The sequence below is a fragment of the Mustela nigripes genome, chromosome 4, assembly GCF_022355385.1.
Source record: "Mustela nigripes isolate SB6536 chromosome 4, MUSNIG.SB6536, whole genome shotgun sequence".
In the NCBI taxonomy this organism is placed as follows: Eukaryota; Metazoa; Chordata; class Mammalia; order Carnivora; family Mustelidae; genus Mustela; species Mustela nigripes.
Genome location: NC_081560.1, coordinates 49,100,513 through 49,172,601, shown reverse-complemented (window position 1 = coordinate 49,172,601; position 72,089 = coordinate 49,100,513). Strand labels below are relative to the sequence as shown.

The 72,089-nt window shown below is 43.5% G+C and overlaps 2 long non-coding RNA genes across 2 annotated transcripts in view; both read left to right on the top strand.

Annotated features, from left to right (window-relative positions):
- The first annotated feature begins 20,985 nt into the window (after positions 1–20,985).
- On the top strand, positions 20,986–52,498 carry LOC132015867 (uncharacterized). Its single transcript, XR_009403803.1, has 5 exons — positions 20,986–21,581; positions 40,122–40,419; positions 46,261–46,359; positions 47,681–47,795; positions 51,459–52,498. It is a non-coding gene; the product is annotated as an uncharacterized LOC132015867 (long non-coding RNA).
- Positions 52,499–63,263: 10,765 nt separating this feature from the next.
- The window catches only part of LOC132015005 (uncharacterized), a 9,740-nt gene continuing 914 nt past the window's right edge, over positions 63,264–72,089 (top strand). The window contains exons 1-2 of the long non-coding RNA XR_009403520.1: positions 63,264–63,356; positions 65,412–65,555. This is a non-coding gene — a long non-coding RNA (uncharacterized LOC132015005). The remainder of the gene's footprint in view (positions 63,357–65,411; positions 65,556–72,089) is intronic.

Below are 72,089 nucleotides of genomic sequence, written 5' to 3'. Positions count from 1 at the left end.
CCCCGACCCGCCATTGCATAGTGTGCAAAATTGTTTAAGGGTTTTCAGCCTCTAGCACTTTTGCACTGTCTATGAAATTTTATTACTTATCATGCCCGTGGTATTACTGCTCATTAATTACATACCCAACATGTATCAGGTATCAGTAAAGCTCATTAATTAAACGTAAAAGCTAGAGGATTTAAAGAGAATTTGGAAAAAAAAAAAAAAAAAAGAATTCCCCAGTCTGGAAGACTTCCAGACTAAATATAGAAACTTGAAACAACTGGTGGTTTTCAAACTTTTGCAGCCACAGAACATTCTGTTCGAATAAACCTTCCCAGAAGCCCAGAGTAACAAACAGAAAACTACGCATAACTGCTTGGTGGGTGGGGGCATTGGGGCCATAAGAGTCCTTCTGAGTAGCTCAGGCAAACTGTCCCCTCCCCTGTCGGCTGGGTGCTGAGGTTCACAGGGTGGGGTGCTCTGAGGCTCACAGGGTGGGGTGCTCTGTTTGAAAACCTCTGACCTGGAGCAGTTCTCTTTCTCATTTTGTCTGTATCTGTCATTCTGTGTCCCCAGCACGGTCAATGGGATTTATTTTACCGTATGATGCAGCGACCCCATATTCTCTCCGAGAGTACAACAGGCTTGTCTTGTCCAAGAAAGGAAATACATACATAAATAAAAAAACCATGTGGATGGACAGGAGAAACAAGCAACCGCCTGTACTGTAGCCCTACGCAGGGCTGAGTGCTGCTGGCCCGTGGCTGTGGCGTAACCCCCAGCATCTGGCAGGACTCCTGAGGCCCCTGAGCGGCACAGATGCAAGAACCCCAAAGAGAGAAAAGTTAGGCAATGATACATTCTGAAGAACGGAGTTAATGGGTCAAAGGCGGGCACATTTTTAGGACTTATAGCAAAGGAGCTATCATACCGGGGCCCGGGCTGTGCTAATCCAGATGTAGGGAGCTGGGAGAGCAGGGGTGTCCAAAGGCCGTGATGCTCGGGGGAAGGGAGTTGTGATGAAATAGGAAAGAAAGTGTGAGTCCACGACACTCAGGAAAGAAACAGTAGTGGTGATGGGTGGGGTTCAGGTACCTGAAAGGCTTGGGCTAAAAATGATTTCTGTCTTCATTGCAAGGGTTCTGTGCAAAGGACTGGAAAGGTCATAATAATTTTTCAAGAAGCTGGTCAGAAGTTGAGCTCACGGTATAAGGGGAGAGCTGCGTTGGGAGACATAACTCAGCAGCCTCCAGCCGTGTGGGGCGCAAGCGCCACCATCGAGAGGGAAACGGGGCACTGCGGTGACGGGCTGCTGCCCCGCGGAGCTCCCCAGGCAGAGCCTGCAAGCATCTCAGGCACGTGGGTTGGACAGGACAGATAAATGAGCGTCCTCATGTCAAGTGTGCACAAACTCCTCACTCCACCCTGCCACTCCTCCCTTCAGCCCTCTGAGCCATCCCGCGAGGCCCCAGGTGGCCGCCACCTCTTCCCCAGCTTCCACAGACAACCCAGCCCTTAGAAAGCTCATCCAGCCCTGAACACTTCTGAGAGACTTATGGACACCAGTCCCTGCCTGTGTGCCTGCTGGGTGTGTACAAGGGCGGTCTCCCTGCCTGGATGAAAAAGGCCAGCAGGGGAGGATCTTCTCTTTCTTTATACTTTCCACGTGACTTTCTGCCAGACCCCTCATGGGGCAGGCATCAAGGCCGTGCTGGTTGAATGACACTGGTAACTAGCACAGCTTCTGGAATGCTCCATGTCCAGGCCACGTCTGTCTGTACTGTTTTTTGGATTATCCAGCCCACAAAGGCCCACAGACCAGGTCTTGGGACCTTTGGGTGGCCTTATAATTCCTGCAGACAACAGTAGGAACATCACTTCCTGACACAGGAGAGCTGGGGTTAGCAGAGTTCTGGGAGAAAGGCGCGTTTGGGGCTCTCCATGACTCCTGGTTCTGGGGTTTGGTTTTGAAGTTTCCCTCCATCTAGCCTCCTACAGGTCTCATAGCAACAGAGATTTATGCAGTTCTCTCCCAGAATAACAATGGCTGGGCCCGCAGGAGCCTGGGGTCTCTTACTGGTAGGAAGAGAATTTGCCTCTTGACCCACCAAACACACGAAGGGCCGAGGTCCCAAGACAAGGTGATTTCCTGAAGCGCAGCCCAGCGTGAGGGGTTGCTCCAGGACATGGTGAGACCCCTGAACCCAAGGCCATGACATCAGGGAGAAAATTTTCTGCTCCAGGGTTACCCCAATTCACTACTAACGGGCCTTTGAGATTTCTTCAGGAGAAATGGTGTCTTCGGGGTCCTGAAAGTTCTTCCTAAAGCTGCCTGCAACAAATGTGTGGAGGGCACAGATCTCATGCCACTGTGTTTTTTTCTTCTGTACCTCCGCCCAAGCTGTTTGCCGCGTACACAGTTCCTTCTTGCGTCTGTCCACCAAAGCAGAGGGGGCTGCACTCAGAAGACCTTCACTTTCACCGAGCAAGCTACCCATGGGGCTCAAATGAATGGTCCACAAGGAATGAGAGAGCAGAAAGCTTTATGTCTTGGAGCAAAAAGCACAAACTTAGGAACAAGAAAGCTGGGGCTGGAATACCCTTGAGACTTAATGACCAGAACTAAGATCCGGAGAGTCTGCCGAGGGTTTTCATCACCTTGCCTGACAGTCAGATGCCTCTCAGTTCAAGGAGGCCACTGAAGTGGAACTGAAGGCTGTTTTTCACTCATGTCTCAGTGGAAGCTGGCAGTCCGCTCACCTGCCCCACTTGGCTGCGTCTTGCCTGCCTCTCTGCTCCAACAACGTCTTGACTTGGCAGCACTACAAGACAGAATAAAAACATACACTTCTACCCAAATTCCTGTCTCCTCTCATTTATGCGGAAGATTAAATGATTTCTTGCTTTGTCTTCTTCTACAAGGATTCTTACCGCCTTGTTCCTGTTCCGTCTACATCAGCTGGGAGAAAAAACAGTTATCAGGTGTCACAATGGTTCTCACAACGAAGTAGTAGTACCATTTCTCAGATAAGGAGAGTTACCAATATAACCCCCAGCCACCCACCTCCACCCAAAACCTGGTCCCTGGGTATCTGCTTTGAGCCAAGCAAAGTGCTACTTGCTTTGGACTCCAAATCCAGTGCTCTTTCTACCTCGCCAGAGATATCTCAGGAATAGCCTCTCTGATTATCGTGAGCTTGGTTCATTCAATAAATACTTTTGAGGCACCTCCAATGTACTAGCACATTCTTTTTGTTTGTTTGTTTGTTTTTTAGTAATCTCTATAACTGACGTGGGGCTCAAACCCCCAAACCTGAGAATCGCCTGCTCTTCTAACAGAGCCAACCAGGCACCCCTGTGCTGGTAGTACCTTCTAAATACGTAATTTATTTAATTTTAAATACGTAATTCCATGCATTTATGAATACATAATTCCATGCATTCTGAGGGAGACAAACAATAAAAAATAATTTTAAAAAATAAGACATGGAACATGTTAGTGACACACACAGTGGAGAAGAATAAGGCAGAGAAGCTGGAGAGGGAGCTTAACAAATCTTACGTCAATAACATTTTTTCCACAAAACTGACAATACTCAAGCAGAGATAATGTCTTTCTGTTCACCATAGAATTTTCCTTGAGATTAGCAATTTCTGCCCCAAAAGTATTTCAGGAGCAGCTAAAGCTACTTTCCTGCTTCTTCTTGCTTGGGCTGACTGTGTCCCATGATGTGCCCACTGTTGGGACATTTTCCTCATGAATGAAAATAGAACTGCTTGGTTCCTCCATCCATAGCAAAGGAGCTATGGCAGAAATAACTTGTGTGCATTTCCCCAGCTACATTTAGTTAAGTTACGCCTCTTCTTCTTTTTTTTTTTTTTTAAGATGTACCATAAAACCTTATTGATTTAGCTCAGCAGTTTGAAATTTATGATGCTTTAGATAGGCTTTGGCTTGAGATTGCCTTGAGGAGAGGTGGATGTAAGCAAATTAAGAATAAAAATAAGATTGCTAAACATTGCACTACTTAAGGGAATAAGTTGCTTTTTTATTATTTTGAATAAGTTGTTTTAAGCACATCAGAGGGACTAAATCATTCTTGACTGATATGCTCATTATAAATAATTCTTACCTATTTCTAAAAGCAGGAGCCAATTATATACTTGCTACCTCGATTTAAGACTCATAAAATTGTGCTTCTAGCCCATTTGGATTTGAAAGTAATGAAATGGCTTTTATTAAACAAACATTCTAGAATTCACAGTTCACTAAATTGAGATCCACCTTCTACCCAAATTTAGCTAGATTTTAACGTGTATGGCACATCTCCAACCTGGGTTTTTCCTATAGCCTATTTCAAAAGACGTATTTGTTCAGCCTTATCAGTAAGGTACTCAATCATGCTTCCCTTGTATCAGGCACCTCAAGGGCAGGAGATAACACAAATGTGTTTGGTTTTTAATAGCTGGAAATATGTCTACGTGAGGTTGATTGTATTTACCCAGTGCCAGATATCTGAAAGGCGTGTGAAAAATTAAGGTAGTCATCGGTGCCTCCAAATGGCTGGATGTTGGAGTCCTATTTGCAAAACCTAGGTTACGCGTCCATGTCAGATTTGGGACACGCTGGGAGGTTGGGAGTGGGATGGCAGATGCCAGACTGGGTGGCTGTGTAGGTGATGGCGGAGCTGACTCACAGAGGTGCTTAGTTCCCTGAATCTCTCCTCATGTAGGGATGCATGATTTCATTCCCGAGACACCAGTTCCAGGTTGAGAGTCCAAGTCTATTTTATGTTTTCTTTTTGTTATTTAAAAAAAATATTCAGAAATGTACCAAGAGGAAATAAAAATCACCCTAATCCTATCAGTGAGAGATAGCTACTGCGATGATTTCGGTGTATTTCCAGTAAGTGTCTTTTTATTTCTTCCTTAATGCAAACACATTGAAAAAATAAACATTGGGATAATATTGTTTATACAGGCTTATATGCTACTTTTCCCACTTACTACAATTAGGGCATTTTTTCATGTTAATAAATACTTACTGAAAACATAAATATCTAATGGCTGCATCATAATTTATTCAACCTTTCCCTTGTCGAACATTTAGGTTGCTTTCATTTTTCCTTGCTTATAAATAATGAACATTCTTGAACATAAATACATGTTAACAGCTCTGACAAATTACCCCAGGTACTTATTCTTGGTTACTTTCCTTACCTTCAGAGAGGCTTATGGAGACATAAAGTGTGTCCGAGATCTAGAGGAGGGACCCAATGTCTGATTTGTGGCAAGAATGTTTTGGAGTCACATTGATCCAATTACATTTAATCCATCAATTTCTTTATTGCTTGTTCTATTAAGAATAGATTAAGCTACACTATGTGTTAGGCACTCTAGGGGGCCGCAAAAAGACTTTGAAGAATGCACCATCTTGTTGGAAAGACATGCTTTAGACAACATTGAGAAAATCCTTGACTGTTTGCTAGTACTAACTGCTAACAGTTATAGGGAACGTCCTATATGTTATCATAGGTGCTATACGTACCTTTACTCAGTTCTCACAATAGCTGCTGTTATGATCATGAACTGCATTTTACAGAGAGGTTAAGTGATTTGTTCAAGATCACACAGCTAATAAGTGATGGAACTGTGATTTGAAACCAGACAAGGAAGCCCCAGAGTCCATACTCTTCACTAGCCACACATATCTTGAATGTACCAATGTAGAGAAAAAGTATTATAGAAGGGTATGTCTAGGTAAGCATTTTCGAGAGGTGAGTTGTTTGTTTTTGCATTAGTTTTGTAAACTTTCTATAATAAAGCAGTTTAGGGTTTTATTGTCAAGGCTGCTCTGATACCATTTTCCCCAATGCTTAGAATGTTAATGAGGATTACTAACTCAAGAAAAGCAAATCATCTCATCCAGTTTGGGTTAAGTGAATTTTTTGAAGGTAGAAAAGCCATCATTCCACCTGCCTTGTGCACCTGCCTTGTCTCAAGAAACTTCTCAGGGGAAGTATTAGGAAAATAATATTATTTTGTAATAAAACCAATAAGGGAATAGATTTGCAATAAAGAACTAATTCAATAGATACTTTGTTTATGTCCCTAGTATAATAATAAAAAAAATGTTTGTTGAATGGATGAATGAAAAATGCCTGAACAATGCTTTAGACTGCAAGGCTTACAGATGAATTGTCCTATGACCCAGACTCAGTGGTATGCTGGTGCCAGTTCCTCTTGGCTCATATTTCTTTCCAACGTTGTGTGCAGTGACTTGGCATTAGTGGGAAACCAGCCATGGTGGGAATATTGAAACCACAGAAGTCAGCAGATGCTACCAATCAGGGTTTTTTTGTTTTCTTGGAGAGCTGGTGGTTAAACATTAGCAGCCCACCACTCTCCAGGCTTATTAGAACATTCATAAGCTAGAAATTCTGTAAATCCAAGGGAAGAAAGAGGGAATTGTATTAAGAATATCAATTTGAACACCTTTCTCCTCCTCAGTCTTGAATCACTATGTCTGTTGCTCTTTTACTGAGATATTTCAGAGTCTGGAGAGACTTTGTGAAGATAGTTGAGATATTTAGGTCATTAGGGGGTGAGTGCCGTTGAAGCATAAAGGCTGTTTGGGGCAGGAAAAAGAATGATAAATAACTCAGGGGCATTGTCAGTTTCAGCTGAGATCAACTTTCCTTTCCAGTCCTGCAGCATTAATGGTGCCATAATTCAAGGGTGGGGGGAAGTGTTGGTGGACACCCATCTGCGAAGCACATGGAGTATCCTTTGCATGCAAGGACAAGAAAATGGGCATGTTCAAGCTGGAATGAAATCTTACAAAACATCTGGTCCAATCCCCTCATTTCCCAGGTGAGGAAAAAGAGGACCTAAGAGCGTGGAAGGGAATTTTCCAGTGCCACGGGGCTGATTAATTAATTAATTTAAATGGTCTTATTTTTTTAAACTTTTATTTATTTTTATTTTTAAAATTACTATTTTTTTTTATGGGACTGATTTCTAATAAGCGTCAGGATCAGACTGCCTGGTATGACTGTCATCTTGCCACTTCCTTGCTATTTGACATTGGACAGGTTACTTAACCTCTATGTGTTTTCTCAGCTATAAAACGAGGATGTTGTGGGGATTAAATAATACATGTAAGGAGCTTACAAGTGGTAAGTTCTCAATAAATATTAATAACACAGAGCCTTCATGATAATACTGGTTACTCTTATGGCCAGAGAGAGAGAGAGAGAGAAAGAGAGAGCGTTCAGAAAAGAAAGCTGTATTAATATATTGAAAACTAGCATACTACTAATTAATAATACATTAATTCAATATATTAATTTATTGAAAACCAGCATAGACATTAATATTTCGAAATCTCCAAGCTAAGAAATCTCCCCCAAATCAGATTGTACAGATATTCTAGTGAATGGTTCACCAATGGGTTAATTATTCCATTATTCCATTATTTTTTTTCTTTTTAAACTTGAGAAGATTTCTAGCTGGACAAGGGGCCCACGAATCTCCAGGCAGCTTTAGACTGCTGTGTGCTCCCTCAGACCTTTTCCTGGAGAATGTTTAAGGAAGCCTCCCCTTGCTCTAGTCAGGAGTAAGTCCCACGTCCCTTGATGTTGACAGTGACTGCATCCGAGGCTGCATCTTCCCTCAAAAGCCTCTGCCACCAGCCATAAGAGTCAGAAGGAGGAGACTCTGGCCTGGGCAGGCATGATTGGCCCAACATTAGGAAGGCACTGCATGGAGGGCCTACAGGAAGTCTAGGAGCTAGGAGGAGGCTCAGGCTGGGACCCCCTCACATAACCTCCTCTCTACCCGTGCACAGATAACACTCATGATGTGTTCAGTCAGCTGAGAGGATGCAGTGTGTATTATAGGGGCTGACTCTGACTCTCTGGGCTCCCTTTCCTCCCTCTACCATCAATTGTCTCCCTTTCCATGAACAAAACATTTACCTTCATGGATCCTCCATTTCTCATCCGTGAAATAGGAATGACAGTTGTACCTGCTTTGTAGGATGGTGGAGAGGCTCAACTCAAGTGACAAGCAAAAGCATTTAGGACAGCAGCTGGCATGTGAGCACAGGATTTTATGTTTTGTTTTGTTTTGATTTTATTCCTTAAATTTTTTAAAAAATGATTTTATCTATTTATGACAGAGCAAGAGAGAGAATGAGTGGGGGATGGGGAGATGGAGAGGCAGAAACAGACTCCCCACTGAGCAGGAAGCCTGACTCAGGGCTCAATTCCAGGACCCCGAGATCATGACTTGAACCAAAGGCAGATGTTTAACTGACTGAACTACTGAGGCGCCCCTATTCATAAGACTTTTATTGTGGTAAGACACATGTAACATACAGTCTACATTTTAACTGCTTAAAAATACGTACTTCCATAGCATCAAGTATGTTCACATTGTTGTGCAGACACTACCTCAACCATTTCCTAAACTGACTCATCACCCCAAGCAAAATCTCTGTATCCCCTTCATCTTCTCTCCTCTACCTCTGCTAACTTCTCTTCTATTTCTTGTCTCTATTAACTAGACTATTCTAGGTATTACATATCAGCAGTCCGGCTTATTTCAGTTAGCACAATGTCCTTGAAGTTCATCCATGTTGTAACATGTGCCCGAATTTCATTCCTTTTTTAAGCTGAATAATATTGAGTTGTATGTACACACCACATTTTGTTTATTCATTCATCTGTCAATGGATATTTGGGTTGTGTTTACTTCTGGCTATTGTAATAATGCTGGTATGAATATTGGTGTACAAACATCTGTTTGAGTCCCTACTTTCAGTTTTTTGGGGTATATACCCAGAAGTAGGATTGCCGAATTATATGGAGATTCCATGTTTAATTTCTTGAGAAACCACTATACTGTTTCCATGGCAGTGACCCCACTTTACATCCCAACCAACAGCGCAGAAGTGTCCATTTTTCTACATCTGTACCAACACTTCTGTTTGTTTGTTTGTTTCTTTCTTTCTTTCTCTTGTTAGTCATCCTAATGAGTGTGAGTGGTATCTCTTTGTGGTTTGGGCTGCATTTCTCTAACGATTAGTGATACTGAGCATCTTTTCATGTATTATTGGTCAGCTGTATATCTTTTTTTGAGAAATGTCTGTTCAAGTCCTTTGCTTATTTTTTAAAAAGATTTTATTTTTAAGTAATCTCTACACCCAATATGGGGCTTAAACTCTTAACTCCAAGATCAAGAGTTGCACCCACTTCTGACTGAGCCAGTCAGGCTCTACATCCCCCTACCCCCACTTTGCTCATTTTTAAATTGGGTTTTTGTTGTTGCTGCTGAGTTGCAGAAGATCTTTAAATATTCTGGCTACTAATCCCTTATCAAATATATGATTGCAAATGTTTTCTCCAGTGCTGTGGGTTGCCTTTTCACTTGCTTGGCAGTGTCCTTTGATGAACGAAAGTTATACATTTTAATTAGTCCAAAGTATCTATTTTTTTCTTTTGTTGCTTATGCTTTTGGTGTCATATCCAAGAAATCACTGTCAAATGTAATGTCATGAAACTTTACCCCTATGTTTTCTTTTAAGAAGAGTTTTACAGTATTACCTCTTTATGTCTTTGATCTATTTTGAGTTAGTTTTTGTATATAGTGTAGCATACACTATATCCTTTGTTTTGCTTGTGGGTATCCAGCACTCTTTGTTGGAAAAACTGTTCTTTCCCCCATTGAACAGTCTGGCACCCTTGTTGAAAACCATAGGAAAGGGTTTATTTCTAGGCTCTTTATTCTGTATCATTGGTTCATGCACCTGTCCTTCTGCCAGTACCACACTATTTTGATTGATGCAGTTCTGTAATAAGCATTGCAATCAAGGAGTGAGAGTCTTCTATCTCTCTTCTTTTTCAAGATTGTTTTGGATATTCAGGGTCCTTTGAGATTCTTTGTGAATTTTAGGATGGATTTTTTTTTTTTAATTTCTACAAAAAAAAAATGTTGGAATTTTGATAGGGTTTGCCTGTAATCTACAGATCGCTTTGGGTAGAATTGAACTCTTCCAATCCATGAACATGAAATGTCTTTGCATTTACTTGTGTCTCCTTTAATTTCTTTCAGCAGTGTTTTGTAGATTCCAGCATCCAGATCTTTTGTCCCCTCTGTTAAGTTTATTTCTACTGTATACTAGTTTATTTTATTTATTTATTTTTTATTTATTTAACAGACAGAGATCACAAGTAGGCAGAGAGGCAGGCAGAGAGAGAGGGGGAAGCAGGCCCCCCGCTCAGCAGAGAGCCCAATGTGGGGCTCTATCCCAGGACCCTGGGACCATGACCTAAGACAAAAGCAGAGGCTTAACCCACTGAAACACCCAGGCGCCCCTGTATGCTAGTTTATTTTTAACACTAAACTAGTGCTTTATTTTTGCCTGGCCCTGTACCAAAAATATTACAAATGTTACCTTTTTCAATCCTTATAACTCAGTATTCTGTAGAGGAGGAAAACTGAGATAGGGGTACCAAAACGAAGGGATGGTAAAAGGCAAATAAAACAGTGCGATGAATAATATTATAGGAGAAATATATGTCAATATATACAAATATTTGTGTATGTGGGCAATTTATGTGGGTAAGATAAGTAAAGTAAATAGGTGTATGTGTGTGTGTGTCAGTGATATTCATGGCCATGTGTTTTGAGGCAGTTAGAGATGGCACATACCAGGATAATGTTAATTGATTTCTGTGTTTTCCTATAATGTAGATAAATAATAGCCACACTTTGAAATTTTCCTACCCTATTATTATTTTCTTTTTGTAACGTTCCTATTCTTACTCCATGCCTCCTTGAAGTGCCACAAAGCATGTATTTAATTTTTAAGATAAAGTAAATACTGTTTTATCCATTGAGATCTTTTTTGAGAGTTTTGCAATAATTTTTGAGGTAACTAGAAATATCCAGGGGTATCAGGAAGCCAGGGTTTTGCAGATTTAGTTTGCTAAAACTTGGTTGGTATTAAAATTGACCAGTTAAAAATATTTGCTTACTAAGGTCTTCAAAACAGTTCAGAGATAAATATCTCCCAGGGAGTTTTCCTTTGGTTCCCACCTTTGTGCCATAAGATTGGGCTGTGAAAAGCCAGGGGTGAGTGGGTGGCTCAGGTGGTTAAGCATCTGCCTTCAGCTCAGGTCCTCATCCCAGGGTCCTGGGATCGAGCCCTGCATCAGGCTCCTTGCTTGGTGGGGAGCCTGCTTTCTCTCTCTCCTTCTACTGCTCCCCCTGCTTGTGCTCTCTCAATCTGTCAAATAAATAAATAATTTTTTTTAAAAAAAAGTCAGTTTGGAGCGTGCAGAGCCGAGTTTCACAGTACATCTGAAGCAGATGGGGTGAGAAGTTAGCATCGTCGGGCATGGGGAAACTTTGCTTATGTTGATAGTAGGACACCAGCTTGAACAACAGACCTTGAGAGGGCTAAGCTCTGTCCCTAAGGCACCAAATCTAGGGTCGTCTGACCCTGGGTTCTCTGGGATTCTGGTCATTAATAAGAAAAAAAAGTCTCACTTGCCAAACTAGCTCCTGAATAACTTCCCAGCAGTAATGGAAATCATTCATTCATTGCATGTATAAATACATTGGACATGTACCTGTCAGACTTTCTGCCAGGCTAAGCAGCAATGATGTCCAAGGCCAGTCTCAAGGAGTATATAGAAGTCTAACATGGATAAGGGAGGTGTAGCAATCTAGGTCCAACTAGGAGAATAAAACTACCCTGTAATTTGAACAGGGGAAGCTTAAAATGAAGAAATATTGATTATAACAGGGATTGGAATAACAAGGTACTGGCTTGTAAGAAGTAAAGAGAATGCCAAAAAACACAAGAACAGCAGATACAAGGAACAGCTACTCTATCTGGGGCTGAAATCCAGATCTTGGCAGAGGTACGTGGCCCAGCTTACTGGCTGGCAAAGAAGATGCTGTGTTATCAATGGGTCTTGCTGGAAATCTGCCATCTGGAACTTGCCCCACACCCACCCTCAGTGTAAGGGAAAGTTGTTCACAGTGATGTGTCTCATGGGAGACAGGTGCCCTGCTGCAACTCTGTTGGAAATGGAGAGATGCCAGGGGAAGCTATTAGCCATTGTGCACTGGCGGATCTCGGCACCGGGGATGCCTGCTCAACAAGCACTTGGAAACTAGTATGGGAGCCCCCTCTTCCTCCTGCAATGTCTCTCCAGCGCCCTCTACTGATAAAGCTTAGCACAGTGGTGGCTGGCAAAGGAAAGATGAAGGGCTCAGATCAATTTTTACCGGAAAGACAAAAAGGATGAATTTGGAGGCAAGCAGCAATAAATTGATAACCAGCACAAGAGAGGAGGGAATCCCAAGGGGAAGGAAGGACACATGCAAGGGCAGGAAGGTCTGAGAGAGCACGCCATGCTCTGGGAGCAGCCATGTTTCGTTTCGGTAATCAGAGCAGTGTCCCCTACATCTACCTCCATGTCTGTCTCTGACCATTCTGAACACAGGGCTTATTTCTGGGAGTCAGTCATGGTGGTTTTACAACCCTCCATAGGAAACCTCAGCACATTCAGGCTTAATAACAAGTCATTGATTGATTGCCTAATTGTTGCAACACTGAGGATTTTTCTACTGGGCGAGTTCCATAAGAGTTATAGCGATGAGGGCGTGGGTCCTGCATTTTTAGGAGTATAGGATCCAGAACATGGAAGGTGATTCTTCTCTACTACATCTGGAGTATTCAAAAATCCCCACCTAATTAAGGATACTGAGTGCCCAACGAAACAGCAGCAACAAAAGGTTGAAGTGTCCAGGGTGGCGAAGTGTTTGGAAACCTTATTGTGCTAGAAACAGTTGCATCCTGTTTGCCTCACTTCCTGCTTTCCCTCTTTTATGCCCACCCCCCACATGCTGCTTCCCATTCACTTTCTCTCTCTCTCTTTTGAGTGAGAGAGCACACGTGGAGGCAGAAGAAAGAGAGAGAAAATCTTAAGCAGGTTCTATGTCCAGCCCGGAGCCTGACCCAGGGCTTGATCTCATGACCCTGAAGTCATGACCTGAGCTGAAATTAAGAGTCAGCAGTTTCACCGACTGAGTCACCCAGGTGCCCCTATTTCCCATTCTCTTGTCATGCTCTATGCATCTGCTGCCTGGCTTCATCCACACCCAAGTCCTCAATGACCGCTTCTGGGCTCGTGACTCACGAATCCACATCTCTAGTCCAGATCTCTCTTTTAAGCTCTGATACCACTTGCCCAACAACTTCACCTGGCCTGCCACCAACAGCACAGACTCAACATGCACAAAGCTCCATGCTCCACAGCAGGTTTCCCCCATCCATTGTCTATCTTCATTGTCATAGTATCACTGTTCAGTCAAGCCCGGAAAATGGACTTGTTTCCCTCTCCCACATTCTCACATCTGACCTTTATTGAATCAATACTCTTGGCACCTCTCCCATGAGCCCTCTTCTTGCCATTCCCACCACTACTTCCTCAGGTAAGGCCAAGGGCATCTCTGCCCTGGGGCTCATCTTAAGCCTCCTTACACTCACCCTGTCTCCATTTCTGTCCCTCTCAAACTACTTGGGCACATAGCAGTCAAAGACATCTTTTTAAAAAATATTTATTTATTTATTTGAGAGAGAGAGCAAGTGAGCATGAGTAGGAAGGGCCGAGGGGAGGAAGGGGGGAATCTCAAGCAGATTCCACGCTGAACATGGAGTCCTATGCAGGGCTCCATCTCACGACCCTGAGATCATGATCTGAGCCCAAACCAAGAGTAGGACACTCAACTGACTCCATCTCCTGTGCCCCAAAGTCATCTTTCTAAAACTAAAATAGAATTGTATGATTCCCTGTGTAAAACTCCAGCATGACCTGTAGTGTCCTTTGTGATCTGGTGCTGGCTTGCTCCTCCAGTGTTATCTCTCATTACTCCCATTCCCATTACTCCCACTCCACGCCCCCCTTCCAGAAACTTTCCAGCGTTATCACTGGATTTCTGCACCTACAGTCCAATGTCTGGAATACCTTCCCACCTGCTCCTTGCACATCCAGTGCTGCTTTCTCCCCTGAGAGTCCGCCCCAGACTCTCCAACTCTTCCCTTCCATTCTATAAACTCTTTGAAGGCGGAAACCATACATTACTCATCTTTGCACCCCAAGCACTCACAATGCTGCTTAAAACTGAGTAGGAACTGAGCTAAATTTACTTGCCTTTTTTTTTCTCTTAGTTTGGCAAAGAAATAATATGACAAACAGGAGGGAGAAGAACATATGATTGCTGACTTTGAAAAATTCGAGTGCTGTTGTAGAAAAAAGAGAATTCTGTGTTCCTCACCAAAAAAAAGTAGAAACCAAGATGATCGGTGGGTTTTCAAGGTGATGAAGTTGAAGTCTGTATAAAGGAGATTTTAGCAACTAAATATACCTAATAATGGCTGAAATTATCTTGAAAAGTACTGAGTGCCTCTAATGGAAATGTTCAAAAGTAAGACCTCCATGTCCACTTCTCAACAATTACTATCAAGGCATTCCTTGAGTATGTAGTCTTTGAAACTAACCCTAAAGTTCAATGAATCTAGATGTCACAAAGAGAATTATTTTACAGTGACTCAGAATTTGTCCTCTAAGACCTTCTGATTTCCTCACCAAAATGTTTTCTGGTGAACAATGACTTGAAATGCCTCTGAGAACTCGTGTATAGCTGATGGTGAGTGGGTATCCCTGGGGATGAATCTGGGATTCATAAATCTAGGAGGGCCTCAAGAGATGATGATAAGGACACTCAGGATGGGCAGGTGGCTTGCCAGTGCTGGGCAGACCCAACTTGGAGCACAGGTGGGCAAGGGCCTGACTTCCAGGAACTCCTAGGGCAAGAGGGTAAAGACGAGCAACATGGGAGCCTGGCTGCAGGCAAATGGCAGACAAGATTGGCCCCTAGGTCTGGTATTAGGTAGCCCCGGGACTCTAGATTATAAAAAAACTGGCAAAAACAAGTCAGGACCCCACTTTCAGGCAACTGAGACAGAAGCCAGGCTTAGCAGCATGGCAGGGCTGTGATTGCTATGCCTGGGGAGTAAGAGGCGGGCTTGCTTACAAGCATCCTTAATTACCAGCCTCATCTAAAGATCAGAGTGGGAGCACAGTAGGAAGTCAGCATGGATGCTGCAACACCAACCAGCTGGTCTGGAGTTCTTCCTTTCCCCCACTTCTCAATGGGAACAGCGTTAGTTTCTTAACTGGGATAGTTTGGGTTCCTCCTACTTGAGGTTATGTGGCTACACCTATGGAGTGAAGAGAAAGTGGAGACATAGAGAGTTATATTTTCACAGTTTAGAGATTAATCTCAGTAGGTCACGAAGTTGATGGAGCCTCAGTTTGAGAAAGAGTTCCCTCTACTGGCTGATCTAAGTCAGGGTCTTCTGACTCAGGGTATCTGTTCATTGTCGAAGATGTATTTAAGATGAGAAAGTTAATGTACTGAGCATAAGAAAATCATTGCTGGCTTTAGTTTGTTTTTCTGATTTGGTTAGAGGTTCTTGGAGTTTTCCTTTTAACCCCAGTCAACTTTCTTGAGGTGTACTTTACATTAAATAAAACACTCACACACACACACACACACACACACACACACGTACACCCTTGTGTAACCACCACTCTCACCACAATCAAGATATTAAACATTTCTATCCCTCCCAAAAGTTCCATCGTGCCTTTTTGCAGCTAATGCTCATCCCTGATCCTCCCCCCAACCCTGCACGTCTCTGGGCAAACACGAATCTGCTTACTGTCAGTACAAATTGCATTGCCTATTTTAGAACTTCAAGTAAATAGAACCACATAGTATTCACCCTTGTGTTTAAATTCTATCACTCAACATAATGACTTTGAAATTCATTTATATTATATGTGTTAGTGGTTAATCTTTTTATTGCTGAGTAGTATCCTTTGCATGAGTATGTCAAAATGCACCCATTTGCTACTGGATGGCCATTTCAGTTGTTTCCACTTTGGGGCTATTATGAATAAAGTGCCATCAACATTTGTATACCAGTCTTTTTTTGTGGACATATATTTTCATTTCTCTTGAGGAAATGTCTGGGTGTGGGATTGCTAAATCCTATCATAGGTGTATGTTTAACTTTATAAGAAATTGTGAAGCTACTTTCCAAAGTGGTTGTATATTCCATAAGCAGTATCCAAGAGTTCTAGTTCCTTCCCATCCTTGTCAACACTTGATATTATCAGTCTTTTTAATTTTAGCCATTTTTGTGTATATATTGAATACATGAAAGTCCTTGTTAGATTTTATTTTAGCTCTTCTGATGATGAGGTCTTGGAAAATTTTTTATTAAACTTTTTATTTTGAGGTAATTGTCGATTCACAGCAGTAGGAGAGGTCCTATGGATCTTTTACCCATTTTCTCCTAATAGCAACAACTTGAAAAACTGTGGCAATGATTCATGACCTATTGGATCCTTTTAAAAACACACACCTCTCAAGGTTTAATAAGTAAACGGACACCAGGAAACATCTGATCACGCCCTACCTCAACTGTCAATGAGATAGGCAGACTACGAAGCATTGGAAGCTGCCCAAACCATAACGCTAATGAATACTCTGAGCATCGCGTTTCAGGGACTGGAAGAAGCACCAGTCTGTTAATACTGGCAGTACTCACTCTCCGTGCTTCCAATAGGAAAATACAATATGTGGAATTCCAAATTAAACAGCCACAATGAGAAAGCAAGAGTGAACCACAAGGAGATAGACCAAACTATGGTACGAGAGATATTACTTAGCGCTCCGCCAGGAGGGCCTTCATTAAGCGTGTCCTTTTCCCCCTCACATTGACATTTTTCAGCTCTCTGACTTTGGGACTAATTGTGGGTGGTTCCACTCATGGATAACGAAATAGCTACGAACTTGAGTTAGCCCCCAACCTCATTTGAGCTAATAGCTTAAAATATTTGGCTGGATCCCAAAATAAGTAATAAAGTGAACTGAATTGGGTTTTAGCTTTTCACGTTTCCCCTTCCCACCCCCGGCGAAAGGACTGATGAGCAGTGAAATGGCTGTGATGCAGAGAGTCTGGAGGAAGACGAAGAGAAAGACCCAGGTAAACTTCAGCCTGGGTAATTAGCCCCTATGAACTCTAGATTTGATGGTATTAAGAAGAGGCAAATCCTTGAGATAAATGTCAGAAGATACTCATAAGGTGAAGTAAAGACAGAGCAGGTTGAATAACTAAACTTACTATAATTTTGTATGTAAGCGAACAAAATAATGAGAAAGAAAAAGATGAACATTTGCTTGATGAAAAACAAACATAGTGAATCTTTCCCCATTTCCTCTAGCATTTTCCTTCAGAAGGTGGCCATCTTAGCACAGTCCCCACACTCCTCTGATAGGACAAACACTTCTGGAGATCATTTGCGATGTCATGGCAAAGTCAAGGTCTCCAAGGTCAGCATCCCCCTTTCCATGTCGAATGGCTGTACCATCCCTCTTCCTCTTTCCCTGCCTCAGTCTCAAAGGGCCTCTTTGTCTTTCTCATGTGAATTTGTCCCCTTGCGCCCTTGGCCACTCCTGCCTACCCTCAAATCTTGCTCCGTCAGGAACCTGCTATCATGTTTGAATCACCCCGTCCTTCAAACACATTCCTCAGGCCTGCTACCCTCTTCCTTCACTGCCTCCATCTCTTTGACTTTCACTAATAAACATTCCTAAGTAGCAGTCCACACTCTTCAGTTACTTTCCCCACTACCCAGGTGTATCCTTGACCCTGGGGAAACTGCTGGCCTCCCTTACATACACTATTTTCTCGGGGGTGGGGTGGTGGTGGTCAGCATTGACCTTGTCACTGGGACCCATGGCCTTTTCTCCAGTCTCATCATGTTTGTCTCATTGGACATAATGGATGTGTCCCTCCCATGAGTCAGCTTTGCTCCATGGGGGGCTGAGCTCTTACTCTCTTTCCTTGCTCCGTGTCTAGGATGTCTTTGCTGTTGCCTCTGTTGAAGCCTGCACAGAAGTCCCCTTCTGGGTATTATTCGCCACTATCCCTATCTGTCTTCTCCCAATGATCTCATCTGCTTCCTTAGAGCAACTATGGCCTCTTAGCAGATGTCTTTGAACTTCAGTGATTTTATCTTTCTAGGGGTACCTTTTCTTACTCTATTTGGCACTCTATATACTTGTCGAATTATAGGGCTGAGACTGGGCTTTCTTTCTTTAAGTTTATTTACTTAAGTAATCTCTACACCCAATGTGGGACTTGAGCTCACGGCTCTGAGATCAAGAGTCACAGGCTCTTCCATCTGAGCCAGACCGGTGCCCTAAGATTGGGCTTTCGATTCACCTTTGTACTCCCTCGCATAATGTCCTGAATGCGGTAGAGGCTCAGATGACATTTGCTGAGTGGCACTGTCTTGCCTGTTGGATGTCGGGAGCCCTCCACTGCATGGCCCGTTGACACTGTGGCGAGACGAAGCCAATTAAGCCCATCACCCCTTCGTTCCAGGGTCCCATCCTAAGTAACACCACTGGCCCGGGATATTTGGTAGTCTTGCCTGTACCAGTTCTTATAGATGACAGGCCAGCCTTCAGGAGAAGTCCTGTGAGTAATTGAGCCGTGATTGGCACCCTCTCCACTGTTCTGAGCTGACAACAAGCTGGCATGGCAGCACGTGCCTCTTCCGAGTGGCATCTCTTTTCTCGGAGGTGACTTTATATTGCTTTGCAGAGGCTGGCAAGCTGATTCGAGAGAGCCTACTGGGAGTCGCACCTGAGCCTGGTGCCTGACTGCGGCAGACAGCTGGTTAGTGAAGGCGACTTTTACAGTTAAATTGTGTTCTGCCTGGGAATTGGAAGCTACTGCAGAAGGACAAATGCAAATGAGCTTCTCGTGGAGGGTAGGAGCTTGTTAAGAAGCCTCCCCACCGCAAAGCCTGATGTCTCTTGGGTTGGTCTTCAACTATTGTTTTGGGAAAACTTATGGGCCATTTTCCAAAAGGCTTTTAGACAGGACAGAGATGAAGAGTGTGGGCTTTGGGGCATGACGCTGGTGGGGTCACTATTGTAAGTAAGCCCAGGTCACCCAGGTCAAATGCTGGCTCCATTCCTTTTGGGCTGGCTCACCTTGGGCAAGTTGCTTTCTGTCTCTGAGCCTCCATTTCCTCATCTGTATGCTGAAAATAACATTTGCTTTGTTGGGATTTTAAAACATACAGATATAAAAACCTTAGCCCAGCACTTGGCCTAGAATAAGCCTTTAACAATGTTAGCAATTTCATCATCATATTACCTACAAAGGATGAGACCTTGGGCAAGTGCCTTAACCTCACAGGGCCCTTTTCTCCATTTCTTGAGGTCATTGTGAGAATTAAGTGAAAAAAGATCTATGAAGTGTTTGGCACAGGATGGTCACATCAGGGTGGAGAGCTATGTTATTGGTATTGTTATTCTAATTAGCCAAGTGTCAGCAAGTTTGCTTTGCTTACCTGAGGATAGTGGGTACCTGCTGGCTACGACTCCCTGGGGAGCAAAGTACCTTAAAAAAAAAAAAAAAAGTGGGCACAGGATTTCAGAGAAAAGTTTGTCAAGTCAGATGGGTCTGGCTCACAGCTAATGACCTGACCTCCTTTAAACTCGGTTTCCTTCTCTGAAAAAACAGGGACAGTCCCAACGTGATAGCATCTGCGTAGAGTCGTGGTGAGGATCCTTCAGACCGGTGACTGCAGAGTGCCAAAGAGAGACTCTCTGTCCTGGCAGTCTTCACAGAACAGAGCTGCAGTTATTGAGAGTGTGGGATTTCCTGCAGGATGCTCGGGGAAGGGCAGGAGAGAGGAAGAAGAGGACAGGGAGCAGGACATGGTGGGGAGGAGAATCAGAGAGGGAGGAGAGAGAAGTTTGGCTAACAACACCTCAAGGAGATGCTAACTAGCAAGACACAAACCCTGAGTGTGCACTGAGGTGGCTTCCTACTCTCTTTATGCCTCCCTGCCCCTGCGTGTGTCTCCCACAGCACAAGCCCTGTACTTAGAAAGCCATCAACAGATGCTTATGGAATTAGTAGTTACCCCCAGTGAGAGGTTATATGTCTGCTCATTGCTGCAAGATTCTGGAACTCAAGACTGCGGAGGGGCAGTGCCCTTCTAAAAGTCTGTGTCTGGGGAGCCCTGGCAGGCTCGCTGTCCTTCGCCGTCTGTTCCTGTGGACCGAGAGGATCTTGTAAAGCCCCAAGGGTCGTGGTTTGATTCTTCCCCAAAGAGGGTGGCATGAGGCCCGGAGTGGATCTTTTGTGAGAGCAATAGTCAGCCTCATCCAAAGTTCATAAAGCAATGTGTCCCCGTGGGCAGCAGTTGTAGCCCGAAAGGAGAAAGAGGGGGTGCCCTCCGTGCCGCAGCTGGCTGCAGGGAGAGCGCCAGCCCAGACGGTGTCCTGCACCCTCGTTTGCTCGCGGGCCAAACTGCAGAGAGAGGGAAAGGCTGTTTGTTTTCCTCCCAGAACAGGAATTCTCAGGAAATCGATTCTCCCTCATTGACAATACATACTAAGTGATTGAAAGGCCATTAAACCCATTAATGGGGTGCTCTTTAAATAAAATAAGTCCCTAAAAGGCATCTTAGACTTGGCAAAGTCAGTAGAGCTGACAGTGTGCTGGCCTGCCCAGGGACCGTAAACAGAACAGAACAAATATGGGGTGGGGGGTGGCAGGCGGGCAGGCAGAGGCTGGGGGAATCAGGAACAATGAATAACTTGGTGCATAAAGGACAAATGTTGCCAGACAAGCTTAATGGCTTTTCTTTTATTTTTGACAGGATTTACAGAACGGGTAGATGAAGGGAAGTTTGCATCTTGATTTCAGTTAAACATTTGGCACTGCATCCCACCAAATTTCATGCACAAAATTAATTCAAATTGTCTTGGATGGAAGCGTGGTCACATGGGTTGAAAATTGGCTGGCGCTCGGTGAACAGCAGGGAGAGAAAGGTGGCTCCCTGTGGCTGGCCTGGTGGTAAGGCCTCATTTTAATTTCTGTCAGAAACTGGGACTCCTCATTCTCCAGCTTCTCCCTCCATAATATTATAACAATAACAACAACATTAACTGATCACATACACTGTTCCAGATTCCAGACACTCTATCTTACTGAGACCCTTTGTTCTTTTTGCCCTTACGTTTCTTTCTTCACTCTCCATCTTCCTTCCCAAGCAGCTAGTCAGGAGTCAAATGTGACTAGAATGTAGAGGATGCGTGGCAAAGAGAAAATGTTCACGAGAAGCGAGAAGAGAGGGGAGCTTCCACCCTCTGACTAGAAACCAGTTCCCCTGAGAGACACTCTTGAGCAAAGGACAAGGTGGGGCTGAGGGTGTGGGGCTCTGCCTCCCATTTCCTAACCAGAATTGCTGCCTGTGTCTCCCACCGCCCACTGCGCCTGAGAGGGGAGTCTCCCGGGGACGGTCACAGAGGCTGCCACCACCAGTGGGCTCAGAAGCAGAGAACGGCAAGGTCCGGCTGGACCATCTGGCCAAGAACATTGACCTCTCAGCAGTGACCTTCGGGGACTGAGGACGGTGAGTCAGCTGCTCCCTGTCTCTCCTGTCCTGGAGAGGTGAGGACTCAGTAAACAAGTGACTTGCATTATAGGAAAATATTTTCTGGCATGCCTGAGATTGTGGAGGCATTGGAAGACCTACTCCTCACAGAAATGTGGTAAAGGACGGCTCAGGAAACAAATAGGGAGAGGATAAGGAGAGGAGCAGGTTAGGAGCTCGGGCAGGAGCCCCCTCTACTGACATGTTGCCCTCACTGAAGGGTGGTGAGAACCTCCTGGTTCTAGTCCAGGCTGCTGTTTCATGGAAGGCAAAGACCACTCAAAGTCTTTGGTGAGTGGCAACAAATTTGGGGGAATAAATAGCCCAGCTGGGGAAAGCAGTATTCCACAAAGTTCTGTTTTGTTTTATGGTATCACCATAAAAAGTGATCTTCCTCCCTTCCTTCCTTCCTTCGTTCCTTCATTTAGTCAGTGAACCTGTATATTGGGAGCCTGTTGTGTGCCAGCCACAAGCTGGAGTCAGGCCTGTGTCTGTTCTCTGAGGGCTGCTGCCTGGTGAGAGCACACACATACAAATGGGCAGTTTAATTCAGGGCTGTTTTTATTTTTAAATGCCCTGAGCATATTCTCCTTGATCCTTCTTCAATAGCACTGAACTTAATTTTTTCAATTTATGGGATTCAAAGTTTAATATTTGAATTTTTAAAGCCAATGAGCTAGATCAACATATATTTGCTCAATTGAGTTTTGACAAAGGCATTGAAGCAGTTCAATTGGAAAAGGGTAGTTTTTTCAACAATTGATGCAGAAACAGCTGGATATTTATATGGAAAAAAAAAAGTGAATCTTGACCTTTATCCCACATTATACACAAAAGATAATTGAAAGGACTAATATGTCTAAATAAAAAGCTGGAGTTATAGAACATAGAAGAAAAGAAAGGATACTGTCTTCATGATTTTGTCTTATTTAAGTTTTCTTAGGACACAAAAAGCAATAATCATTAAAAGAGAGATAAATTTGGGAGTGCTGACAGATGGTAGCTACACTTACTGTGTCAGAACTGCATAATGTAGAGAACCATCATATCACTCTGTTGTACATATGAAACTAAAGTAATATTGTAAAAAAAGATAAATTTGACTTGATTAAAATTAAAAATTTTTATTCTTTGAAAGGTACCATGAAAGATCGAATAAGCAAGCCAGATAAATGTTAACAAAACGTATATTTCATCACAAAAACAAAAATTTGTATCCAGAATATAGAAAGACCTCTTACAATTCAGTAACACACACACCCACGCACTCACAAAACCCCAACTTGGTTTTTAAAAATGGGCAAAAAAAATATGAAGAGAAATTTCACAAAAGAAATTGTGTAAAAGGCCAAAAAGCACATGAAGAGCTATTCAACATTTCATCTCATCAGGTAACTAAAAATGAAAACCACAACAAAATATTACAACATGCCCATAAGAGCAGGGAATCTTTAAAAAGACCGACAATACCAAGTGTTAGCGAGTGTGTGGAGCAACTGGAACTCTCGCATGCTGTTATGGGCATGTGAAGTGGTCCAACTGCTTTGGAAAACAGCTTGGCAATTTCTTATAAAGTTCATTATACCATTACCATTTATTCAATGATTTCAATCTTAGATAACTAATCAAGAGACATTGAAACATATATCTCAGCAAAAATTTGTGCATCGATGTTCCTAGTAGCTTTATTTCCTTTTTTTCCTTTAGATTTTATTTATTTGAGAAAGAGAGAGACAGAGAGAGAAAGAACATGCACAAGCGGGGAAGAGGCAAGAGAGGGAGAAGCAGGCTTCCCACTGAGCAGAGAGCCTGATGTGGGGCTCTTTCCCAGGACCCCTGGATCATGACCTGAGCCAAGGCCAGGAGCTTAACCAACTGAGTCACCCAGGTGCCCCGTAGTAGCTTTACTTCTAGCAGTTTAAAACCAGAAAGAACCCAAATGGCTGTCAACTGTTCAGTGGATAAGCAAATTGCAGTATAGCCTTGCAATGGAATATTATGCAGAAATAAGGAGAAAAGAACTACCGAGGCATGAAACAACGTAGATGACTCTTACATACTATGTGCTAGAGATAGGAGCCAGATACCAAAGCCTACATACATGATGTATGATTTCATTTCTACTTAATCATTGAGAAAGTAAAACCAATCTGTAGTGACAAGAGAGCAGAGCAATACTTTCTTAGGGGTAGGGTGGAGAGACTGACCACAGCAGTGTACAAGAAGACTTTTTGGAGTGTTGGAGATAGTCCATTTCTTACTTGGGTGATTGTTACATTAGGGGTGCATACATTTGTTAAAACTCACTGAACTGTATAAAGAGGGGGCATTCTATTGTATGTCATTATACCTCAATGAAATGGATTTAAAATGAAAAATTAATCACAAGCATTTGAATAAATAATAGCATTTATTTTCATTAAGTGTTCAAAATATACAAGCCAATTTTTTAACCAAATTTTTTCATAGATTGAAATGCAGAAATATTACATATGAGAAAACTCCACATCTTGACTGAATTCTCACTGAAATCTCAGGCTCTGGAAAACAATGATGCATTCATCACATAAGTAAGAAAGAATAGGAGAGGAAGACCTCCCTTATAATCATTCCAAGGATCATTCGATTCCTACTTAATTGAGTTTTTCCCCACCCAGATGCCCAGGAGAGGTAGGAAACAGGGTATTTATCTACGCAGCACAACAAATTCATAAATACTAAATTTGCTTCCTCCCATCTCCTTCTATAATTTCTACAGTTTTGTAGAATATAGAACAGATTGGCTTCCATTAGAGCCAGGAGAAGGGAAAGGGAATTGCCACACTGGCTTGAGAGAACTATCTGATAAAAATACAACTTTCTTTTATTGTGTGGCAAAGTAGCCAAGAGTTTCAAAGTAAACATACTATATATTTTGCTTTGAGCATTATATTTCATTGACAAATAGTATAAGTTTTATAACACAGCCTGCCGACATCTGTTATAAACAAGGTTTTGGAATAGGTTTTGGGCACATTCCCCCTCACCAAAAGCTAGATTAAAATGCCTTCATGCTGTGGGCTGGATGCCCGTAGTGTGCTATGGAACACACATAGATCAGAAAACTGTGTGCAGCGAGGACTTCGTGGAGGAAGAGTCCTGAAGGTTCAAGAAAAGAATTCACTGTGAAAGTAAGCTATGTCACCCTTATGGGATTTGGTATGTTGGTAGGAGTGAATTTTTTGTCTCTGTTTTCCAAGTGAATGGCCTTGTGCATGACTCATGTTTTAGAGGACAGGGGTAAACCCTTCACTGTGTGTTGTCTTGGTATCTAAGATTGTGAACAATTCTTCCTTTGTAAGTTCCTTAAACAAAGGCTATCCCCTTTGCCTAGGCTCCTGTCTGGACCCGGGGGAGCAGCCTTAGTAGCTTATTTGCATGTGGTTCCTGATGAGGGTCCCCACGATCCATATTTGCCTTCAGTCTTGCCTGTTTAAGGGGTAGCAGATAGGCCCAGCTGGTGCATGGCCAATAGGGTAAAAACCCTGCCCTATGTAACTGTTTATGAATATGTTGTGTGAGGGAGTGCAGTGGGGGCGAGCGCCTTTGCAGACCCGCTCCTCACCCGATATCCCTGTAAAGACAGCGGAACTATTTTTCTCTGATGAAACAGTAAGAGAAGTCTAAAAGATGTCCAAGGTCACCTTCTATGCACTGTCTGGGCAGGCAGGCTTGTCCCTGGGATTACATCTGTGTTTTTCTTTGTACTAGCTTCAAAATACAGACAGTTTCCAAAGATCTATCCGAGGTCCTTGTCTCTGCTCTTGACCCTTGGCAATCCCACTCACCTCACAGCTTCCTCTTTCATCTGCGTCTACCCAGTGCCTGACATTGAGTCTTTCAAAGTGAGTCTAACTTGAGTGGGGGCCTCTGGATGCTCTCAATCATGCAGGAGGCCAAAGGTGGCCCCCTTATTAGGTAACTAGTTTATGACAGACGTGTGCTCACAGTATAGGCTGCAGAAAGGCAGGACAGAAGGCAGGGTCAGGGGAGTGTTTGTAGAGTGGTGATGATCTTGAAAGACAAAGAGGGAGTTGGCCAGGGGAGAAAGGGGTCAGAAAGGGGAAGGGCATTCCAGGTAGAAGAATAGTTATGAACAAAGGTATCAAATTGCCTTGGGGAATTACAAGCATAGTGGTTTGAATTAAAATACTCATAGCAAATTCCCATAGAGCTCTTATTAGCTACCAAGAACTGTCCGAGCTTTTTTTCCTTATTCCTACCTATCCTTCAAAACCCAACCCAAATGATGCAACCCCTACCAACCCTTTCCTGTCCTCTCTTCATGGAAACAAACCTCACTTTCTTTTGGACTTACATAGCATTTAACTTGTGACATTTATTTCTTTATCTTGTAGTTTAGTTAATAAAGTATCTCTGATATACTGTATTTTGTCTACGTGGCCTGAGAGCCTGGAAACAGGCAGATAGATGCATGTTTTGTATCTCTCTCTAGATACCCAGCACAATACCCTGCACATGGTTGTAACTAAAAAAAATTTGTTCATCCCGAGTGAATGAGTGGATGAGTGAATGGTCTCTTCAGGCAGTATCCTGGTAACTCACTATCACTTTTTCCTTCTTGAAACCACCAGCTGTGACTTAAGATTCTTTCTGTAGTATAGGATTTTTTTATTCCTTATAGGAAAAGTTGTTCTTATCCATGTCCAGAGTCATTGCACACATTTTAACTTGGCCCAGGTTTACCCTGTGAATCAAACTGTTTTGGTGGTCCTTCATTTTCCTAAATTCACCTTCTCTATAACTCCATTCTGTAGAAAATCTCTTTACTTTCCTCTCTTTCTATTGGGTGGGTTTCAGGTTCCCCTGTGATTCCAGGTGACAGTGTCTTTCTTGAAATTACCTCATCACAGCCGATGAACACCCTGAGTTTTGCCCAGAGAACGTCTAGATAGTCACTCCCAAGGTACACAGTGTTTCTGTCCTCACACTTCATGTCTCAGACCCTGATTCCTTTAAGTGCTCCAAGGCTGTCCCACATCTGCCTACGCCTTCCATGTCTCCTCGAACTCACCTACTCCCTCGGCCCTGAGGACTCTCCACCATCTTGGTGACATGGACGTTATGTCCATTTCTAGTTGTCATTTTTTTTCCCCCAGGAAAGCTTTCAAGGATCTAAAATCAACTGTTTTCCTCTCATATTCTGCATGATCTTAGGGTTTTCTCCATTCCATATATCATGAAAAGCACTTGGCTTAATGGTTTTTGCTTTTATTCTCTCCTATCCCCTCATAGGAACTATTGCCTTCAGCTCCCTCAGATACATCAAAGCCCAGACTTTCATTTCAAGGACATCAACATTAATTGAGCACACATGTGCCAAGCAATGCGAATAGTTTGGTGGGGAAGAGAGACGTGTGGAAAGGACTCCGTGTGTTTGATGCCCAGGGACCAGGGAGAAGGGGAGAGAGGTATGCGCTGGAGGAACTGGTGCTGGAGTTCAGTTGTGAAGAAGATGGAGCCAGGTGCATGGCAAGGGATGGCAGAAGGCAGAGGGTTGTGGAGGAAAGGGAGGGAACATTCCAGACAGAGGGGAGAGAATATAGGACTGGTCTTGTTTATGAAGCCCCATCTCTCTCTCTCAACGCTCCTGATAAATTGCCTTGGGTATTTCTCTTAACAGACATCTGGTCTCCCCAGCTCTATTGTTAAGTGTCTTAAGAACAAAGATGCTGCCACTTCCTTGGGATTGAGAGAAATTGCTAGAAGTAGCAGGAACTATTAAGAAGAGCAGTCGCTGGGTAGGTGTTGGAGGGGTGAGTGAAAGGTCTGCAGAGGCGGGCTCCTTTAAATGAAACGGTAGGTTCTGCCCCCGTGTGTAAAGGCACTCCTGCCTTGAAATGAAGAGTGAACAGACGATCAATAGCTTCTAGCTTCTGGCCTGGGTGTGGTAACATCCAGCCCATTAATATACTGTTGGGCCCTTTCCACGGACATTTGTTTCCCAAAGCTGTGCTACAGCATTCCTGAGGTCCTTGGCTTCCTCTCCTACTGTTTGCATACCCTCAGGGAGGAAGGGCTCTCTCTCTCTCTCTCTCTCTCTGTTTATGAACAAGGTAATGTGTGTCAAATTGCCTTGGCTTCACCAGGCAATTGTGCACCTTTAAAAGGTACGGGGAAATGTTTCTCTGCGGTCAGATTGGCCCGTAATGCACATCTGTTCTCTTGACCAAACTCCAGCCATCTGCCCTCGCTTAGCTGCTAACTCTACAACCCATCCCTGGCCAGGGGCCAGGCCCAGCAGGACAGTCTCTGTGTGGCCAGCCGGCTGGGCTGTCCCGAGGCACTGGAAGGTGGCAGTCAGAGGACTCCAAATTCATGGGTCCTCATAGCTTCAGGGCATCCCCCGGAAATCTACAAAGGGCTCAGGAGGGACCCCAGGAGAAAAGGAGAGAAGTGAAGAGGATTTACTTGAGGAAAAGGAATGAAAACTGCCGTAGGGAAGATCAGGGTGGAAATTGAAACCAGGATCTGTTTGTTTTTTCCTTTTAGAAGTTTACCTGCGAGGGGCACCTGGGTGGCTCACTGGGTTAAAGCCTCTGCCTTTGGCTTAGGTCATGATCCCAGGGTCCTGGGATCGAGCCCTGCATCGGGCTGTCTGCTCCACGGAGAGCCTGCTTCCTTCTCTCTCTCTGCCTGCCTCTCTGCCTACTTGTGACCTCTGTCTGTCAAGTGAATGAATGAAATCTTTAAAAAAAAAAAAAAAAAGTTTACCTGCGAGGGGGTTGAATTTGGTTACAGACCTATTTTTGTTCTTCCCTGAACTCTGGCTTTCCCCAGATTCCATGCATGGGTTCTACACTTCAGTAAATCCCTGTGAACAAGGCGCAGCCACCACTGGGAACAATTAAGCCCAGTTGCCTTCATAGAGGATTTCATTTCTGAACACCTCCGTACCACACCTCACCACTTCTCACCATCCCACTACCTCTTCCCCTTTCCTAGGGGCTCCGCCACTCCTCTAGGTGACTGTAGCCTGGCACCATGCTTCTGCTCTTGCCCCACTGTGGCCTAGTCTCAACAAGGGTGCCAGAGTTTGCCTCTTAAAACAGGGCAGACCCTGTCACGTCTCAGTGTGAAATCTTCCAGCGGCTTTCCCCCAACACAGAATAGAAGTCCAGGTCCCCCTCTTGGTCACTGGGGCCCTCCTGACCTCAGTTCCCCCCCCCCCCACCTTGCTCACTGATCCAACCACGCTGACCTTCTTCTGTCCCTTTCGTTGGACACTCCTCCCCCAGATATCTTTGCTTCCTTGTTCAGCTGGCCCCTTAGGTCACTCTCTCACCGTCTTCTGGTCTGTGCTCAAATGTTGCCGCTTCCGCGGGGCCCTGCTGTCATCCCTGTTTGTGGTTGCTCTCGTGGCCCGGATGGGGATGGGTTCCTGCAGCCTGGTCTTAACATTTCCTCCTGAGTATCAGACTTCCTTGTTGGGGACCCCATGGCTCCTGAGTTATGGCTCCTGATGGGGGAACGTAATGGGGAATATACCCCGGTACCTGTTCTCTAAATCCCTTAAAGGGCTGGTTAAAGCACACACCCCCATGTCTGAATCAGGGTGTCTGGGGCAGGGCCTGAGAATTTGCATTTCTAACCTCTTCAGTGACATCTTAAGTACGCTGATGCTGCTGGTCCAGAGGTCACACTCCGAAGCTGTGGGATGAAAGCACGAGAGGAAGGTGCTGGATTTATTCTCCGTTGCCTCCTCCTCTGTGGTAGCTTTGAAAATGTCTTCTCTCTGAAAAATGGCAGCAGGTTGCTATGTGAATGGGGTAACATGTGACTGAACCCCTCTCCTTGGACGTGGCCCTTTTATTATTCCGTTCCCTCAGCTCAGAATGCCCCCTCCCATGCTCTGGCCACCCAGAGCCCCCTGGGACCAGGTTGAGAGCCACCTTCTCCAGGAGCTCTTCAAGACCCTGACCACTAACTTCTGCACCTGTCACACACCACCTTGGGTTGTTGACAATGTGTGATCGCCTTATCCCCCTGAAAGTGGGAGTGCGTGTGTGTGGCCAGAGAGAGGTCCTGATGTGTTTGGGGATCTCCCGTAGCTGTGCTTTGTGCCTTGTGCTCCGATCCCAGTATCTCCCTTGCCCCAATGTGTCGGCGGTTTCTCTTTCTGTGGCACAAATTAGAGTTCTACTCCGTGCCTTGAGTTAAGCATCACCTTCCTCAGGGACCTTGTTCACGGTGTCAGGTCTCTGGGAGGACAGCAATCATTCGTGTCTGGAGGTCTTGCCCTCATTCTCCTCACCATTACTGAGAGCATCCCCTCATCGACGCCCAAAACACCAGCGGAGGATCTGTGCCGCGTTGGGAGAGGCCGTCACTGACCCTTCCTCCGGAGAAGACAGCGGACCGAAGTGGGAGGAGGAGATCGTGTGTGTTCTGAGGGACCAGAGAAGAAGAGAGGCAGGATCTCATGATGATGAAGAAATGTGGGCTTTGAGGCAGGCAGGATTTGTTTGAATCCTAACCCGGCCTGTTATTCGCTTTTTGATCTTGGGCAAGGGATCCATTTCTCGGCCCTCAGTTTCCTCATTTATCAAGCAGGTATAATGCCAACTCCCACAGGTGTTTGTCACAAGGAAAGGGCGCTACAGATTGCCAAGTCTCTGGCGCAGTGGCTAGCAGAGATGACATGTGCAAGGACCCGCAGCGACTGCAATGAGCAGTGGGGAAGGGGACCGACATTTCCTAGCTGAGTTTGCTGAGTTTCTCCCCTTCCAAGTTTCTGCACTTGGACCTGCTTGCGGACAGTAGGGCCAAGATGAGGCTCCCTTGTGATGCTGTTCTGTCGGGACAGTGATTTCCATGAGCATCCGTGAGCACTTGCTGACCACGGCATGGTGTGAAAGGAGCCAGGAGAGAATTGTTAAAAAATGGGTCAGACCCAGTCTCGGGGTGTTCACAGCCTAGAAGACCAAGTTCTTGTTGGATGGTGGGATTTTCCCAGACGTCCTTTCATTCCGTCCTTCACAAATCCTTACTGCCCTTCCAATCTAATAACAAGAGAAGACACACCCAGGATGTACAATGTATATCTTCCTGATTGTCAAAAATTAAGCAGTCCATCTGAAAACATGAGTGTTGGGGAGGCTGCGGACTAAGGGGGCCTCTCATACACGGCCAGTGGGAGTCTAAATTGACACTATCACTTTGAAAGCAATTTGGAACAATTTGAACATCCATATAGACCTGACAACCCAGCAATTCCACTCCCGTCATACACCTGGAAAGTCTCTTCACATATGACCTTGAAGACACATGAGGAGTGAAAACAAAACAAAACAGCCCAAACATCCATCAGCAGAAGACTGGATAGATAACTGGTGGTCTTTACATAGAGTAGAACAGTCTATGGGAATGAGAGTAACCAAACTTGCTCTCCTTGTCAGTCTGGCTCCGTCTTGGGTAACATAATATTGCATGAACAAAGCAAGGAGTGGGAGGCTACTTAGAGTGGGATGATAATGTGGAAAAGCTTCAAAAGCAAAACCGAACAATATCTTATTTAGGATTATATATATAACATATATATGATAAATTATTTTTTTTAATCAAACGGTAAGCACAGTTTGGTACAGGAGGGGAGCGCAGAGCATAGGTGTGTGCACCGACGTTGGTAATATTCTACACCTTGAGCTGCGTGGTGGATTCATTAGCACTTGTTTATTTTGTTGTTTTGCTTCCTATCTAATACTCTTATGAATGTATCAAACATCATACTACTTTTTCAGTCTGGCTTTGGAGGTAGGCAGGCAGGGGCAGGCATCTCATTTCCCACATAATCTTGGGTTGTTACTTCCTTTCTCAAACCTGTAATACTCAAATCTATCATCTTTGGGAGCTTACTAGATGCTAGCCACTGTGCTATGTGCTTTCCCTCTAACATCTGAAGTTAGTTCTTGCAAAGTCTCTTTGATGTGCATAGTGTTCCCATTTTACAGACGAAGAACTGAGGCTGAGGCCAGGAAACTCACCAAAGGATCAGCCAGTGAGTGGCAAGGCAAGAATTCCAAGACAAGCCTCCAGCCAGATACTGTAACCCTTCCACATTCGTGGAACCAGGACCATTTTCATACTGTGTCACAGGGTGGTTCTGAGTCCTGAGTGCCCATGCACTTGCAAAGCCCGTAACAAAGGCCCGTGGAGTGCTAGAAGCTGGTAGGAGCTCCCATCCTGTTCCTCTAAGGAGGCACTGCTTTTCAGGCTCAGCGGGGTTCACATGGAAGCGGGGGCTGAGGGTCTGGTGCATGGGGCTTTACCCTGAACCAGCTTTCCTATGGACATTTTGGGGTTTGCAGCCTTAAGTGTGCGGAGGTTTAGTAAAACAAAGAATCCTCACTCCAGGTTGGATTTTAAATGCACCTGAACTGGGAACACAGGGTAGTGGTTCCGCAGAACATGCAGGTCTTTACTGTTCTACACTTGGAAGGAAGCTGCGTGTTCCCCCGTGCTTGCCATGGGGATGTGAGTCAATGCCGTGTGGGACAGGCACCCGCATAGGCCACCAGGGAGATAGGCAAGCACAGGCACTTTGATCACCTTCAATTAGAGCAGCTTAACTGGCTTCTTTCTCATTAGAAATATGGGGACAGCATTTAATGCCCCCACGGGCCTCTTGTCTGGTTGATAAAATCTTCCCATCTGTTTCCAGCATTGGATCCCTCCAGCTTCTTAAAAGCCCAATCAGAGGCTTTGCCTTAACTAGGAGAGAGCCAGGGTATGGGTAGGTTAAATGCAGGAATTTCTGCTGGCTTCAGCACAGTGGTTTCTGGAACTCATTGGTTTGGGTTTCTTGTTTTTTTTTTTTTTTTTTTTTTTTTTTTTTAAGCAAATTGACTCTGAGGTTAGTTCCCTTTCTAGTTGATTAATCTCTTATGCTTGGCAATTACATATATTTAGAAAGTGGGTAGGATTTGGTTCTCCTGCAATAGAACTAATTTGCCATTTGTGGTAAAGAGCAAAATTCCAGAGTCTATGGTGTGCAAAGCAATGGGTTTTGCCTTTCTTAGATGTACACCCTGGGCTTATGATTCTTGCACTAATCGTAGTTAAATTAGAGTGACTGGCTTGTTTATTTTAGATAATTTATAGCCATTCTGTGTTTTTTCCCGTTGCCTTAGAGAGGAAAGACAAAGCCACCATTTGTAGAATGCTCATTATGTTCTGGGCTTTTTATGTGTATTATTTAATTTCTTTCTCATGACATCTCTGGAGGAAAGCATTATAAGCTTTATTTCACAGACGGGACGCCCGGCTAAGAACATGTCATGTTCAAGTTTACAGTTAGTAGAGGAGCTAGGGTTTGACCTCAGGCCAGCTGGCCCCACAGCCTTCCACTAAGTATACCGCTTCCCAGCCCTCCCAGTATGGGCCGAAAAAACGGAGCTGGAGCAATGAGGGGGTGACAGCCTGGCCCTGTTGTTTGGGAGGTTGACTATAAGCATTTCTGTTACTACTCTATGTAATGAAAAGTTTCTTTTGCCCCATAGTATCTTGGTCTCACTAGTATTTTGTGTTGTAATATGATGTTCTTTTGGGTTCCCAACACAGCTCAATCACTCACCTTCTCCACATAACAAATTCCTCATTGATAAAACTGTGCTAATCATAGTATTTAGTTCTTAGTTGCTATGAGTTAAGTAAGGCACCGGTATAATGTGTGTGGGTGCCAAGTAAGGCTCAGTAAGGGGTCATTTATTATTGTTGTTGTCCCTGAATGGCACACCTTCTGTGGCTAGTCAGGAGGAGCTCATCGTGCTCTGCAAGCCTTGCAATTCCTGAGTCTGTGTCACAATATATTATTAAGAAAACATGACTCTAAGATACTCTTTCTATTTGGAAGGTGATTGTTGGCGTTGGATTTTATGGCTTTCGCGTGTTTGTTTCCTTTATGGAGTGTATAACTTGGGAGATGTATACATTAAGCTCCCTATTCTTTGCAACAACTGTGTCTTTCATTCTCTTGCCTGCTGCCAAATATTTATGTAGTATTGGATAAATTCATTCACTTATTCAGTGAATATTGAGCTCCTACTTCGTCTTCCTAGGGCCTCGGAATGTATTCCCTAGGTTCCTGTGCACAAGGAGGCCAAGTTCTAGGGCAGGGAGACATATACTTCCATAAAGAGTCATATCACTCATCTCACTTCGTATCACATATAGGAAATATGTTGGAGCCAGGAGAGGAAGCAGCTATCTGTGTCTGGAGGAAAGGGGGAGAGCAAGGAAGACTTTGAGATGGAGGAAACCCGGGGAGAGGAATGGGAGGCGTGTGACATTCTTTGTCTCAAGACGAAGGGGTGTGATAGGGTCAAACGCAGGTTACATGTGAGGGAGGCCAAAGGCAAGCCAAGTAAGGCCAACAGTCCCAATTAAGAAGGAATTTCCAGGCCACACCAAGGATCTGGGGCTTTATATGTACACACCCAGGGAACCTGACAAGGATTTAATGGAATGGGAGCATCAGATTTCCACTGTAGCAAGAAAGGCTGAGACTAGAGGCAGAGAGACCAGTTAATAATAAGAGCCGCTTGTGTTTTAACTCAGTCTTCAAAAGTACACTATGAAGTAGGTACTGCTATTATCACTTTACTGATAAAGAAGCTGAAATACAGAGAAGAAACTAGCCCAAGGTTCACATTGTGACTAAGAAGGGGCCACTTGGATTTGAACCCTATCAGCGTGACTCCAGAGTCTGCAGATAGAAACGCTAGACAATGGTGTCTCACTAGAACTCTGCTGTCTAAGAAACGTCGGTAATAGTCCTCATGAGAGATGGTGAATACTGACCCACCTGTGTAGCCCTGAGGCTGCAGGGTCAGGGACAATTGTCCTCTGTAGCAGAGGTTGCTACATGTCCCCTCAACATGCATTCTCTCTTAGAACTCCCCATTCTTATCTGAGCACCTGACTGCCTGGTATAGAGATTATAATCCCCAGCTCTCCTTGCAGTTGGGTGTGGCCATGAGGCAAAGTTTTGGCAAGTGAAATATTTAGGAGTGTCGTATGACAGCTTCTGGAGAATTTCCTCATGATTGGCACATGCCGTTTGCCTCCTTTTTCCTGATCCCTTTCTCCATCCTGCTTTGTGGAATGTGGATGCGATGGCTACCATCTTGGATCATGGCAGCAGGAGTCACTCCCCGGAAGGAGCTCAGACACTTGCAGTCTGGGTGAAGGAGAACTCCTACACCAGTCTGAACTGCCTTCCCTGGGATTTTCCCTGAGAGAGACGTCATCTTTATTTTGCTTCAGACAGTGTTATTTTGGGTCTTTGTTGTTTTCGGCCAAACCTAACTCTTACCAATACATCCCCCAACTTCCCAGAGGAAAATGATAAATGTTGGAAATATGATAAAGTAGAAGGATCAATGTAAATGAAATCAGCCCTGCATGTTGTGAAACAAAAATCACCATTCAATTTGTTTGACAACTGTTTAGAAATCTCAACATTTTTGTCAAGGTAGACGATGAAAACGAGGAAAGCTACGATCAGTGGAAGAGGAAGACCTGATTTCCCAGTGTATCAGGGTCAGGAGGCCCAAGTCTGCCAGCATTCCACTGTGTGGGGTGTCATACTCCTCACTACCACCCCACGGAAAGTGATCACCTGTAGTAGATTTTTTTATTAGTCCCCACCCCCTTCCTGTGATAATAGGATTATACATCCACGCCCTTTGCAACCTGGCATTGGCAATGCCTCCTTGTAAAGTAGGTGGATAATACATTCCCTTGCCATTAATTTTAGGGCTTGCCCATGCAACTTGCTTGATCAATAGAATGTTAATGGTGGCAATACAAGTAGAGGCTTTAAATATGCTTGAGTAGTTCTATTTGCTTCTTACACTTCTGCCATGTACTGTGAGAAGGACATGTCCTTGAATGAGATGCTCATATATCAAAATTCATGAATACTCCTTTCAAGTCCGTAGAAAGATGTGAAAATACCAACCTGGAAGCATCATGATCCAAAATGATGGCAGTGATCCTTTTATTTTGGTAACCGCTTCATTCGCATATAATTCAATTCACCCATTTAAAGTATATAATTCGATGGTTCTTTGTATTTTTACAGATTTGAGTAGCGATCATCACAATCAATTTTAGAATACTTCCATCAGCTCCCAGAGAAACCCCATACCCTTTAGCAATTACCTCTTACTCCCCAAATTCCAATCTCTTTCCATCCTGAGGCAACCATGAATATACCTTCCGTTTCTATGGATTTGTCTGTTCTGGACATTTCATATAAATGGGATCATACATTATGTATTCTTTTGTGACTGGCTTCTTTCGCTGAGCGTAATGTTTTAAAGGTTCATCCATGTGATAGCATGAATTGTTACTTCATTCTTATTATTGACAAATAATACTCCACTGTATGGCTATGCTACATTTTATTCATCCATTCACCAGCTGATAAATTCAGTGGTACTTTTGCGTAACCACAGAAATATGCAGAAGGAAGAAGAGTGGTGCAGTGCGCTGATGATGGGACTGGTCATGTCCACATGGAGTTTCACCCACACAAGAGCCCATTTCTCACTGTAAATAAATATGTTGCCATACGATTTAATAAACCAGTCTCTCCAAGACTTACCAACATGAAACAGTGTCTCCAGGTACGATCAACTTACAATTTCACATAGCACATGAAGATTGAAAGTTTCTACTAGGTAATTAAGTCCTTTCTTCTATCTGGTGTGCTGTGTGATACTATCAGAATTCTAGGGACGCCTGGGTGGCTCAGTTGGTTAAGCGGCTGCCTTCGGCTCAGGTCATGATCCCAGCATCCTGGGATCAAGTCCCACATTGGGCTCCTTGCTCAGCAGGGAGCCTGCTTCTCTCTCTGTCTCTGCCTGCCACTCTGTCTGCCTGTGCTCTCTCTCTCTCTCTCTGACAAATAAATAAATAAAATCTTAAAAAAAAAAAGAATTTTAGTGTTACTTCCTCCTTCATGGCCTGTACTCTTCAATATCTTTATTTTACTGAATCAGCAGGTTTACTGATACCCAGTTTCAAATATATTTGTCCAAATTGCTCGTGGTCCACCAAGGACTCTGTCATCTCAATGATCATGAGAACACTAGAGTAACTAAGGAGTCCTTGTGTCCCACCAGGTCAGAAATATCAGACTAGAACAATTTTCTTTGGAGCAGTGACTGTCAACCCTAGAGATGGAGTAGCAGTACCTCAGAAGTGTACCCTTCAAAGACAGAGCAATATTTTGTCCCATTGCTTTGGTTTAATTTTGATTGAATGGAAGTTTTTATTAAAGAAGGGCAGGAGAATTTCATCTTACCAAAAGTGCTCAGAGACTTGCAACTAGTAGATAGGTAAGTAGGGGCTGGAGATAGAACCCACAGCCAAGTGATTACAGTTAGCAACACTGTATTATAGACTTTAAAGTTGCTAAGTGACTAGATCTCAACTGTTCTCACCACAAAAAAAAATAATAATTATATGACCTGATAGGGGTGTTAGCTAATTCCTCAGCAGTAATCACATTACAATAGATAAATGTATTAAATCAACCTGCTATATACCTTAATCTTACACAACGTTATATAACAATTATATCTCAATAAGAAAATAAAACAATCTTTCATGACAAAAAGTGTTCCGGGGAACATGGGTTTAGAAAGTTTAAAAAAATACTGTGTGAAAAAAAAATACTCCACGGACAATAAACCCCAATGCCTACAGGACCAGACGGGAAGAACAGGTCACATGGAAGGATTGGAAAAAACCTCTATCAAGCTGGAGAATAGAGATCAGCTACATTTTTTAGTTAAATGCTGATACCATTAGACACAGATAATCAAAAGATGGGTAAAAACACACTTAGTCATTATGAAATGCACTCTTGAAGAACGCTGTGAAAGAGATTCTAAAGCCCAGTTGAGATCCAGGGAGGACAAATTGGGGATTGATTTGCCATTCCTGATTTAGCTTGGAATATAAAGTCATACGGATCTTCTGGGGAAATTTTCCACACATATAGTGAAGAATTCCTGTATGATATCTTGCAGATTTCTCACCTATTTGAGAGAATTTATTCATACAAGCTCATGAGATTATTTTTCAGTTCGAGAACCATCGCGGGAAGAGCATCTCTCCCGTGTTTGGTGCCTTTGCTGATTGGTGGCGGAACAGAAATCTCCCCATTCCACCGATCAAACAGGGACCTCGGGGCTTTCTTCTCACTCACGCAATGCAAAAGCAACCAGACTACATCGCCTCCATTCCCAAAGGGCAGCTCCTGAAAGCGGCTGCGCTCGCCGACCCTTCCCGACCCCTCCCGCCCCTTCCCGAGCTTCCGCAAGGCTGCGGCAGCTCCCCCTGCAGGTAGAAGGAGGAAAAGGGGCCAGAAGTCCGCAGGAGAGGAAGGAAGAGGAAGTGCCGCTGCGAGGAGTAAATCTTCATTACTGTGAAAAAGGGAACCGTGATTTTACTCTCCCCGTTTTTATGAAGTAAAATAAAATGGAAAAGAAGAGCGAGCGAGGTGATGGCTTAGTAAACGGCCTCAAACCTAGCACGTGTTTATTTAAGCGTCTCTGTGCAAACATAACCCTGGGTGTCCGTTAAATCAGCAGGCATGTCAGTTGGTACTTCTGGTTACAGACCATTTTACGGTCATACATCATTCATAGCCGTAAAAGCCGTTTGCCCTCTGTCACCCAACCAATCAGGATCCAGCCGAGAGGAAGCCGAGCAGGAGCCTGGCAGTTTTCTCCGGGCTCCTCTGAATTTCCTCAACCTGGTTCAGCAGAATGTTACAGAAAATTAACTCTCCTGGGTTATTAAGAACCCCTTCCCTCTCCCCCTCCCTACTAGACAGCAGTATATGATTTCAGGCTAATATGTACCCCATCCCAAGCAACACCTTGTGACGTCATCCGGGGCCAAAGCCGCAGGCGCTGCACACGAGGTCGGTGTCACACCTGCTGCTCCGAACCCCCGGAATGAAGGTGCCGGGATAGGGGCACAGCTCGCCCTTCCTGTGCAAGTCACCAAGGCCCACTTCCAGCAGATCTGAAATTGCCGTCAGTGTCGAAGCCACCCAGTGGGTAACCTTGATCTGCCCTTGCACCTCCCTTGCGAGTTCACGTTGCTTCACTCCTCTCCTCCTTGCTGTTATTCTGTGATAGAAACGGAGATGCCTGCCAAGGCCTGATGACCGCCTCGGGCCTTGCAGACCATGCATCTCGCGGTTCTTCCCAAATGCATTTGCCTCCGGATGGTATTTCGCTTGAAATGCCTCCCCAAGTCGCGGGTCCTCCCTTTGTATTTCTTATTCCTTAACTCTTTCTGGGTGCACACCTTCATTCTGAGTAAGCCTCTGGAGCGGTGGACACCACCCCAGGGGGCGCTGGGACAGCCCGGTCCGTGGCCCCCGCTCCATCTCTGCTCGGGTCTGTCCCTGGCCTCTCCAGTCGTAACGGGCTAGGATCAATTTTCCAGTGGCAGCTTGGCAATAATAGTGCAAAATGTATATTAATACAGAAATAGATTGTGAAACTGTCCTTAAACAAACAAATGAGCCACTTTAAAATATTACTGCTATAAATGACCATGACAGTAGCACAGCACATATAATAAAAAATAGCTGCTCAAGAGAAGCTGCTGAATTACTATAGTAATAAACCAGATGTGATTATTATCATTTAACACGGTCATTGAATACCATGAATCCCCGAAGCCATTAAAATATTTATGATTAAACATTTGCTATTCCTTAGAACAGAACATATAGTTGGGTACTAAAAAACTGTTAAAGTATTATTTCAGCTAATATATGCCAGTTCTATAATAGAGGTCAACCAACATTGCCGGAATTCTCTAGAAGAGCGATGAACAGCTGCCTCTCCATATCTTGACATATTTCAGGATGTTTATGCTAGTATTATATACTCTCGTGGTCCTGGGGAGGGTGTATCAACTACACACTGCGAAGGTAAAAATATGTTCCTGTTCTTTATATTCATGAACAGATGTGGGCTTGGGGGCTGTTCTGGTCATTCTTCTAGAAAAAAAAAGCAGATGTAGCAGATGCTTTCAAAGCCCTGTTCATATCACGCGGCATTTGTCTTACGCCTTCTTCAGCAAGCATCTCCACCAGGCGGCCTCCATTTGGCCAGCAGGGGCCCGAAGAAGGGCCAGGGAGTGAATGCCCCTGGGAGGGGCCCTTGAGCCGGGGAGTAAATATCTTGGCCAAACGTATGGACATAGCTCTCTTTCAGGCTCTGCTCTTTGCCTGTACTCTTGACCTGGTTGCTTTCCTGATGATTGTTTTCAGTTAAAATTTTAGTTCTGTTAAATACCAATTGGGTTTGTTACGCTAGGCAAAAATATGGCAGTGTCTTCTCAAATTTAACTGGAGACACTTCTGAGCCACAAGGTCAGTATTCCGGGTATTCTCTTCTCATCTCTCTTCCTGTTTCTCGGCAGTCCCAGCTTCATCAGTGGATGGGGGCCGTTGCCAGGAAAGGAACTCATCCATCCTTGGAGTATCCCAGTGACGGCCCAGGAGCAGAGAGCTCCGTGCTGGAAAAGAAGAGCTGAGTGAGAATTCTTCGTCGCTGTTGCTTGAGGTTTACTTGAAGACTTTAATTTTTCATGCTATCAGAACTGGCTATTTCTTATTAAATGGGTACCGACAGTAATCACCATTCCTTGTATCTTTAGAGACATATTTTCCAAGAAATAAGATGCTTGAGTTGCTTCAACCCTGCCAAGGGACAACGCGGTAAGAAACAAAAATGTGGCAATTCTAGAAGGAGATCTATTCCTTACCTGTCGTAAATAGATAAAACACATTGTGTGACTCTTTCGTGTGTCCTAGTTTGCTAGTTGCTTAATTTTCTCATTTGTGAAAGGGCCATAGCAACTGTAAAAATTGATAAAATGTGTATAGATTATTTATATAGACTATGTATGGGTAATAAGCATTTAATAAACAACTTATTAAATGATGAATGAATGGTGAATGTACCCACTATGAAGCTGTTCCACACTATCCTGGTGACAACTAAATTCTTGGCATCAGATATTACCTAGTGGGAACACATTTCATTCCCAGCATGTCTCTCTCTAGCTTCCCATCATATGGTTTGGGCAGTGTCATATATCTCTGTCAAGTGGGTTTCATATTTGCCTTAGACTCCCAGGTTATATTTGTCGAGGTCCATCCTGCTCTTGCTGTGGTTTCTCATTTGTAGGTTTAATAACCTGGGCGGCTGCCTGATATATGTACAGGAAAGCTCACAAAACCTCAGAGTGGAATAAAAAACATTTTCGAAGACCCCTGCTGGCTCAGTCAACCCTAATGAGCTATTAGATCATTAGAGACTCTTTGCCATCAATTAGTCATTAGATCGGCAACCATTCGTTGATGACAGGGCTCTCCTACTTAAAGGGATAGTGCTGCTGGAATGCGAAAGGGCCATTGCTGGCATCTCTGAAAACTCTGAAAAAGTAACTCCACATGGTCTTTTCAACTGTCAGGTACTCCAAAACCTAAAAGGAGGTTCATCTACTATGGCTGCTAAATTTTCAGGTCACCTTGACTTAGTAAGAATTTCCAATTAAAGAAGAACTGAAGGCTTCTTATAGTTTACGTGTAGATATATAGCCCAGGTGGAGTAAGAACAGGTCACATCCTCTTGTCCATGTGCCTTGTCCATGATTTCTGTGACTTCTAGGGCCTCATGTTCTCATGGGTCTTTTCCTCCAATACCTTGTCCTGCTGACCTCAGGACCTGTCTTGGACCTCAAGGCTGCTCTCTTTTTGGCCCTGTGACCACCTGGACATACCCAGTTTCCTGGAGGCCTCCAATTCCTACTCATTGAAGGCACTGTATATGGATCTATGCTGCCAATTGCACTTGTGTGCGTGTGTGTGTCTGTGTGTGCACGCTTGCACATAACCAATGTTACCTAGCCATCCAGCTTGGCAGATAACTAACTGCTAACTAAGAATTGATATTGGGTATCATTTTTGGTACTAGTTCCTTTTTACATCTACATCAAGGGCAAGGCCAGCTTTCCTCCTAAACATCTCCCAGCAGCTGCTCTGCCCTTCTCTCTCAAAATACTCCTTCTCTCTCTCTGATTCTCAGGCTGTACCCAGAGCCTCAAAATCCCTCATCTGCTACTAGGCAGAGCAATTGACCACTGTCTTGGACCCAATCCAAAAGCAAGCAAATGGTCCATATAAGTACTTGCTAAAATGATGATAGTTCTCTCTCCTAAGATGAATTCTGGTGCAGTTCAACTAAGAGATGATTTCCCCCAAATATGTGTAGTATTTGTATAAGTAATAAAAGATCATGTGCATCAGTGCTTGATATATCTTCAGGAATTGTATTGGAGAACTCCATAACCCACAGTGCATCCACCAAGACATAGCACCTTCTGGAATGAACCATGATCTCTTATGGTTAAGCAAGGCCAAAGTTTGTCTCTGTTCAGGTGCATTCCTGAAACTATAATGAACAAATACGATTCCCAGTGTGTAAACTTCTGTCTAAAAGTGCTTCCTGGCTATCTTCAAATGAAAGTAAATGTTATCACCTTTTAAACTGGTAAGAACCTTTTGAAGGAGCATTATTCTGCTAGGAATGTCTGAGACTCAGTGGGGAGGATGAGTGCCCTTTTGAGGTGGGTGGAACTGAGTTGCCAGATCCTCTCTGCCCTAGAGAAGTTGGTGTTTGATAAAGACTCAATTGCTGATGATGTTTACTAGAGAGAGTCTATTAAGTTTAGTTCATTTATCTTCAAATTTACTTTCATGTTCTACAGACAACATAAGTGTTTAGTTCTTTCTGTTAAGAACAGGAACTACAGGGTAAAGTCTGTGTCTTTTTAAAGGTGAAATGTGGGGGCACCTGAGTGGTTTAGTGGGTTAAGCGTCCCATTCTTGGTCTCAGCTCAGGTCTTGATCACAGGGTCATGAGTTCAAGCCTCACAATGGGCTCCACACTGTAAATGAAGCCTCCTTTAAAAAAAAAAAAAATAGTGAAATGTGGTTCTTTAATATTAATTTTGGGGGGAATCCTGGAATGATTCTTAGCAATAATGACAAAAATCACTTATCACTTTCTGATTTTTTTTTTTCTTTTTTTGAACCAGCCTTTGGCTTTATGTGAGGAGCAACACAAAGCCCTGTTGGACATTACCACCCTTTTTCTCATAGCGCCTCCATGAGGCAGGTAGATGACCTTCTATTTTACATGGGAGGATACTGATTTCATTTCACCCACATATTACTTTTTCCAGAAGGCTTCCCTAGCTTCCTCGATTATCACGCTCACCACATTTTATTGTAAATGTTGGTCTATCTGTCAGCCCCACTAGATTCATATGGGCAAGAACCACATCTATGTTGTTACCTGTTACCCACTGTGCCTAACTCAGTGCCTGGCCTATGGTAGGTACCCACTAAGTATTTGCCAACTGACTGGTTGGATCAATGAATCGGTGTAGAGAGGAGTAACTCACTCAAGGCCTCTGGGTAGGAATTGGAACCAAGACTCAAACCCACATGGCTGGACTGTTGAGGCCGAGCTCTTAAATGCCATCTAGCAATTTCCTCCACCCGATCCCCAGCTCCCATACAAAAACAACATATTGATTTGAACAGTGATATCTTTCTTGCTTCCAAGGCACACACTTTTAGTCTTTGTAGAAATGTAAGCTCCATAGCAAAGCATTTTTCATCCCTGGGGAAAGGCAGAATTCCTCCCTGAATTTCCCCCCCCTGAGTTGTATAAAAAAGCCCCTGACCCTTGGTGCACCCAGAAGCATCCCAAGCCACACCTTCTCCAGATCATGGTCAAAGCTCCAAAGAAATCTGTTTAAGACTCCAACGTCCAGCCTTGAGAAATTCTTAATGGTCCAAATACAAAGGGGCGGAGTGGGCAGATGATGCAGAATTAAGGATGGTAGGGGCAGTGCAGAGTTTCTTTTCTTAAATGAAAAGCCCAAATAAAATAAATAAATGAAAACATAAATCACAGTGTCTTCTGCGGGCTCCTGGCTGGAGGAAAACAAATTAGAAAGGGCTTGAATGAAAGGAGTATTGAAGAAGCTTGACTTGAATTAAGTGGTTATATATTTTAAAAGCACTTTTGTTGGGTCCTGTAAAAATAGCAAATAAAAAGGTAGTAATATCCCCTGGCTCTGCGAGGCAAATACCAGTAATAAAGTAAGCTTGGGTATGTTGTGTATGTGTATTGGGAGGGGGGAATTTAAGAGTATAAACTTCAGTAGAAGGGAAAAGCAAAGCATTTGGTTTAGAAAGACTTTCGTTTTCCCTTAATAATTAATGATGAGGTGCTATGTTTTCAAATAGATATCATGTGTCTTTCTAACACCATTCACTTTGCTCTTAAAATGGCCCCCAATGAAATTTAAAGACAGAACTTGAATTTTTTTTTCTTTGACAGGAAGCCTAAAGGAGTTATTTCAGGGCTATCGAATACTTATAATTTCGGATCCATTTTACAATCCCTTTGTACATAGTCCGAGGGGAATTTCGCAGCGAAAACTGCAACAAGCACCTACCACAGGCACCACCAGCGAATCTACAACTCCTTTTTTGACCTGCCGTGTTATGATTAATTTAAAAATAAACAGCGACTGGCGAGCTTAGATATTGTTTTACAAATACATAGAGGCTGGGGCAACACATTTTGCAAAAATGGTTACGGGAGGAAATAACGCGGGGAGGGTTACCAGGAAAGAGCCAAATGAACTTTCTCCTCGTTAAGAAATGTTTAGGTCCCTTTGTTTGAAAATGGCAGGTGGGTGGTGCAATTCCAGTGTAATTTCAGAAAGCCATCTTCTGAATGTAATAAACATGTCTGCAATAATAGGATTCAGAAAAGAGCAAAATGCATTCCAGACACCCTTTGATGGTGCATACAGAACAGAGAATTTAGCTATAATTGGCTATAACACAGTTATGGACGGCAAATGACACACCGTGGGGTTGGGAGATGTAGCAGCTCTGATTAGCGACGGTTCAGTTCAGCTGAACACCACACATAAAATAGCAGGCATTTGGTGACACAGCACCTTCCCTCCCTTCTTGTCCCCTCTCCCGTCCCCTGTCCCTCTCTCCTCTCCTCTCCTCCCTCCCTCCCTTCCTCGCTTTCTTCCTTTCCACCTCATCGAAGCATCATAACTTAGATGAGAAAACTTGTTTTGTTATTGTTCAACTAATCAAATGTCAGCCAAGCCTTCATTCTCTTCAGAGAGTAAGAGTCGCATGGAAAGGGGAAGTAGGAGCCCGTGGGGAATTGACTTTTGGAGAACTAGATGTAATTTGAATCAAGAATTATAATAGGAAATAAACCATTACAATAAACAAGGAAACATGTACACAATTACTTTCACGGTGTAATTTTATTCACTCTAGTTGAGAAAATAAAGAGATAATACTGACCGTAGCACCTGGGTATTTAATGCGAACTGTAAAATCTATTATATTAAACAAAGTCAAAAGCAATGTGAAAGATCTTGAATCTATTCAAGGCATGCACCTCATTACAGACTTAGCAAATTAAAACACAAATAGGATTAGAAAAGAATAATGTAACAATCTCCCACTACGGTCCCTAGAGCATTAAGTCATAAATTGGGTTTGCATTAAATTGTGCCTGCAGTATTGAATTCAGGGAAAGAGCTGTGGGCTGGAGATAAACCATGCTGGGCTACTCACCAACTTTGGCAAAGCTATGTGTTTTCTGAGACGTGTAGTAAATTTGTTAGACTATAGCAGGTCCACAAAAAAATGAGCACTTCATATCTTAATTAAAAAAACGGCGGTGTCACACTGTATGTGGTTTCCAGAGATATAAATGCAGACAAAAACCCGTATGTGAAAAGGAGCTCGGTTACCTGCGTGAGTTTCAAGCCATTTCACTAAATGCACTGCTTACTACCAGACACAATAATTGGTTTGTTTTAGGTTTGTTTTAGCTCTCAACACCACGTTTTTGATCAATTTGTTTTGCTTTTATCTTTTTTTTTATTTGTTTGTTTTTGCAAAGGAAGGAAGGAATGGAAGCAAACCATCGTCTTTAGAGAACGCGTGTGGGCTTTTAGAATACTCAGAGGAACATTCTCTTTCATTCCACGTGAAGATTAGGCCTTAAGTATTCTGGCTGATCTATAGAAAAATACATGGGACTTATTTTTTAAAAGAAAGTGAATGTACTAACATATATATATATTTTTTAAGTGAGGCAGGCTTTGGAAAAACATTGTCTACTGCAATGCATGTTCCTTCTAATAGGGGTTTACTCTCTTTGGTTTGTCTCCTAATTCCTTGTGTGAGGGAGACTGACCAGGAAGAAGAATTCGTTCCGATCAGCGTAGGACGACACCCTCATGTTACTTCCTATCTACTGGCTCTTTGGAAATAGGCAGGCCACATGCAAAAAGCCGACCGCCAGACCTGTGTCCTCAGGGCTGCTTTCAGGCACAGGCCTCTATTTTATTTTCTCTGACTTCCTAAGGCTGCTATGAGAATTACAGAAAACGAATGTAAAACGCCGAGTGCTCAAAAACGTTTGTCTCCCAGATCCTGCTTCATCGCGGAGTGGAAGTCACGGAAGAAGCCTTTGAAGGCAACCCAGCTGCCCCGTTCCGCTGGCGTGTGTGTGACCTTCCGTGCTTCATGGTATGCAGGAACTTTTCCCTTCTGGAGAGAAATATTTCTCCAGCTCCCTGTTGGGGGAGGTCCAGCTCTTCCTGGACAGTTGCGTTTTCCCTTTCTCTGCCTCTGGGCTCCCGCCCTCTCCCTTCCAGCCTGTGCAGCTGTTCTGACCGCCAGGCGAAGTCTTTCTACATCACACTTAGTAGCAGACAGTCTGTTTCAACCGGCATCGTATAGTTTTAAAAGCTTATTTGAAAGTCGAAACGGCTCCCATTTTGGCTTTAGTAAGACAAATATGGACAAAACCACGCAGTGCCCCTTAAGTATGATGGATACTGGGGACCCGCTGAAGTTTCCCGTAGCCAAAGTCTGGCTCATCATAGGGGCAATTTTTCTGCCACGTTATTTATGTGGTGGTTTTACTTCTAATTATGGCTCATGATGGCTGTTAGTGCCGAGCCGTAAGAGAGCAAACTGCATTGTACTGCCATTTAACTCCAGCCCATAAAACGGGTGATAAAGCTGAAGGCTTAAAACCAAAACAAAACCCCCCCCAAAACGTAACTTTCTGTAACAAGCTCACATCCGCTTCTGCCATTCGGAGACTGGAAACCTTCACTGAGGAAGCGCAGGCAGGTGGGTGACTTCTGAGGCCCAGGACCTCAAATTTCACTCGGGCTTCACCCTTAAGTAATCCTTTATTATGGACAAAACAAACCCAGACCTCGGATATAATTAACACATGCCAGGTTTAATCAGAACCAGTGTCCTTGTTGTTTGGAAACTAATGAAAGCAAATGGACGTTAGTTAACACCGTAAATAATGAAAGGTCTTTTGTTGTTCTCAATTCTGATTACTATTTTTTGATGCTAAGACAAATGCCACTTGGTGCGTGCATAAACAAAGAAGATAAATGGCCGGGATGAGAATGAGTTGTCCATAATCTGATTACAGCGATAGAGCTGGCTCCTAGGAGAACCGCACAGGGCTTAATGATTGGGTTGTTGTTCTTAATATGTCTAATGTTCACTCTTAAAGAAATCAAGAAAAATGTTAAGAGGTTACTGATATTTCACCATGCCGTTGGGCTGTCTGTCGGAGATTCTGACAGGAAAAGAACATTCTCTCTGCCTGGAACACAAGGTCCAGCCATGTAAGCTAATTTGCCCAAATGACATTAGCAGCATCTAAAACCGAAATGTGTCCCAATTCACTCCCTCGGCTGGCACAGCCGTCGGGGACAGGGCAAGGACAGGCTTGGTTTTGTGGAGGTTGCGATGGGATGAAACAGCGGAGAGATGCCACTGATCTTCGGCGTACTTAGTTCCTTTTTCTTCTTGACAGAACGCTTCTGGATTTCAGTAAAACGCCTGCCAGTGTTTGGAAAAGAAATACATTATTTAAAAGCCTGTGGCCAATCTTGCCTACTGGGATATTAGGGAACGAACTTAGAGTTACGGTAAGTTCGGTAGGAGCTCATGTTGGTGGAATGCAATGATTTTCACCCCTCCTTTTAGCATGAGTTCCTTGGTCTTGCGTGTGTGTGTGTGTTTGCACGCGTGTGTGCATGCACATTCACACATACCAGAACTTATAACTGAGTGGTCCTAGAAATTAAGACGGTCTAACAGAGAGGTCTCCCTATATGCATGGCTCGTGGCCTCCCAGATACCATCATCGTGGAGCCTGCAGTTCTCCTAATACATTTTAGATTACCCCAATGTCATTCAGCCATTAAGACCTTTGCTGCCTTTGGAACTCCAAACTGGACAATTGGATTTCAGATAAATGGGAATTGGGATATTCTGTTTATTTTAAACCAGCAACCCAAATGAGTTAGAATACTCTAATTTCAATTCACCAAATACATATTGAAAGCCCACTATGTGCTAGTGTCCCATTTTACAGATGAGGAAGCTGAGGTTCAGAGTGGTTAACTCCCCCAAGACTCCTGGCTGAGTGGTTAGTTAGTAGTTTCGTCTCAGCTTTGAACCAAAGCTTGTTCTCAGATCCGTACTCTTTCTACCACCCTGTGTGTCTTGATCAACAGTTAAACCTCCATGTTTCAACACATTTTCCTAATAGGATCTATGAATTTGCTAGAAGTAGGTGATTGGCCCTGTCCCATGCAAGGAGAAGCAGCAGACGACAATGGCCTGGGGGACTTGCTCTCTGCGCCGCGGAATGTGTCTTGGGACACTTCTCAGTTCCATGGTGGGTCTGCCCCGCTCTCTCCCTCGCAGACCACACACTTTGGATTCGGTGACTTCCGAAACCCCACAGACTGAGGCTGGACTCCCGGGGACATGGGAAGGATACTGGGGCGGAAAGGAAGAAAGAGAGCGAGAGTGGGCTGGCCCTCTTCCTGTCTGCTCCGGGCCCGGCCTCCTCCTGTTGGTCCGTTTTGGATCCACATTGCCGCACACTGGCACCCCCACCCGAGGGCAGGGAGAGGAAATGAAAGGGGATGATATAAAAGCACAGCGGGGCTGCTTATTAGGTCTCTGGTTTAAAAAAAAAAAAAAAAAGTGATGGAGAAAGAGGTTGGAACGAAGCTGCTCTCTCTCAGACCTCAGAGAGTTGCTAAGAGTTTAGACGGGCTCGTGCACGGACAGCTTCTGGAGAAGACGTTTTCCCAGACTTGAAGGAAGGTCTGGTGAGTGGGATGCTTTGAAGCAGAGTGGGGAGAGGAACGGGTCCATGAAGCCGTGCACGGAGAGGCCTGCCCTGGAGGTGGGCTATGGGGCTCGGAGCCACCCTTCCCAAGGGAGGAGCAAATGAAGTCACTCTTGGTAGCAGGGCAGAAAATGGGACACCTGGTTGCCAAGTTTGGTCGGGAACGTTGCCTTCAAGGGGGTCGGTCGGGGGGAGAAATCTTGGAGCACTCCCTCCTCCTTGCCTACTGCTTTTCATTTCTTAACTCTTTATTTTTAATGAAGTTGGGAAGGTTTACGACTCTGACAATTCCATTTATTTCTACCATTTTCATCTAAAACAATACAATGAACAGCAATTATTTCCACCCGGGGTTTCAACTGCAGCTGGAGAAATGTCAGTATTAATTAAACATGTTCTGTGGACTCTGTATCGTCTCTTCTGTTTCTGCTTGTCTGTATTTCTCTCTCTGCCCCCAGCTACCAAACCATCCCTCTCTCCTTCTTTCTTCTTGTCCCCGTTTTTTGTTCTCCCAGCAGACACAGGAAAACACTGAATATGGGCGCCTGAGTGACTCAGTGGGTTAAGGGTCTGCCTTCAGCTCAGGTTGTGATCCCTGGGTCCCGGGATTGAGACCTGCATCGGACTCCGTGCTCAAGTGGGGAGCCTGCTTCTCCCTCTCTCTCTCCTCCTTCCCTCTGCTCCTGCTCTCGTTTTTTCTCTCTCTCTCAAATGAATAAACAAAATCTTAAAAAAAAAAAAAAAAAAAAAGACAAAGAAAACACCGAATAAGGACCCAGTTGAACTGAAGGGGTTGACCCCATGACCAGGAGCCCTGTGCACGAGGAAGCCCAGAAGAGTAAACCCTGCCCAGAAGAGCACATGGAGGGTCCTAGTGGGGGACAGAGGACACCTTCCATTTTGGGGCTCACTGTCCAAGGCCTCCTGGCTGCAGGGGGGGTGACCCAACTATTCCCCCAGCCCCAGAAGCTGGCCCGTCCCTCCCAGCACCAAGCAGTGGACAGAGGATCTTGCACCTGAGCAAGTAGATTTCATACCTTCCACATTTAACTTCTCCCTAGGACTCCTCCTCAGGCGTTACTCACCTGGTGTCACTGGGGCTCTGTGTCCCCAAGAAGGAGGTAGGAACTCTCTGTGCATCATCATGGTCAAATAGTTATATTTGTTAGGGATTTGTTTTTATAAATATTTTTTAGTAATACAAATTTATTTCCAAAATAAATATGGATCCCTTCTGTAAGTAAACACAACAACAACAACAAAACACAGAATGCTAGAGGAAGAAAAGAGAATTGAAATCACTGGAAAAGTTTCAGATGTTACCAGAAGTCTAAGATGAGAACATTAGAACAGCTCAGCTCTGGGCTAAGGCAAAAGGGAAAATCTGGGGTGATATTTATTGTTTATATCATCTGACAATATTCCTTTTTTTTCCTGAACCACTGCTTCCTAGAACAAACTCAGGGAAGAATTTATTACTTGGGTCCTTGTATAAGTGCATGTTGGACAGCTAGCTGAACAAAGCTTTCAAATAGAGTCTTACAAAAAGACCTTCGTCTTTGTGACACGGATATTCCCTTGTCTGAAAGGATGGGGGGATTTCAGGCTACAGAGGCAGACCCCATACATGGATACTACCTTTAGGTTGGATTTAACACCATCTTTTATTTATCTATGTATTTTTATTATGTCGTGTTAGTCACCATACAGTACCTCATTAGTTTTTGATGTAGTGCTCTGTGATTCATTGTTTGCATGTAACATATCTTTTAAAAAATAATCACTTTGTAAATAAATCTCTCTTGTATCAGAAGTAATACATGTGCAATGCAGAAAATTTAGAAAATACAGATTTTTGAAAAAAGAGAAATCTCCAACCCCACATTCACTTAACCAATATTCACATTTCAGTGTTGTCTTCAGCTTCTTGTCTGTGTATATCTTTGGCACACGAGTCTATTTTGTTTTGTTAGATGTTTTTAAAATTTAATAACGCAAATATGTCCCATTCAGTAAATCTCTCTATAATATCACTTTGAATGCTTGCATTACTGTGGTGATGTCAATACTAGAGAATGTGTCAGGAAAATGTTATTCCAATGTATTTAGCCAATTGTCTGCATGCTAGATATTCGGGATTCTAATACTTTTATAAGCAATTCTGTACCGAACATCTTGTGCTAACTGTTCTCAAGGTGTCTTCGGTGACCAGTCGTTTCAGGGAGGTGTTTCAGGGAGGGCAGGTTTAGTCCATTAAGACCTGAGTGCCCCAGAGGCTAATAATTTATTTGTCCAATGACTTGTAGACATAACCTGCACTTTGTACACTTTTCCAGGCCAGAAGGAGGAAATAGTACTGAAACACACAAGCTTGATATAAACAGTATTTTCCAGGCTGCTTATAGAAGGCGGTAAAATTCTTCATTTCTGTCCTTACATCCTGCAGCATCGAGGTAGGAGAGAATGAAGAAGGTGGATGTGGGGATCACTGAAGAGGCAGACAAGACGGGGCTCACGTTGGCAACTGAGTGGAGCCCCAATATTCCCTGAAGGGAGTGGACTCTAGATTCTCTAGACCCTCTACGTGAGGTTCTGCCTCTACTCGATGGTCCTGCATAGAGATGGAACACATTTGGAGCTCTCGCTTGTATGCGGTGACTTTGTTCCTGTTCCCCAGAAGGTGTGTGGTATTTGGAAGTCACTCTCCCTCTCTGTGGTTCTTTGGAAGACTAACACAGCTTGCGATCTAGACACCAAAGACTGAAATCTCCAGAGAGCTATCTTAATATACGCCCTCCCCTTCCATCAAGTTCTTCCCATGCACAGTAATTCCTAGTTAAGGTCAGACAGGTGGACATTTATAATATGTCTGAACACCAATAAGGAAGGATTTTTCTGGGTGATGTGGTTTGGAAGCAAACATGACTACAAAATGTCCCCAGGCACATCTTTCTTTATTCATTTGCACGCGAAACAACTTCACTCTAAGTGCACGTAGGTAGACATAAAGATTTACTCATTACCAATCTGAATTTATTGTAATCATATTCCCAATACTATTCTTTTTCCCTAAGTGTTTTTTGTTTTCAAGATTGTACTTCAACCCCAAAGGACATACTTTTGAGAAAATACTCCATTAAAGACATTGTTGGAGCAACTTTGATTATTCATTAGTGTGTTTTAAAGTGGACCTAAATAGAAATGCTTTTCGCTAAAGTAAAAATACATCCGTTCCTATGATCTAATTGTACAATTGGTTAGAATTTCTATCTATCAGTTCAAAGGGAAACTTGGTTTCAATGAATTTGTTTTTAATAAAAATGTGTTATCTATGATAAATATATTTCACTTTGTTCAAATGGATTTGATTGGGAAAACATATTGAGCAGAAGTACTGGTAGAGCTTAATTTCATTGCTTTGAGAAAACGTATTGAATGCTGGTTTGAATTAAATTCTATTTGTTTTAATAAAAGTGTATTGGCCTGAGTGTACATATATTTGTTTTAGTGGCAGTGCATTGGATCCAATAAAACTATATTGGCTTCACTGCTTATGTCTCCTTTTCAGTGAAAATGGATTGAATGGGAAAACGAAATCGGCATGAAGCCGCCAGCCCCAAGGTCTCAGCTTGGCGCGAGTATCCACGTAACTGAGAGGGGGCGGGTTTCTATAGACTTTACATCAAAATATGCTTTTAAATTTAAATACCTTTTACCAGCAAGGACTCAGATGTGGGACTGAATTGCCACCACGAAGAGTGCAATTTTCTGAAGCAGCCCTTTCCATGGGCAAGTTATGGAGCTGCCCAGGACACCAGAGGGAGACATTCTATGAAAGCCAAGAGCAGGTTTGTCAATGTCCCTTAAGCTTTATGTAGCCTCATTGGTTCCAATAAGATGCTGTCTACCAGGCATTCCTAAATTCCTTAAATAAGCAGAAAAGAGATCATGAGTACTCCCTAAGGATGGTGCTGGCCCATCAGCACTGAAATGGGGCTGACTTTGAGCTGATTAAAAAGGGGAAGAGTTGAAACTAGTGTTACCCCGAATGACACATCAGAATGACCAGACTTCCTGTGGATTATGGACACTTGGAGAGGAGTCAGCTCTCCAGAGGCACTTGATGCTGGTACTGCCATCCAGAAAATGGCCGTCCACGCAAAGCACCATGATCCCATGGGATCTCTGGGTGTGACTCCCAGGAGCCTTGACTTACAGATTCTCCTTTGTGTGGCTGCCCTGTCCCAAAAACTGGAGTTAAGATAATGAGGGTTCATAATAATATTGGTTGTTATTCTTATGTGACTGTCTCTCTATTAAGAGCGTAGGTGCTCTGAATTGTTTTTCCCCCAGAAGATGAACTTGACCTGACTTTCCTATGTAGTTTCATTTACCCTTGATGAGAAATAAATGCAAATACCACTTTCATTAACACCTCTGTTCCAACTAAATCTGCTAACAAGCTCTAGACTTCTTCCTACTAATAAGTGGTAATTTTCAGCTAGTACCATTACCAAGGAACCCTAACCCCTTGGTGTATAGTTGCTCATTTTTTGAATGCCTAGATTCTTATAAGACTCTCCAAGGTTAAGAGATGAAACCTGAATCATGGGTTTTTTTTTTTTTCTTCCTCTGTGGCAATATCCCCAATTATGTACTGAAAATCAAGAATTAAATGGAATTTCTAATAAGGAAGTTCGCCGTGCTGTCCTTGGAGATGTGGGATTGTTATCCTAGGGGACAGTAAGTGGTTTACTCTGTCAGAACCTAGTATCCTAGTATTGATCCATCACATTGTAGAAATATGATATGGAGCTGAATCTACCAGCTTCAGAAGGGAAATAACAACATACAAACTTAATTCACTGTCCTAAATATGGAGTTTTCAAATGATAGTCCTAGGATATTGCTAGGGTTGAATAACAGAGATGCAGACTACCTTGGGAAGGATCCCTGCAGGAGTTTGGGGTTGGCTGTGAAGAGAGAACAAATATATCTGGGAGCTGGAAAAACTTATGTGTAGATTTGTAGGCTCTCTCTGACCACAGGGTTGAAAAACAAACCAAAAAACTATATTTATTGGGGGAGATGACCAGTAGAGACCAGTAAGAAAAAGGCTGCCCTCCGCTTCCCAAGACAAATGAGAAAAAGTCAGTCTCTGAAACGATCTGGGAGATGATTTCAGGGAACTCCAGAAGGTGAGCGGGCAATAAGATAAAGAAGGAAGACAGCCAGGAAAGCGTGCGTGCGCTATGATGCAAGCTACCACTGTGGTCGGCTGGAGCCCGATCTGCTGTAGAAATCTGGGGGGCAATATACAGCCTGCGTCTTACAGTTATGTCACTCAAGAGGTAAGGGAACGGAGGTATTTATATACCAATACCAATTTATTTTTATTTTTTTCAAGATTTTTTAAAAAAATTTATTTGACAGAGAGACAGCGAAAGAGGGAACACAAGAAGGGAGAGTGAGAGAGGGAGCTCGATCCCAGGACCCTGGGATCATGACCTGAGCCGAAGACAGAGGCTTAACCCACTGAGCCACCAGGCGCCCCACCAATACCAACTTAAACACCAGCTCCCAGCCTCACAGGCTGAGAGTGTCTCTGGGGAGCATGAATCCTCAGCGGCTGCCAGCCTGCCAGATGAGAAAGCATATGGTGTCTCTGGCCACCAGAAAAGGCTTTTAAGGCAAAGAACGCAGTTGGAAGGGGTATGGTGGTAGGGAAGGGCAGGGCAATGACAAGATCTGCTAGCCCCATGAAGCCCATTTTACAGGTGAGTAAACTGAGATATAAGTAAAGGTTCAGTCGTTTTCCCAGTGAAGTTCAGCTAATAAGCAGCACAGGCAGAAGGCAAAGCCAGCTTCTGGTCCATTAGAAAGTCAGCGGCCTAACCACTTAGCCACACTGCCTGGGCCATGCGGTCCAGCTGAAGAAGCTGGAGAGCCTCCCAAGATCTAAATACCATGTCTCGGTTTTATACTACCTCCGGGCTGGGGGCTGAGTATTACAGGTAGGAGAGCCTTCTACGGTCTGAGCTTCTGTCTCTAGGACTGGCCAGATAGTGATCTCTCTGGCTGAACTGAATCTTAGTGTCTAGGTATTTGTCTACTCACCGGACACTAAACTAAATCTGTTCTCTGGTATATCTTTGCTTCATCATGAATTGCAAAATAAATAAATAATAATAATAATAATAAAATAAAATCTAATCACATGCTTCTGCATGATTTGCGTTGAGCCAAGGGGCTCCCTGCTACCTCCCAATTCCACTAAGCTCTGAGTTGTCCCCTTTCCTGTTCATTCTTTCTGCAATCGGCTTTTCGGTTTCAGCGGCACTTGCTAGCTGCTAGCTGCTTTGTAAAGTAAGTTATGATGGCTTTGTGCTATAAAATAAAACAGCAATCCTCACAGCTGTTTTGATTCCATTTAATGAAATGGTGGTGACATGTGAATGTCACAATTGCAGAGAGGCGGACGGGTTGTTGTGGTTGCTGGGAGGAGAAAGATCAGTATTATTCCCCAGGCTAATATCTCATACAACAATTCCACAGTTATTATTGTTCTCTGTCGGTCCGTGGTTGCTGCTATGCCCCTCTTACGAGGGAGGGACTTCAGGGATAGCAACGGACCTCTAGCTATTTTTTTGTTACCTATGAATCCAATCGGACAGCCAGTGGAAAGGGGATGTGTGCAGTATTGTGAAGATGAGTAAAAGAAGTCAGTGGGGAGGACCCTCAAGTAACAGTTCCTGCCATTCAAAAGTCAAAAAGTATACTGATCGGGAGAGCCCATAGTGTTGTGTGTCATCCCAGCAGAAAGTGCCAGAAAAATCTTTGGTTTCTCCTTCGTCACACAGAAAGTGGAGAGAGCGGTGCTGGGAAGAGAGCAGACAGCAAACATGGAGGCAAGTCAAGAAGCCGGTCTCGTCCTCAATCAATTATGCGCGAGTATTATCAAATCAATAAATTCACAGTGTGAATGCTGGCGGCAGATGGACGAACACTTGTCGGCTATCTGGAGCCGCGAGAGAGTCAGATTTATTTTCGAAGCTTGTTTGTCTCATTTCTCCTGCCTGGTGCTGGAAGGCAGAGCATGCATCTGTGATTTTTCAAATGCAAGAGATCTCCAACTATTTTATAGCGTGTGAGATTGGGCTCTGCAAGCTGAACTCTCTAGGACTTCTGGCTTTTTCTCCTCAAAATGAGGACAAAGGGGAGCAGGTTTCGAAAGGGGTCTCTCTCTCATGCCTGTGGTTGTCCGCCACGGCAGACCCAGGCTGGCTGGTTCTGTGAATGGGCCTCCCACACTTGGCTGTGACAGTGAGGGTGGGCTGCACTCTGACCTTGCGGACACACTTACAGGAAGGGCAGAGGAAGCTTTAGCTGGGGTCCGAGTGAGGACGATGCAGCCTCTAGCACGCAGGGGTGTTACCCATGGTCGCTGACAGTGCTAACCCTCCCTCCGGCCACCAAGGATTCTGGCATACGTAATTGGTGGAGAACTCCAGATGAGCTCTTGACTCCTTAGTCAAGGAGGAAAGGGACATAACCTTTTGAGTCAGAATGGGTAACTTCACAGCAGCTCCCATTCCGTTCCAGAAGGCATATTTTGGTTTCCATCTCAAAAGAGGAATCAGCTTTCCCATTTTGTGTATTGGGACAAGCGTGTCCTTGAAATTAAACAAGGAGCCCATGAACATTCTAGGTCTGAATTGGCAGCCTCCTGACCAAGGGCATGACCAAAAGCCCCATTAGACAAATTCTAAGTACCTGAGGGCAGAGTGAGTCCGAAATCTCCAGGGCTAGGGGAGGTGGGAAAGAGTCTCAGGCTCGGTGGCTTGGTGTGTTCATTCATTCCTTCAGCTGTTCAGTTGGTCGCTCAGCAAACCTCAGTGAGTCTAGATGTTCTCAACCCTAGCCCACCACTGGCTTAAATCAGACTTTCTGGGTGATTCTATCATCTAGTATGGGTTGAATGACTATGGTGCCAAGAATACACAAGGTGGAGAACACGATCCCTGACCTCATGGTCCAGGGTGATGAAATTCAACAAGGTCATGATAGAAGTAAGCCTGAGCCTCCAAAAGGGGCAGAGAGAAGCAGCCCCAGATGGAGGGAGGGCAAGGAGATGAAAATGCAGGAGATGACACTGAGCTGCCTTCAAAGACGAAGCAGGAATTGCACATTAGCCCGACAAAGAACGGAGAAGGCAGATCTTGCAAAGACTGGGAATATCTCCAAGGAGACCATTGCAGTCGATGTGTATAAGGCAAGTCAGAGGGAGAGGGTGGCAGAGAGCGGAGAGGTGAATGGGGAGCTCTGAGGAGTGGACCAGCCTGCGGACTCCAGCTCTCGTTTAAAAGGAAAGCCTGTGCAGAGACTAATCTGGTCAGATTTCAGTTTCTGGAAAGGTATTCTGACAGCTGAATGGAAAAATAAATCAAAGGGGGTTATGAACAGTTACAGAATAAGCAAACCAAGATCACTACAATTTGCCACTTTTTCCAACTAAGGTTCATAGATGAATCTTAAAGAAAAAGATAGACGGTGAAAATTTCTTGAAAGAAAATCTACCCATAAAACCCCCATTGGTTTTTTTTTAGGGAAACCCTTTTTAGTAATTGAAGAACTGGATTTGATATTGAAAAATTTTAAAGTTTGCTTCAAATGTATATATTTGGGGACATAGATTTTTGTTGTTTGACTCTCCAAACAAATCACTCTGGCTTGAGATTTTCTGGGTGATGATATTTGATGAGCCTTGCTGTCCCCTCCCTTCCAGCTAGAAGGACAGGACTTTGCTGAGTTTATCAAGAACCCAGCTTCTGGGGTCAGAGAAATCTGATTTAAATCCCAGCTCAGATTCTAACTAGCTGTGTGATCTCGAGAAATTTACTTAATCTCTCTGTACCTTAGATCATTCACCTGTAAAGTAAGATGACAATAGTGTCTCCCTGCCAGGATTCCATGATGAAATTTACATAAACCCATATGCAGACAAGTAAAAAGCTTAGCACAAAACCTGGCACATTGAATGCATCAAAAACGACAGAAGGAACCAATGATCAAAAAAATAAAATTAAATTTAAAAAAAAGACTTAGAAAAAAAAAATGTCATGATCCACTAAGGAACTCCTACTTCCATTCTCTTCTATTATTTTTTTCCACTCTGGCATGATCTAGCAACTTTTTTTTTTTTTTTTTTTAACAAAAAGGAAAAGAAACTTGTCATCATGTGGGTCAGTCTCTCCAACCAGTCGTTATAACCTCAGTGCAGAAGAACTGCATTAACCTGATGATTTCTGCTCCAAATCCCTGAACCCAAACTCCATCTGCGAAACGACCCAGGTCTGCTCCCGCAACTCTTTCTCGTTCTGGTGACGGTAGAGGAGAATTTGGCTCCTTTGCTTATAATATCTACAGTAACCCATCAGCTGCTGAGCTGAAGAATGGGTTCGGTGCGCCCCTTTCCCCTTTAATGTGCCATTAAATCAAATACTCTATTAGCAGAATTAGTTCATTCAGGGTCTGCACTGAAACATCCTGCGAATTGCGCGATGTCTCTTGCAAATGGCCCTGCACTCTGGGTCTACTTCAGCAGTTTATATCCTGCGGAGGTGGGCTGAGCTGCCCGAGGAGCTGCCTGTCTTCCTCTAAGTGAAATATTATGGCTTCCACAAAGGATAATTATTTCGATCATTTTGCCGTGTGCAAACCTGGTGAATTCCAAACCCCGTCGATCAGGCTCTGGCCCAAAGCCTGCTGTCCTCACACCTGCAGCCTCGGACCTACCTTGGCCATGGACTTTCCACCCTCCCTGCTTCTCCCCTCCGCACAAGTCCAACTCCAGACACTGCTGCCAACATATAGGCTATTGCTGAGAGTTCAAACATTTAGAAATTCCCTTCCCCAAAGAACTGGGCAGGAAGCAAGTATGTCTCCACTTTTGTATTCCCTAGCAAGAGCTGTGGGCTGAAACTCATCATCCATATTCCCTCTTCTTTTCACTGGTTACCTAGTACCCGTGAAAACGGGAGATGACCACTGCTGTGCCTCTCTCATAACAATCTCATGCTCTGGAGATTAGCGAGGACCCCAAGGACCCCATGTCACTTTCAGCTGGGCCATGTTGAGCGTTGGAGTGCTTCTTTATCTGCAGGCACTCCGGGTTGCTGCTGGGGGCATGCCGGCTGCTTTTCCTTTATGCTGAGCTGCATCTAGCCAAGGTGCATTTAATCTGGTATACTCTCTGTCCCTAAAAGTAGGAAGTCAGTGTGTTAGGGAAGTATTTCCTCCTGTATCAGATAAACCTTAGAATGATACACTGGTTATCCTTTTCCAGCGGGGAGGAAAGTCTGGTTTGTAATGTTTGCCAATTCCCCTGGTGTAAGTAACTATCATCGTGGCTGATTTCAAGCAATCCACATACATTACTGAATGCAGAGTTGGGAAGAGATATTTGAAACACCCCCTTTACAGAATATTTCCACAAAAATAATCTCAAGAGCGGGACATGATGGTTAAATAGGGTAAGATTGTTGTGTTGGGATGAGTTTTGAGTATTTATTACCTTTTAAACATATAATGTATTTAATTATAAGTTTATAAAACTTTTAAGGATGACCACATTGAACAATTGACTTGCGAAATTCCTCAACATTTGATAATTGACTTTCACAAACTCAAATAAGCCAGCTCTAGCACATCACTGGGTTTAAGAGCATAATGTGGTATTTCTCATTTATTGCCCAGTTCAAAGTGATATGTGGCAGTGGCTCTCCACATGGCGATTCACGGTGATGGATCTCTCCGTCTTGAATCTCTGTTAGCCCCTGGGGACCTCACACCACTTCATTCCAGCCAGGAGCTGGGGAAAGAGCACATGGGTAGTTCTCACAGGGACAGACTTAGAAATGGTTTATGTCATTTTCCACCGTGTTCCCTTGGCTAGAAGTACATCACATGGGTACAGCTAACTTCAAGGGAGGGTGGGAAATAGAATCTCACTGTGCGCCCAAAAAGGAAAGGTAATGGGGTTGGTGGGCAGCTGGCCAATTTCTGACATGGCTCTAAGAGCAACTCCTCCCTCAGATTCTATCAGGAAACAGGTAGACCAAGTAGATGGAAAAGAGCATCTGGCCTTCCTCCCCATATTAAGCATCAAAGAGTTTAACAGGCACGGACAGTGAAATAAATTGCTATGAAGTTGGCAATTAATGAATAGAATTACACCCACGTAAGAACTGGGTTATATGTTATTAAGTAGTACTGTGACATGAAATAATGGCAGTTAGCAGGATTCTGTGGCAAATATAGGAGCTGATTTTTCTAAGCGTAATGGTCAGTCTTCCCATCCACCCATCCATGTGGGCCCTGTGCCAGCACCTGCGGATACAGAAACTCAAGAGGTACTCACAGTCCAGTGAGGAAGAATTGGACATGCCCAGGTCAAGATATGGGCTCTAATTAAGGAGAAAATAGATTAAAAACCCGAGAAGCTAAAATGTTTTCTAAGGAGGAAACACCTGATGTAGATTCAGATAGAGGCATCGGTAGAATTTTCTAGGCATAGAAGGGGGAAATGGATTCTAGACAAGGGAAATAGCTTATACAAAGATCCAGAGGAATGGAAGAACATGGTTTGTTCCAGACATGGGACAGAAGATGAGGGAATGGCTGCCAGGAAGGCTACCAGGAGCTGACCTAAATAGGTGGGAAAAAAACCAAATGGGTGACTATTGTCTCTGAGACTGCCATCTGCAATAGAGAGCTAGTCAGGTATGAGAGAAAGAAAAAAAAAAAATTCTTTCAGTTTTCAATTCTTGAAAACTGAATCAAAGGAAGAACCAAAAGAATCCAGAAAGGGCTTTTTTTATTAGATAGAAGTGGGTGGGAAGCTGGGAGGCCAAGCCCTTCATCTCCAGCCTTTGAAACAGAAACCAAGGCCCCATCCTGCTTCCCCTCAGGCCTCTGGTCCGGGCGGCTCCTAGGCAAAGCCATCAGCTTCATTGCGGTCGCTGTAATTGTGTCAAGTCATGAACCCACAGGCCTGAGTCAGGAAGGCCCTGCCCCACAGCAGATAAGCAAGGCTGGTAAGTGAGGGCCCCACACCTCACATCCTGCCTAACAAATGGCTGTAGGGGAACCACAAAGCCCAGAGCAGACCCTGCTGGGCTGCTTGTGGGAAAGCGCCCACGGCCAAGCCAAGATCAGTGTCTACAGACCCTGAGCCCCAGGACAGAGGTATTATTTATGAGGTTTCTGTGTGGTGGTTGTGGTAGGAAGAGTCGGAATCAGACAGGCCAGGTTGAGATTCCTGTTGTGTGCTCATCACCTCTGAGTCCCAAGGCGCGTGACTTCACCCTGAATCGGTGCCCTTCTAGGGACATGGGGATGACAGTGCCCACCCTTTGGGGTTGTAGAGAGTCAGTAAGATAGCCCAAGGAAGGCTCCTGGCATGAGGGGTGGCACAAAGCAGGGGCTCAGGGGATGCCAGGCCGCTCAACCGTCATGGCGGACACTTAGGAGGAGTTACCGTGTCCCAGAGCCTTTCCTCACATTATCTCATTTAATTCCCACCACTGGAGGAGGTGAGTCATATTATCATTCTCCCCTTACAGGTGACGAATGGGATCAAGCTGTTGCCCTGGGGTTACATGGCTGGTAAGCAGAGAGCCAGATTTGCCCTCAGGCCGCTGGGGGTCTAAGGAGACCAAGAAAGAATGGCTTTTCCACACTGACAGAAGCAGCTGGTGATGTCACCTGAGAAAGGCACGAGGTCGGCTGCCCCGGCCAGCGGTTGGTGTGGACAGCAGCCACTCCTCAGCGAGCTGACCTAGCTGCAGATCCAGCTTTGAGTTTCTGGCAGCTTCAAGCTGTCCCTGCTGAATGGAGCACAGGAGGAAAAGGGAGAACGTAAATGGTGCAAGGCACCCATTAAAAATTTACAGCCACCATCTAATTTTAGAGCTTTCATTTTTCAGTATAAAAGTGCTACTGTATGTGCTGCCAAATGATGAAACCAACAGAACAGTGTGGTCAGAAAGGGTCCTCTGTAAGTCTGATGCTGTGAAAATGTCCAGTGGGAGAAAACTTCTTTTTTTAATTCTTTTTTTTAAAAGACTTTATTTATTTATTTGTTAGAGAGAGTGGAGAGCACAAGCAGGGGGAGGAGCAGAGGCAGAGGGAGAAGCAGGCTTCCCACTGGGCCAGGAGCCCGATGTGGGGCTCGATCCTAGGACCCCGGGATCATGATCTAGGCTGAAGGCAGATGGTTAACTGACTGAGCCACCCAGATGTCATGAAACCTTTTTAGTATTAAATTACCTCACTAGCTCCCCTTCATTTTAGATCAGAAACTCTCTCGAATTTATACTGGGAAATGCTGAAGGCTGGGCTAGCAAAATTCTGAAAAATTACGTTGAAGGCATTGACTTCAGTGTCTCTTGTATATTTTCAGCTGGAGTGGGAATACCAGGGTTGACATAATCCTGGTGTTGAACGGCTCCCCCCCACAACCTCCAAAACACACACACACACACACACACACACACACACACACACAGTCACAGTGGAGAACCCAGTGTCAGAAACCAGACTGGCAACTTCTGCCATTGGAGTGATAAATTGCTACATTGGCTGAACTAACAATTGTGATGATAATAACAGTTAACATTTATGCAGCATATACTATGCTCCAGTAACATATTCCTTTAAGGTCACAATGTATCTTTATTGTGACATTGTCATAGTCTGTCTGTAATAATAGCAATATAAGCTAACATTTACTGAATAATTTCTGTGCTTATTTTACCTCCATTATCACATTAATCTTCAAACCTTCAAAACGATGCCTTGATGCTTTTATTCTTTCCATTGTACAGGTAATAAAACAGGTTTAGGTAATTAGGAAGTGACTGAGCTGGACTGCAGAGTCATATGTGTCCGAACAGAGAGCAGGAGGTCTCACCCACTGTGGATATTTTCTGTCAGAGAAGCCCCAGAGGAATAGGAAGAAAAGGGGAGGTCAGACTGAGACCAGGGTTGGGATAAGAGGCTGAAGACATTTCTGTGGTCACACAGAGACAGCAGGACCAAGAAGGGACCTTAGCTGACATGCACATGACAAATGGGGTGGTTCTCTTCCCTCAGCTTGGCAAAACACAGGCTTTGCTCTAAAACACCACGCCCATCCCTATAACTTCTCATCCAAACTCAGCTACTGGGTGAAGGGGAGCGCCATCGATAATAGGTAGAACTGAGGAGTAAACTGGAACTGTACTGGGCAAACCATGACATGTGTCACCTTGCCAACTGATATAAGAAGATCAACACATTATAGGTGAGTTTCAGTGCAAAACGTGGCACCTCTGGAGCGCCCTGTTACTGAAAATGTGGGGTTATGGGGTACAACTAGGAGAATCCGACAAAAGACAGTAGGCATTTAAGCATTGGCTGCCTTTTTTCTTTTCTTTTTTTTTTTTTTTTTAATCTTTTAAGTGCTTTATCTTGATACTGGATCGTTTCTTCTACATCTACCAAGTGTTGCGGATTTGCCTTCTAGAATCTATGAAGCTTTTCTGAGCTTCCTCCTTTAATAAAAGGAAAGATAATTAAGTAGTATGTTATATACAGCTGTAGCCTGCCATCTCGGGGAGTCTCCCTTGTGTATCTGTGAACACACACACACATATATAGACATAATATTTACTTACCTTGGAATCAGTTACTTGTCTTCAGAACACTAATTATAAAAATGTGTTTATATCATTGGATAACTAGGACTTCCTTATTTCTGTCTAAGGACCTGAAGTTTCTGTATCTCTATAATTTTAAAGTACATTTTTAATTTTGAAAAGTAATGCACAAATATGATATCATTATAAAAGATTCAAACAATATAGAAGCGACATTGAGGGAAAAGTGAAAATCCCCCTCCGAAAGGCTCTCTCACTCCACTCCACCCCCCCAAAATATAATAGTTTGCAGTTTAATCATTGTCATCTTTTTTCTAATGAGATATAGTCATTAGCTTAGTGTGCAAAAAAAAAAAGAAAAGAAAAGAAAAAAAAATTCAAAAAATCTTTTTTGAAAGCATTTCCTGTCATACAAGTATTGTAGTCTATGAAGAGAAAAATCTCTGTGTTATACAGCAAGGTTGCTTCTCTGAACTCCACCCCCCATACAAATTTTACCCCAGTTTCCCTTTGGCTTATTGGTTGAATGTGACTTTTGACTTGCTAAAGTTGTCTCTGGGTCACCTTTGGAATGAAGGAAAGCCTGGGTTTGAATTTCAACAAGACCGCCATTAACTATATGCCTTGGGTAGATTGTGTGGTGTTTGTCTCTTCACACAAGTCAAGGGCCATGACTCTGGAGTCATGCCTGGGTTCAAATCCCTGCTTTGCCACTTACTTAGTGGTTAGCCGTCAAAAAGCCACTTGACCTCTCAGGGCTTTCTTTCCCTCGTTTGTGAACCGGGGATAATGATAGTATTTACCTTTTAGGGTTGTTGTAAGGATGAAATAAATTAATTCATTACCTTATACACACACAAGTGTTACCTTACACACAAGTGTGTGCTCAATAAATAGCAGCTATTTTTTATTACACTCCCGTGCATATAGAATTCAGTTATAAGTCTACAAGCAGGTATAAATATTCTGCCTGAAGAACACAGATGAGGGCAATCAAATTATTACAACCTAAGAAGAGGGCGACAGACTTAAAAATCCTTGCAGAAATTCTCATCACCAGGGTCTGCACAACGTTATGCTCCTACTCAAAACACAGAACCCTCAAGTCCACCTTCTGTATCATTGGCCACCCTGTTGATTCATTCTTTCAACTTCCGAGTCCCTCTCATCCCTAGCTCCTTCCTTCTAGTCCCACTGCCCACACCAGGCCAAAGCTACGTGACCTCAGATGCCTACCACTGCCTTTCCTAGCCTTCTATACCCAGCAGTCAAGGTCGGGTCCTAAATTGGCACCTGGAGCACAAAACACCCACAAAGGAGACTTAACCTGTATCAACTCCCTTGTTGATTACAACATCATCCAACATACTTTGTCAGGGTTATTGTCAAAGCCCTTCCCTCAAACGAGCTTCCTCACCATTCTCTAAATGTATCTTCCACAGTTTCTGCTTTGAGCCAACACATTCAGTTTCTTTTGGGATGTGGTTAAGATGCTGGAGGGAGGGTTGGCTTAGAAGACATTTAACATGCTTTCCAGCCCTGTAGACCGTTTCTAGATGGTCTACAAATCTCTGAATTTAAGCACTTAGCCCTTACTATGTATTAAACATTATGTTAATTGCTTAATTTTACATTTACTCGCTCATTTAATTCTCCTAACAATTTAATGAAGGAGGTAATATTATTATCCGGTTTTACAGATGAGAATGCTGAGTCTTGGAGAAGATAAATTATGGATGCAAGCTTACCCAGCCAAGATGGAGAGCACCTGAACACAGAGCCTGTCCTTGGTGTCAGAGGCTGCCTCTCCCCAGCTTCCGTAAGCCTATGCTACACTTTTCCAGGTATATCCTCCACCCCACTCTCACTCCTATGTTTTCTTCCTGATCAACAGGCGAAAATAAAATGTGAGTGGCTCCTCCCCAGGGTTGCAAACCATAATCACCACCGCACAGGCACCTGGGTCCCTCTAGAGCCTGGAATCAGCATTTCAGATATACAGATATGTATTTTAGAAGGTGCTGCTGAGTTATCTGATAGACCTGGTTAGAGTTATCTGATAGACCTAGTTAGACCTCAGTCAGGAGGAAGGAGGCAAAAGAAAGCCCAGGCATTACCCTTCCCACCCGCCAAGTTGGGTCAATGTCTCTCTATCCAGCCAGTATTACTATATATTTTTATATAATAATTACTATATATAGTATTACTATATATTTTATATAGGATTTGTTAACTATACTTCATCCTTCTGTTTTTCTAGAATCTTGACAATAGAACCACAGCTTTGTGCTAACAGGAAATTTGAGTATTTTGACAGCACAAAATTGTGGTGCATTTGGAGGTTTTGGGGTGCAGCCAGAACCAGACTTTCCCGTCCTAAATAAATGGGTCCACTGCTTCCGGTTCCATCACTTAACTTCTGCACAGTGGCTGACTTCCGGAGCTTAACTCCCTGACAGTCAGGAGGAAGGAGGCAAAAGAAAGCCTTTTAATTTATAGTGAGCAGACATCAGTTTTATGGGTTTTTTTTTTTTTTTTTTCCTCCCCTGCCTCATTTAAAATGTCAGGCCCACTTGAAACAATAAAATCTTGTATAGTTTTCCCTTGTAAGAAATTTCCTAGGTATTTACCAAAATCTTAGAAAAACACATATTGGTTAATATACTACAATTCCCATGAGGAGAAATATTTACAAAATTTGCTTTGGGCAGTGATGCTGCGAGAATATTAAAAAGTATTGACTCTATCACCAAGCAAATCCTTTCTCAATTTTTTTTTATTAAGATCACAAGAGATTTGAAACCTGGAGCAGTAGGAAAACACCTTTGTTGTAAACAAAAGCTACCTTTCTCAGCAAGAAAGAGTTACTAGGGTGGAAAATCAGGTTCATTTCAGCTACAGTAATAATATCTGAAATGAAATAATGTCGCAAATCTCCCCTCCAACCTTGTGTCTAGGCACCTGGAATATTTATTTATTTCCCCCTCCGGAGAAAATAAGGGTGGATGTTACCTTTAGACTACATACACATTTAATTAATGAATGCAAGGAAAATGATTCTGGCTGCATTTAAATTAAGGCCCAAGCATGTAGAATTTAAGAGATCTGACCTTAAAAATGGAGAAAATATTATTGTAATTACTCCATTTGCTAAAAACAAATGATGTGGCATTTGAATTTAAGACTTCTATCAAAAGCAGCTGAGGGTCTAATCAGTTCACACCTTTCTATTTTAATGGAGCTGGGGTTGAGCCATTGCATTTACAATTATCCAGGCTGACTTCATCCCTTTGAAATGACTTAAAAAGATTAGCATTCATGGATTATTTATTAGCTCCTCGTGAATGTATTTCCAAGAATGGAAACAACATATTGCATCAAAGTCTAGTTTCCAAGTTTAACTCTTTTAATTAACGGCACGACTACACATTGTTGCAAAAGGTGTCTGAAGTCACAGGACATTTTGTCAGGCTTTCTGCTCTGTTTCCTTAGGAGTGGTCTTTGTTCCTTGCGAGCTCAGAGAGAATGCTAATCCCAGTCCTGGCAGGCAGCCTGGGGTGCCCCCTAAATACAGCAGAGGCAGCGCAGAGAGCAGAGAGTGGAGAGCGGGCTGCCTGGAGAGGCAGCTGCCCCCCAGGCTGGCCTGCTGTAGCTATCACCGATAGGGGCTCAGCCGAGAACTCGGTGACATGGTGGCACTGGCAATTTAACCCAAACACACTTGCTGCCTAGATAACGAGAACATCACGCTCGAGTCCTTGACAGCAACCGCAGAGGAGCCCCCGGTCTGAGGCGGTGCTGGGCCATCTGAAGCCCTGCAATGCTCACGTCCATGTGTGAGGGACAGCAGTCCCCGGAGTGTGGGCCCGGTGGGGGTGCACAGCAAATCCCGCAGGGCGGGCTGGTGCACAAGCCCAGCCAGGCCCTCTACTGAAAGCTGACACATGTCCTGGAGGCCGACTTTCCCAGGGAACTAAGTCTTGGAAGAGAAAGCAGAAGGAGGGAGAAATCAACATCCGTTCTGGTGGCCTGGCTCCTGCAAGGATTGAGTCTGGAAAAGCAGAGGGGAAGACAGCAAGGCAGGAGTGACGGTCACAGCCGGCCTGGCATTTATCTGATGAAGTCCTGATTCTTCGTAGTGGTTTGACTTTCGTATGCCTTCCATGTAGAGGCTGAATGCATTTTGCTATGTTGTTGTAGCTGTTGTTTTGAACCTACTGATAAAAGGAATAAATATACCTTCCTGCTGCCCTTTTAGAAAATCTGATGCTGCAAAATTTACAGACTGTACAAATGATGGCTGGTTACTTGCTTTGCAAATCTTGTTTTAAAGAACCCTTCTGGAAAGGTCCATTTGACAGTGACACCCCTATGACAGCCAGACTATAATTTGACTTATGAAGAGTTTAATCTCTCACTACAAAATAGCACCCACCTGTAACATTCCCCCTAGAGAACAGGTTGGAGACATCCAACAGAACAGAACCATTTTATAATACATGTATCCTGTCTTGGTATGAAATATCTGAGATCAACGTTAAAGCAAATTTAGATAATGAAAATTTGCCTTTACTGAAGTAAAAATAGATTCATATAATTTAAAATACAGAATGGAAATAACATGGTTACAAAAATTATGATTCTTGTCATAATTTTTACTAAGTGCAAGGAATAAAAATTGGACGAAGAAGTCTTGAGGATAAGAATTGCTGTTTGGAGAAAAGAAGAATCAACCCAGAACTCATGAGAAATATGCCCTGACTTGATTTGTTGATTTGCTCATTGAGAGTTCAGTGATCATGCCATTCACTCATTGGCTTGGTCACTCATTCATTCATTGTCACTCATCCAGCAGCTATCCCTTCCGGGAGTCACGGCGAGGAGACACTGTGTCTGGGGACACACAAATGCGGCAAAGCTGGGTCTTGATCTCAAAATGTCTGTAGTCTAATGAGAAGGAGAAAACAGGTCCACACAGAACGATTATACAAGACAGGATATGATAAATGCAAAAGGCGGGATGAAAGGAAGTGTCTTGAGGAGTTGTGCCCCCGAGTCAGGTGTTACTTGACTGACTTTGGGCAATGGGAGAGCGTGTGGTGGCGAGGAAAAGCACAAGGACACTTTGGTAGGGTGGGTGTGGTCAATCCTGTAAAACAATCTGGGCCCATGAGTGTGGAGCAAGAGAGAAGGGACTGTATGTTTACCTGCCTTGTTGCGTGAGCCAATGACTCCACAGTCCTCCTGGTTTTGCTGCTGACTCTCTGTCCTTGGGCAAGACATCGATGGGCTTTGGGCTATTTTTATGAAACACACTTACTCTGACATCGTAACTCCTGGACAGAATTGCAGTATATATCATTAAAGAGAAAATGACAAATGTAGAAATATGAGAAGAAAAAAATTAGAAAATATCACCTGTAATTCTAATACTCACTACTAATATCATGTGCAGTATTCCTTTAAATTTTCTATGTATATATCTATCTCTGTATTTTTTTTTAATTGTAAAAACCATACCACATAACATTTATCATTTTAACCATTTTTAGGTGTACAGTTCAGTAGTAAGTGTATTCACACATTGTAAAACAGATCTGTGTAAATTTTTCATCTTATAAAACTGAAACTCTGTGCCCACTGGACTCTAAATTCTACTTCCCCTGCCCTTCCTCCCCCCACCCCTTGGTACTTTCTGTGTGTCTATGATTTTGACTACTCTAGATACTTCTTATGAATGGAATCATACAGCATTTGTCCTTTTGCATCTGGCTATTTTGGCTTAGTGTGTCTTCAAGTTTCATTCATGTAGCATGCGACAATATTCCTTCCTTTTTAAAGGCTGCATAGTATTCCACCACACATATGTACTATGTTTTCTTTATTCATCTGTCAGTGTATATCTGGGTTGCTTCCAGCTCTGGAGGTAATGTCTGGAACATGGAGGTACAAATATCTCTTTGAAATTCTCCTTTTAATTCTTTTGGGTATATACCGGGAAGTAGAATTGCTAGATCATATGGTAGTTTTCTTTTTAGTTTTTTAAGGAACCACTATACTGTTTTTCATAGCAGTTGCATCATTTTGCATTCCCACCAACAGTGCTCAGGTGTTCTATTATCTCCACCTCTTTGTCAATGCTTATGTTCTGTTCTTTTGATAGTGGCCTTTCTAATGGGTGTGAGGTGATCACTCACTGTGGTTTTGATTTGCATTTCTCTACCCTACCCTAGAATGACTCCTATAGTGAAAGAAGTCCCTTTGCCAGGAAGAGCCAGGCTCAGGAGCCCAAATTTGGGATCAGAGTCCGTGTCACAGCCTTGATGTCAGCTCACACTCAACACAACCAACATCACATCTCTCAGCCACACAGTGGAAGACTAACACCAGACCTACCTCTGATTTCCACATTACCACTAAGGAGCTTTGAGCTAATCTTCAAGGATAACAAAGCTATTAACTCTGTTCCAAAGATCCAGTTATGTATAAACACAAGGTACTATGGGCAACTTGTCAAGATCTCCTTAAGGTCCCCAGAACAAGGCAGGACCCTGAAGTCTCATCATAGTAAACATTATTAGCGACTCACTCTAAATCCTATGGTGACATCGATCTTGAAATATAAACCACACTGAACCAAGCACTTATCACTTTATCTGCACTGGGAATCCGACCATATGTCTCTGCTATTCCCCTTCAACGACTAGAAACACATTCAGAGTTTTGAGTTTCAACTGTTTCATTCTTGTAGCTGCTAAGACAGTAACGGATTAAATAAGATGAGCCAAGCGGCCATACTTCTTGTAAAGTTATCCCCAGAGATAAATGTACAATGTTGTTTCGGAGGCTGTGGCGGTGTCTGCAGTGTAACTAAGGTTGACAGACTGCCTGCATGTGGGTGGCTGTCTCCTTTCCAGCTGTGACCAACTGAATTATATCACCTGTCCCATTTGATGTATTAGGATATGCCCAAGCTCAAGATGCATGTTTCTGCAATAGGGAAATTAATGTCCACCACTGGAGGCAATTAATAATGATTAGGAGCAAAACAGCGGGGTTAAATCTGTGCATTTAACAGAGTGTTCATATACTTTTATACTATATTTCAGTCTAGTTGCTCAAAGGAAAAAAAAAAAACCTTTTGGGGGATTAGAACAATCTTATCTTAATTAACATGTAAACTTAGATGAAATGTCAAAGTCACTTCAATGAGACATGTTTATTCATTATTTACTTAACCCTCCCTTCCTGGGGTTAGAGAAAAACATTGCACGAAGAGTAACATACTAAGGAGAGAAGTGCTCCGATTCAGTTGGGTAGCTAGGGGAACTCCTGCTCTTTTTGAACTTCTGCATTTGACACGTTGATTAAGGTGAGAAATTCTCACATCTTTTATTTTATAATTTTGCAGTTAATATACCAAAAAAGATTTTTTTTAAAGGTAGCAAACTGGCACACCATAGATTTGCAATGGTTGGTTTAGTGCAACTCTATAAAATCTGCACGTAAAATACTTAGTGGTGGGTAACTAATTTCTATTTGGTGACTAATATCTAGACACAAATTTTAGTATTAGAAATTTAAACCAAACAGGGGAGTTTGCCTGAAAAATGTGGAAAACACTGAGAGCAAATTAGTTCTAAATCTATAAGACGCAGGAACCTACACAGTATTGGTGTATGAAAGCACACAGGTACCTCTGACTAGGCATTTCTGTCACCCTCTATTAGTGTAAAGCACACACAACACAAGTACTCATTGGTCAGATATTTTATGAGGAAATTTCATTAAATAGATTTAAATGTAATTGGTCACCAGCTGGACTTTAGAGTCCCAAGAATATTATATATTTAAGTGATAATGCAATTCTCATTCATTAAAAACTATGAGATAAAGGTCTTGGAAAACTTTGAAGCCATATTTCATTGTGATGGAATCTAAAAATAGAGACCTGAAATAATTCCTTCATTGTGAACTCGCTGTGGTGAGGCTGACATCGAAGTTCTGTTTGTAGCCTGAGCTCACGAGGCAGCCCAAAGCTCATGAGGCTGCCTCCTCCTTGATTTCCGCCTTCATTGTGTCCTCAAGAGTGTCTCAGTGGCACAATCTTGAAAGAGACTCAATTAAAATAAAAAATTATGTCAATCATCAGTCCTTTGGCTAACTTAACTGGATATTCAGCTGTTGGATGTAACTAAACATTTGGATTTGAATAACAAGTACAAATATCTGGCACCATTTTTTTTTTGGTGGACATTTAGCATCCTGGGATTTGATGTTCACACAGTTGTTTCAACGAGTCATTCATTTTTTATTAAGCAGTCTTCATGACTGTTATTTATTTACCTCAAAATCTTACCATGGTAAGCGGGGCTGAG